Genomic DNA, 72,089 nt, shown 5'->3' with positions numbered 1-72,089 from the left:
AGAAATAGAATTTGTTTTTATTGTTTTGCGTTAACCGCTTCGGGATCGGTTGTATACTCTAGCAATGGCGGGCGAGGCAAACGTCGTCTGCTCCATAAAACATTACGCGTTATTGTTTTATGAACCTTTTCTGTGTGAATTCTCTTAAAGGGAATGACTAAGGCTGACTTTACTGCGTGGTATTTATGTAAAATAGGTTATTTCCGCACATGTTTTTTTTGTTGTGTTTTATGTTTTGTCCCTGTTTAGGACATGCAGATTAGCATAAAGGATGCGTGCACAAGCAACCAACAAGAATAGAGGATATTTAAAAATAAACTCTTACTCTTGCCCGTAAAGTAAATGGATGTTTAAAACTTTTATTCTATGAACAGCACCTTGTAGCTCCTGCTGTACACCACACTCCACTTCGAATAGAGTATTGTCCTCTATTTATATGCCAGTCCCATTTACCAATTAGACTGAGGTGTTCAGCCACAACTGTGCCGGTAACGGTTCACCTTTTCAAAAATATAGCCAATCATAGCACGGCGTTAGTTCACTGCATTTCCTTCACAAATGCCGATGGAATGATCTTCTTTTCATCAGTCTTACCGGATAACAGCTGTGACCCTGGCTCAGGAGACAGTTATGATTCCGTTTAGGAAAAAGTGACAGTTTCTCCGAAGGCAATCTGACAGGCATTAAACATCAAGATTGTGAGCTTTGAAGTAGAGGTTAGGGTCAGGGTTTTCACCCCTATTGGTAGGCCACAAAAAATATAGATGCGAACAAAAAATAAATGAAAAACAAATCTGTACTTTGTGTTAATTTTTAAAATATTAAGATTATTACCCTGCGCCACGTTAGTTTTAGCCCCAACCTCGGGGTTAAATGTAACATTTCACTTTCGGTACTTTCGGTCAGATTGCTAGGTAATGGTATGTCCCAAGAAATTTCATTATGCTGTGCGATGATAGCCAAGGGGGGTCTAGGTTGTTTGTATTAAATGATTCATTTATCTCTAGTAATATTTTCACAATTGAGCCAAATACGAAAACCGTTATTTCCCTGCTTTCCCCTACATTTACTTCAGCCCCCCCCCCCCCCCGCCCTCCCCAGCTGCAGATGCATGCCCCACCTCCTGGGGAAGCAACCCGCTCAATTCGCCATTAGCGGCACTTTTTGACCTGTTTTGGATTGAGCTGGTCGTTCAGAGTGCTCAGAGAGGTGCTGTGCACACGTTCACAATGCACTCATCCAAACGGCCCCAGCTCATGAAGTGCAGTATTACCTTTCTGCACTGACTCACCCAGTGCCCTACACTTACCCCCTCCCTCCCTCCCACCCCCCACCCCCTTATCAGTCTCCCAGACTTTATTTTCTCTGTTCTGTTGTGATGTGTGATCATTTTGAGCCATCAAACTCTGGCATTTTAGCGATCGTTCTCTTGCCCCCCCCCCTCCCCACCATCATATTTCTATACAGTTAGATGTGAAAGTATTGCAATAATGACACAATTTTTTGATGCACTCCAGCAAATTGGATTTGAAATGAAATGGTAAATAATGAGCTTAAAGTGCAGATGGTCAGCTTTAAGTTGAGGGTATTTACATCCATATTTATCGACGTGTGTAGGAATTACAGCCCTTTTTATACATAGTGCCCCCCCCCCCCCATTTTGGAGGAGCACACATGCTCAGACACCTACGCGCACATAAATACTGCCACCATTCCATATATCCTGTGTTGTTTACTATCCTGTCCTACACAGGTTTTATGTGGTCTTTAATACTTGACATTTACTACTTCTTAAGCTGACCCAGTTCACAAAAACCTGGTGCTCACCAGTAAGGAAATACTTAGGAAGCACTATCTTCACATCGACCCAGTCCATATAGCAATTTGCTGTTTTATATCTATTGAAAATGTCATCCCAGTGCCTAGTGTGGTACGGAATGGGAAGTTCGTGAGGATATCGCTGGCTTGTTCCCTTCTTCCCACGTGTTCTGTTGAAAACGGTAAGAACCAGAGAAAGGAAGAGCAGGTTGCAGAGGGACGTGAAGATGGAAGAGAACCCCATGGGTGCTGTGACCTTTAACCCCCTTTTTCCATCTGTGCTGATTGGCTCATTTTGAACCGGAAGTCCCTCCCAGATCCAAACCTATGGGTCGGAATGTCCTTAAAGATGGTGGACGTTGATTGATTTCCGTCAGTCGACGATTGAGGCGTCAGGGAAAGATAAAATAAGAGATTGGAATGAGCCCGAGGTCTTGGGCGTCCGCATTTGTTTTCCCAAACCAAAGAAACGTTTATGGTCCTCTGGTCAACGACGGTAAACGGCGGCAGTGAATGGTTCAAATCTGAGGGGAAGCTTAAGACTGAAAATGCATTGTGGATTTCAGCAGTGATGTGACAAGCGTGTATATTCACAATGCATCCTGGGAATTAAAACCGCAGCAACTGACAGTCTAGAAGACAGGAGAAAGGTAGCAACACGGAACAACAGCTTGAATAGTAAGGTGAGACTGCAATTAACATGTTTTAAATTAATCATTTGTCTCTCGATTCCCTTTATAAATTCCAAATTCCCTGTGTTTCTCGACTCAGTTGTGCAGAAAATGTTTGATAATTGGCGAGAAACCAGCTGGTACAAATTCAAAAATGATGAATTCTCGCGCATACAGGCCATAGATGTATTTTAATGGGTTATATTATTATGGATATGTTTCTTCATGCACATACAGCCTGTGGGTGTGCTGTAGTTGCTAATGGCTACATTAAAATGTATTATTTCTGAAATTTAATAGAGAAATTAAGTAAAGCTTATTGTTTCTTTTCAAATTGCAGCCCTGTTGAAAACTTCTTCTGGGAGCTCAGACCAGAGACAGACTTTCTGGAGATGTCAGGTCAGAGAAAATTATTCAAGGCAATTTGAAAAGAGTAATTTGAAAGTTAATCACTGCAAGCATACACGTTTTTAATTTTTTTTTCATCTAAAACCACGTAGGAAAGGTTAATCATTTTACTGCTTGTTGTGGTTTATATATGAGTTTCATAGTTAAAATAAATGAAAAAAATACATTTTATAATTGTCAATGATTTTTGTCTGTGTAAATACCTATTATCATAAATGAACAGAAATGGACAGGTCCAGTTAATGGAAATTGTCCTGGTTATATTTATGGGGAGAAAATGTAATGTACTAGCAAGAAATACAGAGCTGCCAATCTTCCTCAGTCTTCTCCCAATCATTTCAGAGAGCCCCTGAAGTTGTAGTGGACTGCCGGTATTTGAAAGGTAATCCTTAAATCCGTTCCCCTCTCAGAGAACAAGCGCGTCCACCACTGTTGCTTTTCAGATGTCAGGTATAATCACACGGTGGAACACCGCTTTGGTATAACTAAGTCTGATGTGCCTGATATCCCTTTATCTAAGCTCACACTGACGGGGCCAATTGTGGGGTCTCTGCCAATCAAATCATCTCTCTCGCTTACATCATAAAGGCTGCCCTTCGGTGCATCCTTGTTTAGAAGCAGCGGTGGGAAAGTCATCTTTATTTCCATGGCAACCATTTCATTATTGAGGGAAATCGGCGTCTGGCTGCCTAGGTCCCTTAAAACTAATGAATTTTGATATGAATTAATTTTTCAAAACAACTTAATTGCCCGCCGTTGTAATTATACCCCTCATACCTCCGTTAGCTCTCGGCTTGGTAAGGGGAAGTTGAAATTAGCGAGCCTTCCTTGTTTGTTTTCAACACCACTGAAAGATTAGAGGGGGGAGAAAAAGGTGGTGGCTAGAGTTCCATCGCTCTGTTAAAAACGGGTCGTTTGTCAATGCAAGAGCAATCAGGTTTTACATACACCTTCAAATAAGTCATAAAAAAAACGTTCTACTTGATTCCATGCTTCAGCTAGATAAAGTTTTCTGAGGTAAAGCCTGTCTGGTGTTAAAGACTGGATGAAGAAAAGTCCCTGAGACATAAATTTCCCTTCCGTGCATATTTCACATTATTTAACTGTCTGACTTACAGCTCGACCGCCGGAGTTTCTCAGAACATCCAGAGCTGGCTCGCCGTTGACGTGCCGCTCGCCGACGGAATCGGAAACGCGCGCCAGACTGTCAGCGAAAACGGCGAGAACTCCTGAGTGGCACGAATGGTCAGCGGTAAATGGACTGCATTTATATAGCGCTTTTATCCAAAGCGCTTTACAATTGATGCCTCTCATTCACCCATTCACACACACACACACTCACACTCACACACCAACGGCGAAAGGCTGCCATGCCAGGTACCAATCGGCTCGTTGGGAGCAATTAGGGGTTCGGTGTCTTGCTCAGGGACACTCCCAGGGCTGGGAGATCGAACCGGCAACCCTCCGACTGCCAGACAACCGCTCTTACCTCCGGAGCTACGTCGCACGGAAGTTTGGAAGCGCTGCTTCCGTCGGTCCCTTCTGTTTAAGCCGCGGCTCCTCAGATTGCTGTCATGCTGTCAGCGCAGATCTTCCTCTCACTTTGCCCTGTCGTGTTTTGGGGATTTACAATAATTGTCTGGGAAAAGGAAAAAAATAAAAAATAAAATAAAAGGCCCGGCCCGTAGGCTGAGAAATAGCCGCCGCAGGACGGGCGCGGATCGCTCTCAATTCCCGAAACCGTGCTCGAGGGTTCTCCGGGTCGAGAGGACCGTCCGCTGGCTTCGACGACAAGTCGGAGACGGTGTCAGAACGAGGGGGTTAATGGACTGTTCTATCAGGTTAGCGGTAAGGAATGGCTTTAGTCAAAGAAAGTGGGTGCGAGCGGAGCAGACGCACCGGGAGCCGGGAACGGGGAGAGAGAACAAACGCCTGTTTTCCACTTCATCGCAGAGGCACTGTGGTCTGGACAAGATTACTTCGAAAAGCAGAACCCGAGTAAAGCTTCGATACAACCTCCAGAGGTGTGTGTGTGTGTGATGGAGATCTGGGTCAGGGATTGGGGGGGTGGGGGACGGGGGTTTCCATGTACAAGTGGAAACCAATCAAAGCAACTGGCTTCAAAAAAAAACTCATCAGATTCTGGGAGCAAGAAAAAGGGAAAGTTAAAAAAAAAAAAAAAGATAGTAAAAAAAAAATAATAATAAAAAATGTGAGAATGGCAGAAGCGCCAGCACCAGGGACTGCTGCCCACTCAGTTTTCAGCAGAGCCAAATACCAAGGGGTCAGAGGGTAATGCGGAAGTATAAACTGGATCAGTGTATCCTAAATGAGTTCACTTGAGCCCGTGACCTGCAGTGCATTATCTGCTGCACTGCAGTGGCAGGTGAGAAAATGTCAATTTCTCCACGAAATGCCTTCCGTGTGTGTGTGTGTGAATGCACACGTGTGTGTGTGTGCATGCATGAGAGAGACAGAGAGAGACCTCGATTTTATGACACTGGATATCAAAGTAGTCTGTATAATAAAGGTCATTTGATATGCCTGCATCGTGAATATATTTACCTTGTGCATGATTCATTTTTTTAAATCTTTTTTTTCTGATTGATTAATTTATACATTTATGTAGATAGCCTTATTCAGAGCATTAAAGCCTACAGAAGAAAGAAATGTCAAGTATAAATAACAAATAGGAAAAGGGACCGCAGTCAGTGACCTAAGATTCAGTGCAGCTCTTTCAAAAGCAACACACACACACATACACACACAGTTTGGACTGTGCCAGTGCTGACTGTGTCCGTCAACCCCAGAGGGAAAAGGCAATTCAAGTGGCTGGGATTATTTGTGCCTTTATGCGCACCCTGCTGGTTGATCAAGCATCCACCTTTTAAGCTACACACAAGCTGTCCTCCTCCAACTCATGCTTGTGGGAGCCTGACCTAGGGAACTGTAGTGTGATAAGATGCCATGTTGTGCCTTAGAGGAAACAGAAAGCTGGACTAGTGATGTACGTACATTTATATTTGCATCCAACGGGCTTCATTTGCAGAATGGATCCAGCTACCCCAGAGGGCCTCGACTTTCAGAAGGTGGCCTTTATAATGTTTGATTAATGGTGCTGTTGTCCTGAGTGGTTGGTATTTCTTCTCAGCATTGATGAGGACAAGCATAAACTGACACTTTCAACCTCACCCCACATGGGAATTACCGGAAACTACATTTGGTCCCATAAGCCCCTTAGCGTACATCTCTACTACATACCCTAAGGTAGCCATGGTGATCTCACTGTGCTCATATCACAGTGAAAACAGAAAAAAACTATGTCCATTAGGTCTCTCCCATGGATGGTAAGGAAAAATCCACATTTTTGGTTCAAAACAACTAACACCAGGCTGCTAATGTTTTTTTTAAATCTTTTTTTAATTTTTTATTTGCAGGTTAGCTCATTTTCATAAGTGTTAATTCTCACATTAGGTGGCAAAATATTAGGAGGATATTATGCTAATAGTGACTCATTAACACCTTGAAGGTATTTATAAAGGCTGACAGCAGTTACTGTACTGGGTTACTTTTTTTTTTTTTTTACCACCTTGGGAAAACAGGTTTTAGCTTTCAATCAAACCTGAGAGCTTTGACATGGCTCCTATAATTGCTGCTAGAAGCAGGTATTGTTGGAGCTTACAAATTTGAATGGGCTAAGTGGATTTTCTACTCAAGCATCCATTGTCGAGATGTCAGGGGAGAGAGAGGGGGGAAAAAAATATATGTGAAGAGCGACTGACTCCCATGTCTCCCAGATAGATTTTTGGATGAGATGGTCGAGTTCAGATCAAATCAATGCACGGCAGATAGGGGGGGGGGGGGGAAGTGATAAAATAAAAACGGTCGGTTACTTGAAAGAAAAGCAGAAATTGTAGCTTCTCTGGGGCTTCACTGACCCATTATCCGTCTTTTCCCCACTTACATTGAGAACTTATTTTTGCCCGTTTTCAGTTCCCGTCGAATCGCTTGCTTTGTCCCAAATGCAACCAGCCGACGATGTCCGTGTGAGCCCTCCATTTAAGTTAGGGTAGGTGTAGTACACGTATCAGGGGCAGAGAAAGTCTTGGTGAGAGTTTTTAAGAAACATTACGTATTCTTGTTTAATATGTCATGGTAGGACCATAAAAATATATAAAAATCTATTTAAAAATACAGTGATTATTGTCGTTTAATGTGTGAAAGTTAAAACTGTAAAAATATGTAGGGAGAGAGAAAGTGTTTAGGAATAATTTCATATTGTTTCATGTGCAAGAAGACTAAACTAGGCTACGGAAACAATTAAAAGATTGAATAAAGGGAAGAAGAGCTTGTGATGAAGAATATGGTAAAATAAAACATGCAGTGAAACAGCTGGATATGGGTGTGTGTGTGTGTGTGCTGGAAATAGCATAGTGCATCGTGAGCTTAGGCTAGGCTAGCGTTCACACGTGCTGGTCATGAGAGTTTCTCATGAAAAGTTTTGACTGATAAGACAGATGAGATTTTAGATACAATGCATTTTTCATATTTTATAAATGCGTGGGAAATGACGGAAATTTGTCCTTAGGCTACTCTGTAGTCTTGTGTTTTCCCTTTCGTTGGTGATCTATTTCTGTATGTCCTGGTGATGGCACATTACGGGCTCCTGCTGGGTCTCTCTGTCAACAATGTTTAGCAGAGGACAACGCCTGAACTAACCTGAAAACGAAAAAAATAAGAAATAATAAATTGGCCGAAGCAAATGAGAGCATATTTCTACGCAAAAAACAAATTAAAAAAGAAAAAAACTAACAGGGGAAGTTTGAAACACAGATTCAGATTCGAAGTGATGTGTTCAGAAACAAGCAGAGGCTTACGAATTGCATTGATTGTTCTCATTTGGGTTAAGAAGGTACTAAAAGGTCAATGAGTCATAACACTTTTGTCAAGCTTTCTGCCCTCAGGAAAAAAAAGGCATGAAGAAGAACTAACTATTTTAAGTTTGAAGCCTTCACTAATTCAGTTCACCCGTTTGTTCAGTTTGGGTGAAATTGACCCGTCTTAGCAAAAGAGGAATGACACTTTTGAATGACTAAACCGGTGTCTATTTGGTTCTTGTTTTATGTTTCCGTTTGTTGTTCATCCATATTTGTTTTGTTTTTATTTTTTGACAATCTAGTTTCCTTGAATATAATTGGAAGCATTAAAGATAATTGAAAATGTTGGCTCAAAACAATAATTATCAATAAACTACTGAAGATGAAAACGTTGTTTGAATTTAAAACAGAAATAAATTTCACAGATAAGTATGATTTATGTCCCCCACCCCTCCATCATAGTGGACAATGAATTTAAATCACATTTTTATCACAAATGAATGTGTCCTTGTAAAATGTGATCTAGAACAGGAAAATGGAAACCACTAACCATATGAATATTTTTTGGAATTGAGAAATATTACACACACACACACCATTTTTGCAAACATTTTATTTCTGTATTACTTTAAAATCCCAGTAATGTCCTGGGTATATTTGACTGCAGGCTAACAGTTCCACTCATACTAATGTGTAAATAGAACTCTGGGATTACATAACATAATTTCATGGTTCACGAAAAGGTTCATGGTTCAGACCTGTTTTACATTTTCATTTTATGAATTCAATATACTGCAATAAAACGGATTGAAATATATTATCAAGATAACACATTAAAACATTTCAGTAAATATGAGAACATGCACAAATCAGTCAAGTTTTTCCGATGTTGACAGATACTGTACGTTGCCGTGTTTCTCAATATATTATGTTTCGCAATATAGTTTCCATGCCCTGCAATAGATCGGCAGCCTGCCCAGGGTGTATTCCTGCCTCTCGCCCAATGCACGCTGGGATAGGCTCCAGCACCCCCACGACCCTGCTCAGGATAAGCGGGTACAGGTAATGGATGGATGGAATATAGTTTCCAGGATGTCCACACAGTAGATGTACTATATATTAAAATATATACCATTTCATTTGAAACAGAACTGCATCCCAACACGCCATCGCAATAGCGGGAGTGAATCTGCCAGCGCTGTCGCAGACGAGCGTAAAACACTCAGCTCGCACACGCCGGAATGCGGCGTGGCGTATTATAAATAACCGAGGCATTTTTGTCGCCAGGGCACTTGCTCTTGTTCCCCCTCGAGGAACGTACTTCATCCGAATTGCTTCGGCAGACGTCTGGAGGTATATTTGTATAATATATACAAATTTAAGACGCGCAAGTCATCTCGGATAAGGTCATCAGTCATAAGCAGATAAGTAATGTAATCTAATGACGCCTTTCACAGGCTAATTTGCTCTTGTGCGAAGCTCACAGCTCTTGGCACCACATTATCTTGCTTTGAAATGGCGTGATGCCGTTCGAGAAGCAGATAATTGTCCACAGGCGACGGAGAGACACAAGAACTGCGAGTCCTTTGGTTCCAAAAGATTTTCTTTCTTTTTTTCCCCTTCTCCTACGACTGGTGTGAATTTTAAACAGTTAACACAGACACATTTTTTTTTTCCCCCACACCTTTCATGAGACACTGGTATATTGCCAGAGTTCAAACACCGAACAGCAGAAAAAATAAAAGCACCGAAGAACACTCTCAAATGAAAATAATAAAACTACAGTGCAGTTTTGCTCTCGGTTCAAATACTTTATGAATTATAAATTGGGTGTGTTCTTAAAAGTAGCTCCTACCATCAAGTCTGTCTGAAGTTAATATTGGACAGTTAATAAAGGTAGTGTCCAAAGGCCTACTGAAATAATGCCAACTTTTCATTATTTTACTGCTCATGGTAGATTAAATGGTGGTGCATTGGGTTGCACCTCACAGCAGGAAGGTGCTTTGGCTACTCCGGATTCCTCCCACAGTTCAAAGACATGCAGGTAGGTTAATTGGAGATGCTAAATTGCCCATAGGTATGAGTGTGTGAGTGAATGGTGTGTGTGTGTGCCCTGCGATAGACTGGCGGCCAGTCCAGGGTATATTCCTGCCACTCAACCATTGTACGCTGGGATAGGCTCCAGCATCCCCCGTGACCCTGACCAAGATAAGCAGGTGTAGATGATGGATGGATGGATGGTAGGTTAATGGACCTTGATGTAATCTACCAACAACACACAAACCCTTGTATGCATATTAGATTGTTACGTCACATCAGTGAGAGAGCACCATGTCAAAAGTTACCAGCAGTTTTTAAGGTGGTCTAGGTGTGTCAATTACTGCAGTAATCCCCAAAACCAAGCCAGAATAAATGTCTACATAGGTATTACATGGCTCTTGTTTTTAAAATTTAAATTTTTTGGATGGAATGCAAATAGCCCATATGATCTTGTACTAGAAATTGTGTTGCAAAACCATGGTGAAAAACATATTGGGGATATAGACGATGGAGTTTGTCTGGAGAAATTAAAATTAAAATGAACAAGGATTAAATCATAAAAAAATTACAGCAATCCATCGTTTGGAAATCAGGATTCCACCACAGATGGGAGCGATGAGTAAACATGGCACTTGGATCAGCCCTCGCCTCCAGGGCTGTGAAGTTTTAATTCAGGCAATTGGGTGTCATGACGGCCAATAGGGAGCCCGGAAGGGCTCTTCTCTCTCAGGCAATGCAGCAGGTGGTAACGAACAAAGTCCAGTCGGACTTCACCGAAGACCGAGGGAGAGAAGGAGGGGTATAACGTGTCGGAGTGCCACATCACAGAGGTTTTTCAAAAAAACCTCTGCCAAGTTCGTAATCGTCCATCTATGTAAGCATTTGCTCATATCCCAGCTTCACCAAACACAGCTGATACGGCTTCACGAACACCCCTCCTGCCTCTGTAATCGACATGGACGAACGAGATCAAATTTGCCCGCGTTATGGAATTCATAAAGATTTTCCAAGACATAGAATGTTGCTATGCAACAAAGGTTTATCAGTCCTGGAAGCGCGGCTGCATATCTTATTATAGGTTCGTCGCTGTATCTGGGTCTGTAAATAATTTTTAATATTCGTGCAGATCTCCCCAAATCTAGTCTGACTCGAGACGTCTTGCCGAATGCATGTTATATCACATCGGTGAGGCTAATAATAATATAGATGATAAATGGAACACCGTGTTATTGACAATGTGCTTTGAACTAATGATGTAAGCAACTTATGTATCTTTTTTTTTTTCTTGCTGTGGGAAGGGGGGCATGTACAGTATCACAGATGATCTATGAACAAAAGAGGGGAGCAAAACAATAATGCAGGGATATATATACAGTCTTTCATAAAGTCCAAATAACACGTCCAGGTAATCAGTCATATTTGTAGATACAAATAATACTCTGTTCCAGACAGGGGTCAATATTTCACAATGAAAACCGTTCCAAGCTGTCTCACGGCGAAGACATCACGGCTAGCGTTGATATCGTTTGTGCTCCTTGTGAAAGCTGATGCCAAATGACTTCTGAGCAACAACTTAATTACATTCAAACCGTGAGTACAAGAGCCCCGAAGCTGCCAACAGGTCACGACAAATAAACACACGCTAATACCAAAACGCAGGCTATCTGAATCCGATTATGCGCCCTCAGACACTGAATCCGTAATTGCCATGAGGAACTACAGTATACACATCTACCAATACACCCACCAAGATTTCCATTTTTTTTTTTTTGTATACAACTTTAAGGTTTCTCAATATGGAATATCATCTGGGTAATTCAAAATAGTTGCCAATGGTATCTACGTGTCTCACAAAGAGATTTTAATAATTTGTAGAAGTAGCGCCGAAATGACTACTCCTAGTTCTGATCATAATTCCTTTCAAATATGTGCAAGTAAATGGAATTACAACTTGAATGTATATTTAGATGCTTTCATAACAGCACTGGGATTACAAATTAAAGGTGATTTCATGAGATACAATGCAGAAAAACATACCAGCTGCCAAAAAAAAGATGCATCAAGATGAACAGTTGAAAATACTCAAAGGAGAACTTACGAAACGTGGCTAAAAAAAAAAACCTATGATGAATTATGCACAGCAAAGCCTATATTTTTAAAGTATGCTCCAAAGAAAATAACATTGTGAAATATCATAATTGGTCACAATAAACCCCTCCGTTCATTTCAGCAAAAGAGTACAACAGAATACATTTTCCCATTTATTAATTTCAGTTATGAATAAGAGGTTATATCCACACTTGTCTTCAACCACAGATGAGTACTTGTGTGTGTGTGTGTGTGTGTGTGTCGGGAGTCAGGAGCAGCCCCGCGCTGCCTCCGGCCACCTAACAATGCTTTTTTTTTTCAGGAACCCACCCACCACCAGGAGATCAGGACAAGGCAGGTAAAAGGGAAACTTTTATTTAACATTTAATTCATAAAACAGAGCACGCCACACTCGCACCAACCCCGCCCTTCCTTCTTCCCCCCGGCTTCCTCTAACACTTCCACTCTGGCCCTCCCCTTCCCTTCCACGGAGCCCCCGACGCAGGTAAGAGCAACACCCCTCACACACCACACACTTTTATGCCGCTGGGGTTCCCCTCACACGTGCCCACACTCAGCAAAAAAACAGTGTACCCACTCTGGCCCCCTGCGCCTCAGCCCGCTGCCGGAGGGGGAGACCTCACCCTGCTGTCTCACGGGGGAGCCACTAACACAGACGGGGTCTCACACTCACACTCACCTCCACCACACGCACACCACAAACAATCATCCAAATCAAAAAAGGATGTAGTTGGCCCACACCTCACTGCTGGGCCACTCTACATCCAAAAAAAAAGAAAAAAGAAAATAAATCAAACCCCCAAAGGTCTGCCGTCTCCCACTGTCCACGTCAGTCTCTAGGCTGCTGGGTGGCGCCCCGGCCCACTCTGCCGTCCGCTGTAGGTTCTTGAAGTTCCCCTGGTTACCACGCAGTCCCTGCTGCGCCCTGTAGCTGGAGAGTGAGTCGGCGCCGGCTCCGGTCCTGGTCCGCGCTTTACAGTCTCGGAGTGGGAGACTCACTGTTCCTCCGCCCTCGTCAGGGCTTGTCCAGAGTCTCCCCTCGCGGCGTTGGTCCTGGCTGACGTAGCGCAGTGTCCTTGCCACAGGACCAGTCCGGCTCTGCACAGCGCCGCTCCTCCCCGGATCCCACCACGTTTTCCGCTTGGTCTGGGCGCAGCTCGCTCCTCGTGGCACCAGTGCAGCGTCCGGGACCGCCAGCCCACCACCGTCAGGACGGGAGACAGCTCAAACAAAGAGAAACAGAAATAATAATAACCAAAGAAACGGAAACCCAACCCAACAAAACTAAACTAACTTAAAGAAAAGAAAAAAGGAAAAATCCTCTTCCGAGGAACCAAACACCCTCCCCGGCGTCTCTCGTGTTCTCCCTCTCACCTGCCTTCTTATCCCTGCAAGGCTGTTAGGACCAAACACAAAACAGCTGCGCCACGCCCCCAACTCCCGCGACCGGCGAATCAGCTTAGGCCCCGATCTGAATGTGCACCCAGACTCCAATAATCAATCCCCCAGTGAATCAGGCACAGCCGTCAGGCTACCTCCTGACATGTGTGTGTGTGTTCATTTTATTTATGGTCACTTAAGAAGGCGGCAAATTCCAAAAATGGGGTGGGAGGGGCTTCTGATGGTAGTAGAGATGATTTAATTGATGATGACTTTAATAAATCACAAAGAACTATGAGTCATGAATCACTGTAGAGCTTGGCCATGTCACTTTTATCCACAGGATTAGAAATCACAATTCTTTGCAGGTGCTTTTTTCATGCAGGGTCCTATCCTCATTACTACACAGGCTAGCTCCTGAACAACATAATTGGCTCACTCCAAATGCTGGGCGCTTGGCTATTGAATGTTAGACATCCATGATGTTTCACGTGTAAATTGATCAAAGTAAATCAAATGTTTCACAGCCGGAGAATGTGAATGGTTCTGAAAACAAGTAAAATGCAGCGATATCAAATAGAAACGGAGGTGTATCCAACACTCTCCGTTATGTAGGTTGGACGTGCCATCACCCAGAACACAAGAGCGCTGTATTACAAAATTTGAAGATGTATAGTGTGTACCGGTACACTTGTATAATGCCCTTAAATGTAAGTGGGTGGTTCTGTATAGTAGGTCAGTAGTGTAAGCACAGAGGTTACGATGCAGTGCTTATATGGTAGAGTTTGCAGGTTCAATTCCCAAGTGGAACACTGTCATTGGAAACTTGAGTATAAGCTACTTATCCTGAATTGCTACAGTAGAACTGCCACCTGCATAAATGGAAATGTAATCTGTGCATGACGCTAAGGATATTGCCGTAATGATGATCTTAGGCTGTCCAACATAGAAAACAGCACGGCTCCTGACACTTTAACAGTATATTAAGTCGTTTCTGGTCATAGTTCATTTTATGTTGACTTTTTTTCCATTTATATATTTTTTTTCTATTAATATTTGAACACAAATTCCTCCAACGCAGCTTTGTCTGAATTATGTAGAATCGAATATCAGCCTCCTGGGAGCCACAAGAGTGGATAAGTTATGCTTCAGTACGCAGCTTTGGGAACAAATGCGGACAATTTCAATTCGTATTTGCTTTCACGTACTTGTGTTCTTAGAAATGTACTTCTTACTGGGTTTCATGTACTTGAGTTCTTGGAAAAGTACTTGACATGTGTACCACACATTTCTTACCCTTTCGTATTGTTTGTAGGTGGAATGGAAGTGTTTTTTTTACTTATTACAGTATCTACTGACCATGCATTTACTGAAAAGCAGTGCATTATGAGTAGGAACATTTCAGAAAATCCTAAGCAGAGCACTCCGTTTTGGAGTTTATGAAATATATTCGGATGTTTTTTTTCTCTCTGCAGTCAGATCAGTTGTTACCGATTGGACCGCGAGGCAGAAGCCAACCGATGCGTTTTCTCGCATTCGTTCATCGCATTGAGCCCATTACATCACAGACTGCAGAAAATCAGATGCGCTGAAATATGAATGCGACTGTTCTAAGACCACCGGCTCACCCTCCGAAACCCGGCTGCATTTAATCATTAAGTTATGTGAAAGATCGTGATGAATCCTTGACACTTAGATTTTTACCTCTTGGTAATTACCGCCAGCATGATCATTCCTTGTAAATGCAATTTTCTTTTTTCAGTAAGGCTTTAAAATGGCATGGGGACTCTTGGAGAGCGCGTGTGCCCATTTCCCAGAATCCTCTACTCCTTCCAGCACCCATATTTAAAAAAAAATAAAATAATAAAATATATATATATATATATATATATATATATATATATAAATAGACTTGTAAATGATTGAGTATCTGTGGCAGGAGGTGATGAAAATCAAGAGAATATGTCAAATACATCTTGAGTCGCAGAGATCCATAGATGTTTGCTTATTGACCTTTTTGTGTTTTCTTGGCCTCTGTGTTTCGCCTCAAAGAAGAGGTTTTAATGATTTTTAAATTTTTTTATTTTTGTCTGTTCCACAGGTTTCTGATTGGTGGAGCCGGTCCCGTCAGCAGTGGCACAGATGAACTGAAGTGACAGTTGAAAATAAGACGTAGCGGGGAGGCTAGCACACGCTCGCGGCGAGCGCTACCTGACCTCATTGACAAGCCCCACAAACAAGGCCACGGGGGTGTCTCCGGACTTCACAGGCATGCATGTTTTATTTATGTATCGATTTGTTCGGCGGGAGAGCGGCGTCGGTTGGTTTGGCTAAAACCAGGGATCAGCATCCTTGTTTCCATAGGCTTTTAAAAAAATTTTTTTCATTTATTTTCTCTTTCACCCTAAAACGCACAACCAATTCAGAAACCAGACGGGGTCAAACCCCTTGGCTCTCCGGCACCACAGTTACAGACTACCATACTCCTGGACTACCCTAAAAAAAAAAAAAATTAAAAAAAAACTCTTGAAGTGTGCGATAAATCACGGCAGCAGGTTTCCAAATGCCCCCTGTGCAAGGATTGCAATATTCTCTTTGCGCGTTGGACATACCTTTAATGGTTTTTTTTTTTTTTCATTTCCGATCCGCCGATCCGGGGCCGGGATCGGATTCCGGAATGATTGCGGAACGTTCCGGCACCGCGAGCGCCGTTTCGTACCCCCTCCTCACGTGTTCGGGAAAGTGCCGCAACGAGCAGTGAGTAAAGGGCCGAGGTACGGCGAGCTGCGGCCGTGGCGACGGCGAGACGGATTCGAGCCCCCAACCCCCGCCCCGTCCGTCTTCTCGGATCTTTTCCCGATGATTCCCTCTCTCGCGGTGCTCTCTCGAGCTGGCTGTCTGTCAATGCTAAACAGCGCGGAGCTCTCCATCTGGGCTCCTGTCTTCCACGTCTCCGCCGCTTCGACGCTGGCTTAAAACGGGGCCTTGCATGGCCTCATTTGAATAAATCAATGAGTCAGTTGAAACGATACCACATAACACCCCTCCCCTCACCCTCCCCCCCCAACCCCAAACCAACTGTTGTCTCCCATTTGTATTCAACTGAGTCCCTCTTAAACTGTGCTGAGTGAGAAGTCGTGCTGAACCGCTAGCAAAAAAAAAGCATCAAAGTTTTGAAACTGAATGTTCGTGTACCAGCGGCAGATCCGGATTGGCTCTGGTTAGCCCCCATTCACAATCAATTGAGTGGTGAACGCCCCCCACCCCCCTGAGTTTGTTGGGAGTTCTTGCCTATCACAGAAATTCACGGTGGCGCTCATGGTCAAGGTTTGTCCCCTAAATGTGATTGATGGATGGAGAGTTTTTTTACGGCTGAACTTCAATTGTGGCACCAGTCACACACACAAAAGAAAGCACACAAGGTCAGTACTGAACATATATTAGTCGGTCTAGAAGGCTTGCACAATCAATGCAGAGTGTACTACATAAATAAGAACCTATATTATTATTTAAGAGGAGGCTGCATGTCTCAGTCCATACGATAACTGACTCATAATCAAATACATATATCCTCGTATAGCAGGGGGGTTCATTTTAGGACCGCAGAACTTTCCTTCTTTCTGTACTCTCCCTGCCTCCCCAACCTGAATAAATTGGAAAAGTTCATAAAGATAGTCTGACCTACTCCAAAAAAAAAAAGATTATAGAAGAATAAAATTGGTTATAGCTGTCTTTGTGTTAAAACGTGGGCATCATCGTCTACAACCTGATGAAGTTTGCAGACGTCTGAACATTAGGGTGTGTGGTGTCAAATATGATAACCCTCTGCCCTCTTGCCTGTTCATTCCTTATATGTATCCCTGACTATCTTTCCACTGACTCAATCCACTTTTCTTTATTTTTTGTTTTAAGAAAAAAAAGACATGCACTGCTAGAAACAGACATAGGCGATTCAACCCTTCGAAGAGAAGGTTTTTGGAATGTTTTTTTTTTTTTTTTCCAAAACTCTAAGTCAGTGTTCTAGATCTCTGTTGCCCTCAATTACCAGCAGTGACATCAGCATTAGAATGTTCTGTTAAGGACATTCTAATTACATATTTGTGATCTTACGCCTTAAAGGGGGTACTTCAGCTCAAAGAGGAGCCAGTTTCGTGTCGTTCACGTTGGACAGAAATAAACAGCTGTAATATCCGCTCCGGGGAATCGCTGCGGCCAACTGTTTGTCTCTCCAACTATTAATACTCCAGCATGAATCACATTCCCCGCTGTCACTCAATAATATCAGCGCTTCCATAATCATGACACCGAAGAAAGAAAAAACTCTTCAGCTACAGGCCCCTACATAAAAGGTCGGAGCTGGGTGAATCAGATTAACCACGCCAGATACCGGGTAGTAGGCTTCATAAATTATTCATCCTTTTTTATATAAGGGTGCATGTTCGTAAATCAAAAGGCTGCTTACTTCCGTGACAAAGTGAACAAAAATGTGTGCCAATGGCGTGAAACAACTTGTATGCCTTTCCTGTTTTCACGTACACGCACGCACGCACACACACACACACACGCATAAAGTTTGAAATTCAATTTCACGAGGCCGCGTGATGGTTGAGCGGATTATGGCAACGCAAGCTCAGAAAAGTCTGAATCGCTACATCTCTCAGTATTTATCTATAAAACTCCTTTTTATCTTTTGTTTAACAAATTTCTTGCTGGCCTTCCGCCGCGTGATGAACACAGGCCTTTGGGTGGCGACGGAGAAGCGAAGCTGGCGTGTCGGTCCGGTCCGGTCCGGTCCGGTCTGGTCCGGTTCTGGGCCCGCGGCCGGGCCAATCTCTTTCGCGGAGCGTCGCCGGCCGCGTCAGGACGTGATCATCCCCCGTCGCCGGGGCTAGATGGCGACGGCCAGGTGCGCGCGGCGTGTAATCGCGTCTGTCACCGACGGCCTTTTTTCATTTTCACGCCGCTTTCGTCCCTGACAAGCAATTTGGGGGCGGGGAGCAGATTTAGAAATCCCTCTGCCGTGGGCGGGCAGAGGGCGGAGTCCAGGGGAGAGAAAGAGAGAGAAAGAGGGAGTGTGTGTGTGTGTGTGTGTGAGAGAGAGAGGGGCAGAGAGAGCGAGAGATGAGATGAGAGGCAGAATGAGACTGAGAGGGGATGAGAGACATAGGGAGTGAGAGACCGAGGGGATGACTTGGAAAGAGATACAGATGCTGTTTATCATTAGCAGCTGATCTCTGGAGTTCACTTCTCCCTCTCTCTCTGTATCAGAGGAAAAAAGAGAAAGGGAGTGAGAGACAGAGAGAGATCCTCCCAGGTCCTGAGGCTCAGGTCACTAAGACCATGCAGCCTCACAGCTACATAACAACTAAACTTTTATTAGAATTAACCAAATAATAAAGCAACAAAAGCAAAAATGTATTACCTGTTTGGAAACTCAAACGAAAATTTAAACAAATTGCAATGCTATCTGGTCCTAAAATGTGAATACTCTGTGACAGATTACCTGACCACAGTGAAAAATGTTGACAAAATGAAGACTCGGCAAGCACAGCCTAGCAATAGAGACCGGCCGCCATCAGACTCCAAATAAATTTGCAGTATTATGATTATTTATAAATATATATATTAATATACATGCTATGCCTGTTATATTTTAATCTTCATATTTACTGTTGTTAATCCTTTTATCATTGTTGTTATGATTCTGAATATTAGCCTTTGGCAATACGTATTTCAAAATATGTCATGCCAATGAAGCATTTTGAATTTGAGTTAGAATTTTGAGAGAGATTGAGAAAGGGAGAGAGAGAGAGAGGAACAGAGGAAGAAAGAGAGAGATGAAGAGAGAGAGAGGGGAAGAGAGAGAGAGAGAGAGAGAGAGGGAAAGAGAGAGGGAGAGAGGGGAAGAGAGAGAGAGAGGAAGAGAGAGACAGTCAGAGACAGAGACAGCCTGCTGAGAGCTTTGCTGGCTGGCGTGCTGGGCCCGGAGCAGCCTGAGGCCTGTGCTGAGCACAGAGGGAGTGTGTCTGGAGCGCCTGGGCATCATTAATCAGTCAGCCGTGCCCCCGACAGCTGCCTGCCAGCCCCGCGTCACCCGTCGGGCTTCAGAGGATCCGCCAGTGCCGCCGCCGCCGCCACGCGGCTCGCCTGGCCGGCAGAGACAGTGGCTCCCCAACCCCCCCCACCACCCCCCCCGGGATCCCGCACGGCATCCCGCTGTCCTCCCGGCCTTCACCCCCGGCTCTGCTGCGGCCGTCTCCTTTTTAGCGATCTCTGCTGCTTGTCCTTAGCAGCTGATCTCTGCTGTTCGTCCTTAGCAGCTGTACTGTGCTGTTCATCATTAGCAGCTGATCTCTGCTGCATTTCTTTAGCAGCTGGTCTCTGCTGTTCATCTAAAGTGGCTGATCTCATCACTCCTGTGTAGCTGCTAATCTTTACTTTCTTTTCTTCTGCAAGTGACTGATCACTGTCATTTGCCTGCAGCCACTGATCTTGGTTATCCTCGCTGATCTCCGGGGGTTTTCTGTAACAGCTGATCTCTCCTGTGCATATCGGCAACAGCTTGCGCTGCTGTCTGTGACATCAGAGGATATCAAAGGATATTTTTCCATTGTACCCTGCACACCAGGGTAGAGGAAACCCAGACAGACAGCTCAGGAAACACAATGGCCCACCGCCATGGGACGCTCCCCCACCCCGGCCCTCACCTGGAGTCGGCTCTCCTTCCGCCCCGCCCGCATTGTCCTATTGTGGTGTTTAATTGAGCGTGCGCTCCCTCTCTCTATCCCTCTCCCCCGGTGCCCTGACCGAACATCGCTACCCACCCTCCCCCTCCCTCCCCCCCCCTCTGTACACTTGACCCTTCTCATTGTGCCATTGTTTGGGCAAAGAAAAGTCCCCCCCCCCGCCCCCCCTCCGGAAAGCATCCTAGGTGCTGTGGAGGGGTCCCGGAGCAGATTAACGAGCGAGCCTTTTTGTACCTGAAATGTTACGCCATTGTTCCGCCTCCCCCCCCGACGCCGAATGAGGAACACGTCCTCTGGCAAAAAAACCGGCGCCTCAAAAAAGCACCTTCTCCTAAACAATGAGCCTCCTAATAAAGGGTTTGTGTTGCTCCCGCGCGCTTCCTTGAAAGGAAAAAGGGGTTCCTCTGCGGAGGGGAAGACACGTTTTAAAAAAAGAAGAATGCACATCTTTGAAAAACAGATAATAAGCACGAGGGGGATTCGTATCTAATTGCGACCGCAAGCTCGGGAATCTCCAATTCATTTCGCTCCCTGACATTAAACGTGACAACGCAGGGGGTTGTTGTCGTCGCCGTTTGCCCGCTTGCCGCTAGTCATCCATCACTAAACATAATGACCTTTTTAATGAAGTCCCCAGCATTATCGCAAGGCTGCTGTGAATACTCCTTTAATGAATTGTTTGGGAAACTTTTCTCGTTTTTTTTTTTTTTTCCTTGGCCCTTTATTTATTTATTTATTTATTTTTTTTTGCTTCGCGGAAGGTTCCGGTGAAAGAGCGGGCAGGTGCTCTCGACCGCCGAATCGACTCCCGCAACCCCCCCGTCAACCCTTTCCCGTCCTCAATTATTAACGCCCTGGCATTTATCACTGTGTTCCTTCCGGGAGTGTTTGCCGACTTCTACCCCAGCTCCCTGGAAACGGGCGGTCTCCGCACCGCCATAATCCGAGGTGGGCGGAGTTCGGTTCCCTCGGCTCCTATTGGCGCAAGGGTGTGCCGAGCGTTGCACAGCCACCTTGGGATGGGTGCAGCTTAGCGCCGGAATTAGCCCAGCGCCTTCCGAAGCTGAGGGGCGGAATGCTGAGGGGACAGGACGCCAGCCCTCCCCGAGGCCATTTTACAAACATTCCGGAATGTTCTCATGCCTGCCAGACAGGGCTCGGAGTGGGGTGCTCAGGCTGTGGCAGTTACGTGCGGCGCTCTCGCTGCCTCACACAGTTAAAAGCATTCTGCACCGTGGCCCAAACTTAAATCATAGAGAATACAACTAATAGCACACTCTAATTGAACCATCGTAGGATTTAAAAAGATGCAGTGTGAAAGATAGTTACACTTTGCCCTGCGTAGATCTGGTCTGATATTTGAGAGGGTGTTGGTCAATATCAGAAGCCCCACACCTATTACAATAGTGAATTATGGACTGTAATTCATGCGATAGCAGTTGAACTTGTAAATTCGTCCAGAATATTGATTTAGAGTTCTCTTATTTTATTCCTAAAATAAGATGTTTAAAATGTATAAGTCATATCCACTAGAGTTACATGGAGATTGAAAAAAATCCTCTTAAGATCCTCCCTTATCTCATAGAACTGAGGTAAGATTTGTAAAATGTTATATTGCACAAGCACATCTTACTTCAGGGAATCCTTCCGTATCTCTCCCATCTTTCCCTGACTAAAGCTCCCAAAGATATCGAACCAATCCATCTTAAGAGTATATGAAAGTTACACTCTGTTACACTCTGAGAGATTAGCAAAAGTTACACTCAATTTATGCTCTGGGAGATTAATTTCCCGCAATTTGATTGGTTCTGTCATCCCGTAGCCAGTGTGGCGATAGCCTTGGTATTTGAAGCGCCTCCAAAACCCTTTTGCCCGTAAGATTCTGTAACTAAAACCTGAAATTGTGCTCGGAAAAAATGCAGAGCGTTTCCTTTTCTGCTGTTGCGTTACCTTGTCCGTTCTGATTTTCGTCAACGGTGCTGCTGTCAGCTGGGTCCATCGTGGGGATTCTCCAGAATGGCTATGCTCAGCGTGAGTTCTAGAAGGTTAATTTGAAGTCAGGCAAACGGCAACTTTTGCACTCCACCCTAAATGCCAGGACAATAATACAGAATGTTGCAGCAGAGTTATGAATGGATTATCATAAAATCAGGTCTGTCCTGTAACCAAAAAAAAGTAAAAACTATGGTGTTGAACTATTGTATCTATGCACATGTGACAGAATAGGATTTGTCAGGCAGGATGTTTCTGTAATATGTCTCCTGGTCCGCAGCAGCTTGAGCTAGCTTAAACGTTGCTAGCGTGCCAACAGTAGCCTCTTGCACCAGGTGTGAACAATATAAATTTGGCTGGGTGCCAGTGGTGGCCCGGCAGCAAGATCTGGCTTCACGCTGAAATATTCATAATATGATCTTTGTGACATACTGACAACATAACCAGCTGGACCATAACCAGCCCCTCTGCCCAACTGTGGAGAGCCTCCGTTAAATTTACATTGCCTTCTTTGTTAAACATTGGAGGGAAGATTGCATTCCAAACGGTTACGTCCAGCTGTGCCAAGAACAAGACATCGGTTTAGCATAAAGATGCTTTTGTGGGTTTTGTTGATGCAAGTTATTATTTTTATTTTCTTTTGCAGGTACCTAGAAACACAGCAGCAGTATCACGCCCCAGCAGTGTAGAAATCCCCCCACCCAAGTGTGAAAAATGTTGACTTTTTTTTTACTCTCCACTTTGCTACAGTCATTCCCGAAGTGAGAATAAAACTCATTCTCTTCTGTGTGTTATAGCCTGCGATTTACATTTTAATTTGGTCTTTCGCGTTCCATCCTAGCGAAGAAAAACAATAACAATGTTTTCTGCGGAGGGAAATGAGGGGGATGAAATTTTAAAAGTTATTATTTATTAAGTGCAATGAGTGAAGAGAGTTTTTTGCTGTTGTTTTTGTTTCCTGCAATCTGTCGCAGTGAAAGTATGTTTCTGCTTCTAGCACACACGTTTTAATGCAATCTAAGTCGTTTTACAGCATTCATTAATCAACTGTCGCAACGTTCCACTGTACTTGCAATCGCAAAATACATACGTATACGCATATGAGATGGTACTTGGATAAGTGAACAATACAATTAATTTGTAATGAGTGAAAGCCATACCTACCTTGTAGGATTTGTCACGAATGGTGTGGAAGAACTTGACTGGCCTGCACAGAGCCCTGACCTCAACCCCATCCAACACCTTGGGATCAATTGGAAAGCTAACAGTGAGCCAGGCCTAATCGCCCAATCAGGTGCCCAACCTCACTAATGCTCTTCTGGCTGAATGGAAGCAAATCCCTGCAGCAATGCTCCCAACGTCTAATATGAAGCCTTCCCAGGAGTGGAGGTGGTTACATCAGCAAAGGGTGAACCAACTCCATACCAATGCCAATAATTTTGGACGAGATGTTGAATGTCAGGTGTCCACATGCTTTTGGCCATGTGATGCAAGTCAACCCACGAAAGCTCTTAGCCAGTCGATTACTTCTCCGCAGTTCATGTGTAATTAGCCATCCAGTTGGAAGCAGTGACTCAGATCAACAAATTATATAGTGGCGTATCATAAAACTTTCTCACCAAGTCTCTTATCAACCAGCAGAAGATACAAAAGTGTGCTCGAACCAAGAGGATTGTGGGATTTTCTTTTAGCAGGATGCAACACAAGCTGTAAATTCCTTTTCAAGACTCGCTAGAGGCAGACAGTCGGGGGTCAAGAATAGTGAAGTAAAAGACTGAACAAAGTATTCGTCTAGGTCTATTGCAACTATCTAGCATGTCATATTGACTCTTCTCATTGCTTTTGTGTCGAGTGTAGCGCAAGCTAAATTCAACTGTACCTTAATTGTACTGCCGATCTCTCTTGCTTGTGCAAATTATATGTTTTTGAGTAAATGTTTAACTGCATTTAGAAGTGATAACTATGCATCCAGCAGTGTGTACAGGCATTACATACATGCAGTCATCAGCACTCAGAAATATTCTATGCTGTTTTTTTTTTCTCTCTTATTTTCTTCAGAAGACAATAAAAACAGGCCATGTTGGATTCTTGTTAATTAATTAATTTAGAAAATTTCATTTGAAACTGGCAGGTAAAGGCTGAGCAGCCTCGGGCACGGTTATAAAGTAAGGGAGACCGTTCTCTTCCACGTCAGCTGACCAAGGTTTTTATTTTTGTTTCGGGTATCTTTGGGAGCCATTGAGATGCGCAGCGGGGGTCCCTTCTTCCCTTAGAATGCTCAGAGACGGCCCCCCGAGATGTCCTCAATCCGTCCGCGACTGCCAGCAGCACCGCGGACTCTGCCTCAGCAGCTCCCTGTGATCTCCTCCAACTGTCCTCATCGGACCTCTCCCTCGGTTTCCCCTTTCCGGGAAAACGATCTCCTGTGCGGATCATATTTTAGACGGGGCTTAATCAGAGACCGGCTATTCCCCCAGCCCGATCAAGCCCGTCGGCAGCTTTCTCCGGCTCGAAGCCCCGGTACCACCGCGGAGAAGGTTAATGAACTTCAATAGCATCCCCGGCAACGCGGTTTCAAAGTCTCTGCTGTGTCTTAATGTCTTTCTCAGAGTGCCGACGCCAAATGAACAAAGCACTTCACATTTGGAAAAAGGCCAGCCCTTTTCTCCCTCCTCTCTTTTGAAGCCTCTTATTATTATTTTTTTTTCTGCTACACCGGCTTATAGTTCTCTCCGTAGACGGGCACTACAGAGCCCACGCCATCGGCCCAAGTCACGCATCTCAGCTTGACTAAAACAATCGCTTTGAATTTAACGTGGTCTGAATTTCGCTACTTTTCCGGCGCGTGGAGCAACATTCATGAGTGAGTGGCTGGCAACAGAATGACCTCAGCACTGACCCTATGGTGTTCTACCTGCTCTGTGACCAAATCAAGTATCTTAGTGCCAGATTTATGAAGAGGCCACATATCATCACTGATCAATTTATTGCAAATGTGAGTGTGTGCTATATATATACACTGTACAGGCAACAAAAAAAAAAACTTAATGTAAAGAATAATTCCCTTAATTTATGCACATTTATAGTACAAACTTTTTTTTCATTTTCTACCTATAATAACACAAAAAAATGAGTTAATTTAAAAATAGCCTCCTTTGTAATTATATTTAATTATAATTAAACAAATTATTGCAAGTTTATCCAATCTAAATTGGAGGTGGACACACACAGTATATATACATATGTATATATACTGTATATGTGTGTCATATCACATTATGGAGCTCGCTGCATATGCCCAAAAGTCATTACAGTTCCTTATATGGATGACAAGTTGATTCCAGATTGAAAATATTAAATCTCACGGCTAACTTGTAATATACCAGCCTTCAGGTGTTTCAGGAGAGAGTCAGCTCACTCCTGACTCCTCCTGAACCCTTCCAAAATGTCTATTGCCCGGGATACAACAGCCAATGAAGGGTTAACAATTTTGAGGTGTTTATATTTCCCCGTGCATAATGCGAGGGTAATTCTTCGCGCATTAGGTTATCACGGCAGCAGTGGGCCAGCGATACTGAAGCTCAGTGCCTCTGTGACTGCAGGACTCTGTATAATGAGAACAGCAGGGAACAAATGGGGGACCAGTGGCTTCACTGGGGAGGGGAGTGGGGGGCGGGAGGGGAAGGGAGGGGAGGGTGGGGGGGCTATGGGGGGGCGGGAGGCGAAGGTGGGGGGGGAGGAGGGGATGGTGGGGGGGGGGCGGAGGGGAGGAAAGGGTGGGTTGCGGGGGGCCGGGTGTAGAGGTGGAGGGGAGGGTGGGGTGGGGAGGCAGGAGTGGAGAGGAGGGGAGGGGAGGGGGAGGGTGGGGGGGAGTGGAGGTTCTGGAGAAAAATATATAAGAGTAATGAGGATGAGGAAGGTGAAAATGAGGAGCAGCAGGTCTGGTGAACGGAGACCTGCGGAGAGGTGGACAGACGGAAGGACAGACGAACGACCTGCCATTTAAAAAGACCCTACTGTGAGTAAGATGAGGAAAGAAATCACATCACTCAGCCTGCACCTACTATGGTGTTCTGAACACCGTTGTGGGTCTCCTGGGTCTGTGGAAAATGTACATATTCCTAATGAGCCCTTTTTATTTATTTATTTAGTTTTTTGTAGGTGTGCGATGCAGCAGGGGGTAGCAGTTAAATGGTGGTGCTGGTATGAGGACCACAATTCTGAGGATATCGCCAAGTCCTGGTTGTTTTCATTATTTATCAAGGAATAATGAAATTACGATACTCCAATCACACTTATTATTCCAGGATGCATTATTGAGAACAAGGGGAGCTCAATGGGATGGCATTCCCACAGCAGTCAAGAGACCTTAACCCTACTGAACATCTGTGGGAGCTGTGGAAGAGGGAAAAGGCCAAACACCGAGTGACATCAACAGAGCATTTAAGGGAAGTGTTGAGAGAGCACTGGGAAGAAATGGAGGATGAGGAGCCGCAAAAGCTGCGGGGAATCGATGCCAAGCGGAGCGAAGGCGGTTTTCAAGGTGGACAAACCAAGTACTGAACATTTGTGACCTTCAAAAAAAAGACCTCCACACTTTGTTTTTGCTCATCATTCATTTTTTCTTATTTTTTAAATTGTGTGTTCTTGAATAAGAAGCGCCGACAGAGTGTTGTAATTGCACTGGCCCTTGATAAATAATGAAAACAGTCAGCTCTCGGCGGCGTCCTCAGACGCTTCGGTCCCCACCGCACGTGTAAACAGAAGCGCATCTGCCGCTCGTTTCGAACCGCAGCTGGCTGCTTCAGACCACGGGAGACGCAATTAGCCCGCTTAGCTAAAGACCAAGGTCCCCCCCTACCCCCCAACCCCCCCCCCCCCAGCAGCCACAAGAGTTTATGAAGCTCGTATTACCTCTCTGGGGGCGTCACCCAAGGGACGTTCACGTGCTCGAGTCGACGTACTTCATCTTCACTTAAGTGTTTTGAATCGTCAGGAGGGTCTACATTACATCGTCTCTTCGGTCGCTCGATGAGGAGCGTTCAGAATTCATGGCCACATCGCCGTCGTGGGGGAAAACGCGAAGCTCGCCTTGGTTTTTTTTTGCGTTAGTTTGCGTTTTACGCGCTGCGATGATTCGCCGTCCGAAACGCGCGTATGTTCGGCCAGGTCTTCGTCTAAAGCAGTGGTCTCCAACCCTGGTCCTGGAGAGCTACAGGGTCTGCTGGTTTCCATAGTGACTTCACTGCACTTCATGAATCAATTACAGCAGTTTATTACGCAGTTGTGTAACCTGGTGTCTTGGGTCTCAATTGGGTGCTGATTTTAAGGTGAAAACAAAAACCAGCAGACCCTGTAGCTCTCCAGGACCAGGGTTGGAGACCACTGGTCTAAAGTTTCGGTCCCTCGTCCCTCTTCTTCAGTCTGCTCACAGCCTACCCGAGGCTTGGGGGGGGGGGTGAGGGGGGGGGTCATGCTCTCGTTAATCCGCGACAGGAAATCAATTAAACTCATCAGATCCGCGATCAATATGCACCGTAGTGGCTCTTCGTTTTTGTGCGTTTACATCGGTTTCGAAAAGGCCGTCCGGCGAGCCGGGGCGAGCGTGCTTTTTTGAAAAGGCCAGCGAAGAAAAATGGCTGATTAGTTTCGCTAACGGCCAGCGATGTACACGAGTCTGAGAAAATGCTGAATGCATTAGCTTTCCTCCAATCGGGTAAACATTGGAAAATAAATTCAATTAAGTGTTTTCAAACAGTTTATAGACTTCTGTCCATGTGCACATTTTATTAAGTGACACCCATGCACCAGGCAGGGAAAAGCAAAACAAGGAACCTGTTTTTTTTTTGGGGGGGGGGGGGGGGTTTGAGCACCTGCCCCTCAGTATGTCTGCACACTCCCCCATTGTAGCATACACTACATTAGGTTTTTTGCAGATTTTTTTTATTCTCATACCAGTTCTCATACCAGTGTCAGACTGCTTGCTCTTCAGACTGCTTGTTCTGAATGCACCCTTTTTTCCACCCATTATGCCACAGCAGACAGTTAAAAATGATACCCATCACTAGCAAAAATAGAAGTGGTGGTCATACGCACACAGTATATTTATACGCGACCTGAACAGCTAGTTGCACCTGAAATTAGAACACTTTACATTTTTAAAAAAATGGCCGTACACTTTTCTCGGTAACAGTTCAGTGACGACTTGACTGCCGACAGTTGAAGCTAACCACCCGAGAGTTCCGAGAGACTTTTTCTCCATTTATGACAATTTCATAACTTGACAATCAATAGCCCCTGTCCTTATCCTGGCCGAGAACATTTTTTTTTTGTCTGCTTGTATAACAGGCTCTCGCAGACGGGCGCGGACTCCGTCGACAGGCCGCTGGAATAATTCCCGTCCGCCTCGCCGCGACTTGAAATGCCCCTCGTACCGACGAGCGCAATCAGAAGAAGTGGCGGATGAAAGGAGGACAAGTTGTGAAATTGGATTTAAACCTTTTCGGCCCCTGTGCGGCGGCGAAATGACCGAAGGGCATAATTGACTTTTTCTTCCTTTTGATATTTCCATCCCCCTCGCTCGTCTTGTGTCTTATTCAAACAATAATTTTTTTACGAGCGGCAGGAAAGTCGGCGTACCGCACGACGTCGCATTCGCGCCGAAGCGTCATCGAAGGGTTTCGTGCGGGTTGATGATGGCGGGGTGCCAGTCGCGCTCCCTCCTCCTGTGTGGAAGCGTCGCGCCGGCTCGCGATCCATCCATCACCGCTGTTTACTTTCACGCCCGTCCGGTTATTAAGACGCGGCCAATTAATGTGATGCACCGCCGCAATTAATAGCTGTTTCTTTATGCGGTTTATTTATGTGCAGGTGCGTTGTAAATATTACAATGGCAATTATGAGCTTATGCCAAAGCATGTGTTCTCCTGAATACATGTCTGGAGCCTTAAAAAGTGGAACATGCAGTACACCGCTGTTTTATTTTATTATTATTATTATTATTATTTTTTATATTATTATTAACTTTTTTTAAGTGGGTTTTATCAATATGCAGAGTGCTTTGACTAGTTTGGAAGCTGCCTTCCCATGATTTAATTATGAGTCACACATCGAAATGAATTAAATTACTATGAGCTGACTGGCGGCTCACCAGCTGGGAGTCGCTCGCTAGATCCACTGCGATTTTAAATGGAATTAAGTCCTGCTGGAAGGCTTGACAGCCTGAATTGGGCAGATATTTGTCAGAGACTCAGACGCTTCAGTAGGGGGAGTTCGCTCCGCCGCGGTTCAACTCACGGTTAGAGCGCGAAAACGTCCCCGCTATTTTTATTTTATTATTTTTAAGTGAGCCTTCGCGCTGCGGCGAGAACGGAGAGAATGTCATTACGCTCGCGGATTAGCGGAAAACGGAACGCGAATCCGGCGTCGGCCGCCGCGCCGCCTGCCGTCGCCGTGCTCGTCGGGTCTGCTGCGCGCGCCGTTCGCTAACGGGACGCTAACGCCGAGGGTGCCTCGGGTAATTCCGCGCGAATTTCTCGGTAAATGTCAGCGTACAGGAGGAGCAGACGAGCACAGAGCTCTCCGTCGGGGCCCCGTCTGAACTTAGCGCTGAACGACTTAACGCTGATTCTTTCTAACAGTGTCTCCTTAACCTCCGCGATGACGCGTCGCTGACCCCACCCCTATTGTGCTGTCTTCTCCGAAGTCGTTTTCCATCGCTTGACGTGCGTCGGCACAGACGCTTTCATTTTAATCACAGATTCTGCAGCGAGCCGCTCGCGATCTGTGAAGTGCCCTACCATTAATAAACGAGGAAACCCCCTCAGGAGAATCAGTGTTCTTAAGCAGGACAACTTCAAGCAAGTACAGGGCCGCGACAGTCGTATGGCATAGATTAGACATCACGCTTTTGCATATGGGCCGTTTAATTAGCCAATATTAATGGGAGCTCTCAGCATAATGAACTGATTAGCTTTGGGGGTAATGTGGAGCTAAGACGGCTAGCGCAACATTGTTTACCACTGAATAAGCCAGCCACTCCCACCCACCAATCAAGTGCAAGCAGCAACAGACTCCAAATGCAAATCGCGCACCTGCAATCAACTATAGACCTTTTGTTCGCTTTCTTGTGCATGGACTAATGATGCGACAATGAATAGCCAAGAAACAGCTCGGCGGCCAACTTCCCAATTACTTTTGGTCCCCGAAAATAGGGAGATTATGTATAAAAATGGCTGTAATTCCTGCATGGATTAACTGAATATGGATGTAAATGCATCGCAATGAAGCTGGCAGTCTGAGTTTTAACCTCATATTCATTATTTCATCTCAAATCCAATGTGCTAGAGGAGAGAGCCAAAAGAGCAGAAACTGTGTCGCTGTCCAAATATTACAGACTGCACTGAATATACTCTTAACCTTTATTTATACGGAGTAGGTGGACTGAGCATGTGTGCTTATCAATGGCAAAACCCTGTTAAAGGTGTTCCATTGGATCTGGGGACAGTGCCATTGACAGGGCAGGATGAATCATGGATTTTTGCTGTTTACGCCAAATTCTGAACCGACCACCTGCATATCACAGTAGAAATTGAGATTTGCCAGATCAGGCAATGTTTTTCAAACTTCAGTCTTCTAGTTATGGAGATCACATGCCCAGTGTAGATTCATTTTTCTGTTCTTAGTCGACAGGAGTGAAACCCAGCGTGGTCTTCTGCTGCTGTAGCCCATCTGCTCGGAGGTTTGAAGTGTTGTGCATTCAGAGATTCCCTTCTGCACACTACTGTCGGAAACGGCTGTTATTCCAGAATCCATGGCCTTTCTGTTACCCGGAAAGAGTCTGCCTATTGTCCTCTGACCTCACTCATTAACAAGGTGTTTTCACCCACGGAGCTACCTCTCACTGGATGTTTTTTAGTTTTTTATTTTATCACACTGTTCGCTGTGAACGCTACAGACTGTAGCACGTGAAAATCCCAGGAGGGCAGCCGGAGATGCTGGAACCACCACGGCTGGCAGCAAGAGTCGTACCATGGGCAAACTCACTAGAGCACGCTAAGAGAGCTCATACTAATGTTTGGTCAACAACAACTAAACCTCTTCACCTTCTCTGCGCGCTTTATATACTGCGCTCCAGGCTACATTGAGCAGCAGGTCATTTGCATTAATAAGCAGGTGTGTGTATATATAAGCAGGTGTATATGCATAGACAGATATGAAACATTTCAATAGCTGCAGAATCTCCCCTTTTTGGAGGTGCATCTTGAATCTGAGCAAAGGCTGCACCGAGGTGGCAAATGGGATGATTGAGCCAAGCAGCCCTTCTGAGCAAATGGATCCTAAGTAGATTTAACCTGTTGCATTATGGGTGTTTTTTTTCCCCCTCCTTCCTCCTCGGCTGGCCGACATCACCTCCACCCCCCCCCCCCCCTTTCCCTCACCCGAACCCCCTTCTCCGCACGCATTAGAGAGAGTGCCTGGATGATTGGTGTGAACACCCACGGGGGACGAGGATTAGGGAGGGCATATTTGCAGCATCACATGAAGTTCCATTTCACGCTTGGCTAGCCTGGCCGAAAGTAATAGCGCAGGCCGAGGATGTGATGAAGTGGCGCACCCGCTAACTTTCATTACGTTTTCCTAACCTTGTCCCGTCGGCCAATTAATGTTACTCCACTGCGGCCACGCATACCTTAAATCAGGTTTTCGTCTCCCCCGGGTAAATTTCACGCGATTAAACGAGGACCAGGTGGACTCGAGTGTCGCGGAAAAGTGCACGATGAATAACTCATTCATCACCAAACGATAAATTAGACATTAAACCTGGGGAAGGAAGACAATGATAGATAGGGTTTCACAAGCACGTGTTTGCGTTTTAGCTGATTACTTAAGACGGGTGATTTAGCTGACAGATTTTCTCAAGTGATTTATTTTAACATATTCGTGCATACATTACCGGCATTTAACGTTGCTTGTTTTTGTGTTCTGTGGTATTAATATCCTCTGTGGTTGTATTTTACCCAGAAACGGGTTAAGGAAAAGAGAGTCTGGCCTGTTTCATGCTGAGCATGCTCATTAGGATTTGAGTGCCACCCAGTGTACGGAATCAGAATACCCCATTTAAAGAGCGGTCGGCTCTTATCATCTGAACAAAGGCTCTTCACAGTGGAGTGAAGCAAATGGCATCCGTTTTAAAACCCCCTCACCTCTCCCTTTAGGTCAGGTTTGTGTGATTGTAATGGCACTCATTTCCAAAGATCTCAACATATTTATTAATTTCTTGTTTGTTTGTTTGTCTGGTTGTTTATTTATGTTTTTGTTTGTTTATTTTTTCATGTATTTATTTGTTTGTTTTTTATTTATGTGTTTGTTTGTTGTCTGGTTGTTTGTTCGTTTGTTTGTTTGTTTTATTTTGCTTCGTTATTCTTTATGGAGGCGGGTAAATCCTGACAGAATTATAATTATTTGACTGCACAAATGTTTTCTTGTAGTCGTCGAAAGCAATCTGTATTATCCAAGATAATAGCTTGTATTCATTGTAATGAGGTATGAGGTGTATTGCTGCTTGTTATTGAAATTGTCAATGATCTAGAACAGGCTGGATATAATCAGGCAATCAGGTAATCTTTTTAATCTTTTTTTTTTCAATCAATCAATATGGATGTTTTTTGTTCCGTACGTATATTGAAGTTAGGGCAACTGCAATTACATTTTAAAGGCAGCAAAGGTAGAAACATAACCGTGATTCTTCCCCCCCACCCCCTCTTTTTTTGATATTCACAATATTTCTTTATTGCCTGAAGAGAATCTCTCTTGTTTTTCTCAGGGAAGCGTTATTATCTCGTCCGCCCTTAATGAGCGAGCTTGCCTGCGTTTGGCGGAGCCTTCAGCTCCCGCTCCCTCTAGTACTTCTTACTTTTCTTTATTTTCCGCATGTCCTCCTTTTTGTTTTTTGTTGTTTTTTTTTTGCCGTTCCCTCTCTCGGAGAGCTGAGAGGACCCGCGAGGACCTGCTTCTCCACGCCGTCGCCGCGACGAGGAGATGAAACAAAAGGCCTCCGCGGAGGCATTGTGCTCGCTTTTGGGCTGTTCAGCGACTCCGGAGATAAGGCGGAGGCAAAAAAAAAAAAAAAAAATGTCCTTGATTAACACGGCCAATAAACTGAACGTTTCCCCGCTCGACAGGGCCGTTCAGGGCTGGAGTCTGGCGTGTTCTACGTGGTCCTTGTTTTCCACCCTGGCGCGTGTGGATGTAACAGAGATGTGGCCGTGCGGCGTGGTCGTAGAGATCAAATTGCACGCGCCGTTGTAATCCGCTTTGCACGAGACGAGCGCATTTGCGCGAGACCGGAACGTTGGCGGCTAGGGCGGACGTTCCGGTCGGCGCGCTCGATTCCGAAAGCGAGTCGGTCCGCCTCCTCCCAACGGCCGCCCTGCTACTACCTGGTTCTCACGGGCAGGTCCGGGGCGCACGTCCATTCCAAGCGTGGGCCGAGACAGAGGGCTGGGAGAGGTAGCTCGGGGGACTATCGGTGGAGATGCGCTCTGTAATCTCAAGGCCCCCATGCATCACTCTGTCACGGGCCGGGTGATGAATGTGTGCGGTGGGGAAGCCGCTGTTCCTCTTTCACGAAGCGCGAGCGCAAACAGGAGGCAGGGCTGCCTGCTGCCTGAGACCGAGGCAGTGCGCACGTCTCCGGTAGGATCGGGTTCAGGACCTTGGACAGCATCCCTAAATATCGCAAGATTGTAGGTGCTGTCTGAATACCAGAGCCGATGGCTCCCGCACCCCTCCTATATGTCTGCCTGCGTTTGTGTGTGTGTGTGTGTGTGTGTGTATACATGTATACATGTGCGTCCATAAGAGAACAAGAAAGAAGATGAGATGTAAATCTTTGTGCAGGGGACTTTGCCTTTATGTATTTTACATGGCGCTGAGAAGCTCTGTCTTCATTTGCTTGTCAATGCAGTGGCCTTGCGCGATAAACATCATGCATATATGTAATGCGCGGTGATATATTTGAACGGAGCGTAGCTCCGGCTGTCAGGCGCCGCTGCGGCTCCTCTCCCTCTAAGAGGGGGGAGTTTAAAATGAGCGCGCGGCAAATGCGGGCGACGAGAAAAAGCAGATCGCAAATGTCAACGCGCCGTTCCGCGTCGGCTGCGAGGGAACCCGGAAAGGCTGTGGGCGCGAGCGTCGCCTCAGACCTTTTCCGCAACGCAGCGCCGCTAAATTCCGGCTGTCGACATTTTATTACTTAAACCGAGTGCAAATGGCCGTACCGCCCAGTGTTTACCCCACCCCCGCCCCCCCGCCCCCCCTCCGCCCGCTAGCTTGGGCTGGGCGCAGCTGAGCTCGTTTAGCACTTGGACGGGAGTCCTCCTCCTTGAGACGGGAGAGATGCGAAGAAGAAAACCGACCTGCCGTTTACGTACTGTCGGGGACGCTGTGCCGTAGGAGGCGCAATAATTCTACGAGATGATAAACCCACGTTTTCCGCCTCGCGGTGGCCATTTCAGCCCCCAACTGCACTCGAGGAATGCAAAGAGAGCCATGAAACGTGCTATATTACTGTAATCCAGGTTTATTACAAAGCATAAAATAATAAATGTGGGAATAACACTGAACCCAAGTACCTACACTGACTGTCAGAAATGGAGCAGCTCTCACTCATGTACTGGTTTACAGGGTCCTGTAGAATGGCCATAATTTCGGTTTGGCTACGCTATTGGCGTTTCGCCCGTGGTTAACCTCGAGGACTCTGCTTGCCGCGTTTTGGGGTGGGTCCCAGAGGCTGCTGGGAGGGAAAGCACCCTGTGCGTCCGCCATGATAATTAAATCTCCTCTCGGCACGGTCGCTACGGCTAATAAAGCGTTTCTGTGGCAGGATCGCCAGGTGGTAGGAGCCCCTTTTACCGGCTCTCAGTACACCCCTCAGACTTACGGTACCGGTACGAGCATGAACATGTCGCCTTCATTCACCTTTGGTCCTGCTGCGGGTTCTGGATGCCGCAGAAACATGCCATAGAAAGCCGGGCAAATAGCCTGCAAACTAGTTTTGTACTTTGATGTACATTTTTCATCATTCTGGATACAATGTGAGGCGTGAAAAGGAGCAGTACAGATGATAATAGGCTATCATAATTGAGCTTTATATGATAGAAAAATGAATGAGGAAGATTCTCAATTGCAAGGTAAACTGTGCTTGTGTGTGTGTGCGTGTGCAGTTATGTGTGTGTGCGCGTGCGCGCATGCGTGTGTGCTTGTTTGTGTGTGCGTGTATTTGTGCATGTGTGTGTGTGTTTTGTTATCATGTGATATGTATGTGTTGCAGCATACAGATGGGCCAGTTAATTTAAACCCCAGCAAATGTGTGGCCAGACTAAAAACAAAACAAAAAAAAAATCTCATTATTTTGCACAAACAACATATTTCTTCTCTTCTCATTGTTAGTCTAAAATCATTTGCTTTTGTTGTTCTTGTTGCCTACACATATTTAATTTGTTCTCTTATGAAAATAAGAATGAGCAAACTGTACCCAGTTATTATTTATGCATGTGAATGTTTTATTCATTGCGTGCCAGTGGGTTGGTTCTTTTAAATTATGTTTCTTGTGGGACTTGTTGATGGTAAAGTACTCACAATGACTATCTCTCTCACACTATATAGATTATATATACTGTATGTATCTGTGTGTGTGTGGGTGTATGAGTGTTTGTGTGTGTACAGAATGTGTGTGTGCGTGTGTGTGGGGAGGTGGGGGCTTTATGGCTGATAACTTCAGACAACTCTTTAAATGTTACCTGACTAAATCCCTGCCAAACACAGAGCCAAGCCAACGGGGTAAGAAACAGGATGAAGACGGCTTGTGTTGGTGTAGCAGAGGTTGGAATGTCAGGGCTGGCCGTGTACAGTGAATGCACTAATTAATGGAAACACTGGGGCTTCCTGACGCTAAGTGGCATCCTGCTGCAGACCTGACAACACGACCTTTAAAAATCTCTTTAAAAAAAAAAAAAAAAAAAAAATTGAATTAAAAAAAAAGAAAACATACAGAAAGAAGCAAACAAATCAATTCCTCCGGCCAGGCTCTTATTGAGAATGTGCCCCCGCTTTAATCATCCGATCACCGAGTTATCTGCAGAGAGATTTACCGCGCTCACCTGTTGAGTGGCCTTTAAGAATCTCAATTATTTCCAATTACGGCAACGGTAATATGCCCCCTGAGGGAAAAATCTGCTTTCCCTCCTCGTTCCCCTGTGGCTCGGGGCTTTTAAATGTGCTCATTTAGCCATGCCCCCCCCCCCCAACCCTCCCAACCACCCCCCCACCCCCCCCCTCGCTGGGATGCATAAGCGTGGATCTGAATGAGGGGGCTCAGCCAAATCCAGGCAGGCAAATCACATCCATGTAATCATATCCATATTCATGAGCTGGCTGTTCTTTCTCTGCTTCTCTTCGGCAGGGAGCCGCTCGGATTCTGCCCGTCCATCACCTCTCCGAGGTCCGCCATGTTGTACGCTCGCCCTGGCCTCTTATGCTTCCTGTGTCTGTATCTCTTGGATGGACAACGATAGGACGCTGGTGCCTTGCAGTTCACTTTGAATGCAGCCTTCAGTGGACAGACACTCTCTCACTACAGACTACTTGGTCTATATAACATACTGTAATCTATTCAGAATTAGCTTACACATTAAATAATCTGTAATGAAAAATAAACACAATTTCATCTCTCTGTAAATACGTGAGTGCGTTTTTACTATGAGTTTGTGTGGAATGTGTGTGGTTTGTTATTAAAAGTATGACAGAATTTATCATTGTGTTATATGTTCACAGTTGGATGCATGCCATGATGAGCAGCCTTTGGCTTATACATAAGGTTCACTACTGAGCCATCCAGACCTTTGCACTCTGAATGTCTTCCAGATATATATATAATTTATTTATTTTTTTTGGCCACACTTTGATTGAGGTGTCACGTGAGTTTTGATCATGTGACACCCTAATTAATTTCACATCCCCTGTTTACCTTTGCCAAAGAGCAGGTTTAATATGAGATAAGTGGCCTTGCCATCATAGTATGAAGGCTGAAGATGGACAAGCTGGACCCTGAGATTCGAAGTCCTTAGCAAAGGAGTTGGAGGAGCAAGAACAACGAATTTCAACTTTGATGTCGCATATTTGTGTGATGAATGCGAGTTGTTTGTTTGACTGGGATGCAAATAAGAAAGTATAAGGACTCAATTTACAAACATGAAATGATGGAAATGAGCCAGAGGAGATAAATACATGGCAGCCTGGGCGTTCAGCTGAACTCAAACAAATTGGGAACATGCGTCGGAAATTAAAATGACTAGCCAGCTGATGAGCTAGCTTCCTGGTTCACTTATCTCATTAGCAACCAGACCATGGATTACATGACTCTATAGAAACTTGGCAATAGCTAGCAAGATAGCCATATATAAATGACAAGGCTACATTGTCATTGCTAACATAATCACAAGGCAATGTGATAATATCCATAAAGGCAAAGCTTGAGTTTGGAAGTCTGCTACTGCATACACATTCAGAAATTCTACATAATATACCTAACTATTGTACTGTACCTAACTAACCTTTACCTAATTTTTTTTTTACTGAAAATGTGTCCTAATATGTGCGGTTCTTCCACTAAAAATGCAACGGCACTGACAGAGGAACATCATTAAAATTTTATCCAGATCTGATCGTGTGCCGTTGAACTCTGACGGGGCTTTGGAATGTAAGCCCGTCGCTGATAGGGACGGTCCGTGCCTCCTGAGGTAACGCCAGCATCCTGGGGTGTAAATCAGCGAGGACCTTGACGCGCGGCGTGCTCGTGGGAAGCCGCCGCCGGCGCGGCGCCTCGGCACCGCCAAAAGGTCAGCGGAGGCCGTCCGGCCGGCCGGAAACCCGAGACTCCGCGGACGTGAGGAGCTTAATGCCGCCGGAGAGAGCCGGGGGCCTGGTTATTCATAAAGTTACCTCAGAACCGCCATCTGCTTCCACTCTGGAGAAGCCCCCCCCCGCTTTGACACCTGACTCCCAGGGCCCATTCGCTGACTCATCCTGGGGGGGGGGGGGGCAGATGTGACATCAGCAGGGGTCTTTGCCGTGCAATGGAGAGAGGGGAGGAACACAGTACAGGGAAAGGGATTGGGTGAAAAAATGGAATAAGAGGATCAGACTTGAAGAGTTGTATTTAGGATGAGAGGCTGTTCGCACGTACTGTAAGTGGAGTCAAGCACATGCAACATTTCCATCATCTTAACCCTCCTCAGGTGAGGTACCTGATGAAGGTCAAGATGAGCATTTTTACATGTACAATTAAATTAATTTGAGACATTCAAATCAAATCAACTTTATTTATGTAGCTAATTTCACACAATACAAGGGCAATGTGCTTTACAAAAAGAATGAAATGCAAGGAGAAACACAAGTACACCCAGGTCAATAAAAACTAAAGGCGGAAAAGCATGATATATTAAATATATTTAAATAAAAGAAATAACATTTTGTGGTACTCTACTTAACTTGGACTTTTTTTTTCTTCTGACACACCTGTAGGGGACAGATGTGTTTTTTAATTGGATAATAGACAGTTAAAATATATATTTAAAAAAAAAACTGTCTCAGATTGAAGCACTAAAGTATCAAAAAAAGTACAAAGGTTTTTCAAGGTGCAGAGGACAAACCCAGATGGAAAAAGACACTGTTCTATAGTAAATGACAAAGGCATTCTTCATGAGTACCTTGTAAACTTTTTCTTTTTGTAGGCTTTTGCGCTTGCATGCCAAGTGTTCTTCAAACTTTTTGAAATCCGTGTGCAGTCATTTGAAAAAAAAAACCAAAAAATAAAAAACCCTATGTTACATTTTTACGGCCAAAACAAGGCATTGAGCTGCCAGCGATCATTGTCATGCTCAGTGAAACGTCTGCTTTTGGAACAACCCCTATCTAAAGATAAAAACAAGCTAGGTCACACAAAAAAAAAACCAGGCGTCAAACACAGGCACAGATTGGGCAGCACTTAACAAACACGGAGTGGAAGGCAGCAGCCCATGGTGCAAAGAGCATGAAGGTCCAGGGTCGACAAAAAAAAAATACAAAAATAGAAAAGCAAAGAAACTGTCGAAGGCGCACCACACTGTCCTGTCTTTTACAGAAAACCCTGCGAGAGGTGGACAGCAAAGCTGTCCATAAACCTCTGCGTATGAATAAATAAAGTTACGTCGATTTTGAAGCCTTCCTGGGAGAAGAATGCGCAGCAGTGCTTCACGAGACATACGCATGCATCATCCTCTTCACCCCAGCGGCCGTTAATTACACCTTCTCTTACAGCTGTCCGTCTGTCTGTGTGTCCCCACCCGCCGCAGAGGCAACGAGACAGAAGGTTCCACCACGGCTTCGGTAAGAGGTGACAGGGGTGTGGCTGAGGCTGTTGAGGCGGAGAGTCCTGCTGGTGAGAGCGCTCGACGGAGAAGTCCGGGTGTTCGGGAGTGAGCGCGTACCCGCACACGGATTCCGCTCCCCCCCCCGGGTCCCAGGTGAAGATGGGACTGGCGTATCAAGAGACTGGAGAGACCGAACCTTTGATCGTGACTCTGAATCAAGGGCTCGGTGCTTTCTGGGATTTGGTTGAGCCTATGGAGAAAAAGGGCTTTGGGGGAGTGTTGGGTAACACTCAAAGGAGAAGGTAGTTTTTGTTTTCAGTTACTTTTAAGTCCATGGGGTTGGTTTGCCTGGAGCAAGAGAAGCTTGGAGCTACTGTATGTCTGGCTTCTTCCTTGTTTTAACTGAGTCACTTTTCTTTTCGCTTTGTGGCCAAATGAAGCAATGTAATGGTGCACATACACCACAATTTCTTAGTTGCAAATACCCTAAATCGTGGCTCTTCTTATATTTCAGACGCATGTGCAAAGATGCTAGCCTTCCAGAGACATCCCAAAGTTTGATGACAGAAGAGACATTGGCTTTTGAATGAGCCTATGCTATCCTGAACTAGCTTCATATGTTATGCAGGTTTATGTGACCTCCAGTCCATTTAAATAAGGCCAAACAGTGAGAGTTGATGTAATGGCCTCTTCACTGACAGTTGTGAATTAATTAAGTGGAATTTTCAGGGCGAAACAAATCCATTTTTTAAAACGAAAAAGCACAATGATTTTTTCCAACTCAGTGGTCATTTGTTCCTCATTAGCATTGTTACAGGGCTACTTTAATGGCCACACTGGAAAAGACTACATTTTATGAGAAACACAACACTAGTTGACTGTGTTGAGGCAGCCATGATGAAGTCAGTCAATGCAACGCGGCTTTTGCAGTGTGGTTGCTGGGGAGGACAAACGGTTGTGTTCATTGGTTGTGTGTGGATATACACACACTCCTCCTCCTCACAGCAGTTGGCAGTTCAAGTTTCAAAACTACAACTCCCATCCTGCCACTCTCCTCCTTTACCTCACGTTCCCCTCAGTGCTGTTTATGGGCAAATGAATGCAGAAAATTCCATATCTCAGCTACAGTATCTCTAAGCTAATGTCTGCATGTCTGTTTCACTCATTTCATGCATTTCTTTATTGAGTCATTTTCCTCTCCCCAAGTGCCGTACTTAGCTATGCAAAGTAGGACATAAAATATTCTAATTTTGCTCTCCAGTCAAAAGATGAAGGACTCATGAAAATGTAAGCTTTATGCTAAAAAAAAATACAGTTTAATTTCCGTAGACATAAATAGATGCATAATTACGCAACTTTTTTCCCCACTAAGCTGCTGCCTGAGGCCTGTAGATATAACAATTAAAAACATAATTTGTTTTTATGCTTATTAAAAAATCTCATTAAAAAACATACTTCACATATTCACTGTTTTATCTGCCACATAAATCAACAAGATAGCAACAGAAAACTCCTCAAGCCATAACGTCGGCTAATGTACCACAAATATCACTCATGATTTTTTTTTTCCTTTCAATATTAAAATAATCATGATGATGATTTATTTGCAAGCAGGCCTCTGCAATTTCGAATATCAGTTTGAAATGTGTTCCCATAAATGAATGTGCCAGACCATGTTTCTTTCACTGGCTATCACTCCACTTTAATATTTCTTTGAAGTTGGTACTCCTCTCAACACGTTACTTATGTAATATTCTGGGATACATTGAACTCCGTCGATGTCTTGAATAAGATTAAAAATAATGAAAAGGTACGTGATTTGTTCTGAGTGGACTTATGTTTTGTACTCCCTAACATTCCTGCGTGAGAATAAGCCTTTGAATAGAATGTCTTTGCAAGAAGATTACCTCAGCAAGGTTCATTTCCAATTTGAAGCTGGGACTCCTTGTCCCAGATTCAAGAGGCCAGATATTTTCTCACAATATCTAATTTCCTTTGTTTGGAATTTGATTATTGACCTTAATTTCCATGGGAAATTATAACAAACTCAATGGCTGTTAGCTGGTTAGGCTAGCTAATCCCTATCAGTTAAGAAAATAAAGAAATACATAATTGGGACACATCCATTCTTAAATCAATGTTAAACACAAATGTGTAATTGTATTTCAGAAAATTGTGGATTATTGGATGAAAATTTGATTATTTTCATATGTACTTAAATTAGCATTTAAGTACATATGAACTATACATAGTACTATAATATACATAGTACTATAATGTATATATTTTCCCTCATTATTTCATTTTAAACAATACGGGTGACTTAATTGTACAATTAAAATACACAAATTTGCTGTGATTTCAAATCAACATGCAGATGCACGGATGCACACATTAGCACACACACACACACACACACACACACACACACCATAGTGCATTCTCTGGAAATAGAGGATGTTCGAGCCTTCGCTTTGAGCAGAAACAATTCGCAATTTTCCTCTTCTACTTAAAAACGTTGTCTTTTGCAGTGATTGCATAATGAGCTGAAAATGCATAAGAGGTCTTGATCCAAAAGAATTCCACTGCCTGAGGGGGACAAAAAAAGAAAATATTTTAAAAAATCAAATGACCAGCCAATGGGCAGAGGCTAGCCTGGAAGCAATCACGTTTGGTAATCAAGCTTAAAGATCTAAGCGGTCTGGGGACAATTCTTAGCTCTAAAGCTATCATTTTAACTTCATCTACAGATGCGGCTGGGTGGCTCATGCTGTTAAGGCACTTATAGCACCCAGTAGCCCGGTATCAGATTTGAACCCTGAACCCTGCCAGCTGTGGCCAGCGGCCCTTGCAAGGTGACGTGCAATTGGCCAGCAGCCCTTGCAAGGTGACGGGCAATTGGCTGCAGCCTTGCCCAGGAATTGGGAGGGTTTCAGTAAGTGGGGATAAGAACACTGGCTGTCTGGTAAGCTACACGTGAACTGTCTGCCTCTGAGCTAGTAGCCTTCGGGTGTGATGAGAAGTGGAGACATCACTGACTTTGGAGAAAAGCACATGATTGCGCTGTCCTGAATTGATATGAGTGGTTCCACAGCAATCAACAACAACAACAACAACTTGATAGCTGATTGCAGCATATGAATATGATTGGGCGAAAAAAAGCATAAGAAATCTCAGAACTTATGGGATACAAATGTATAAAAAATAGAATTGTTGTTGTTGCTATTTTTTCTTCTTCTTGTAGTTATTATTATTAATATTATTATTATAATTATTACTGATATAATCAAACATTTCAAAATGGCTCCCCATTGCAGTGAAATATTGTCAGTTGACTCCTAATAAAATAATATACATGGACATGTAAGTTATTTTCCTACCAGCAAGATGAGCATCCAAGCGATTGTTTTAGCAGCACATAAACAGACTCATGCCGCATGCTCTTTTGGAGACCCAAAGAACAAGGCGTGCCCTACAGTAACCTCTCCCTGCAACGGGAGCAAGCTGGAGACAGGGTGCGTGAAGGAGAGTTGGTAATGGCCTCTCGTAACAGCTTCTCCAGGACGAGACGAGCTTAAGGGATGGTATATAAAATGCTTTTGTCACAACAAAGCTGTCATATTTTCATTTTTCTGACCTGCCGGCTGAGGGCCTTGAAAAGCCAAATCACTCAACAATTTGCCCTTCCAGTATTCGGGAATGTTGACAACTGCGGTCTACAGTCGGTGCTGGCAACTAGGCTGGTGAGATAGGTGCCTCCCAGGTGACCACGTCAAGGTGATTGGCCAATTTTCTTTTAGCTGCCATGAAAACACACGTACACCACAGGTTTAATCACTCTACAAACCTGATTACATTTCTTCTATTTTATCACCATAGACAGAAAATTTCCAGCGATTGCACCAATATTCAGAAACGGATACAGAAACTAGCATAAACAGGTTCTGATCTGACATGTTTCTTTTTTATTTTTTTCATGTTTACACTGACACAAAAATGGATGTGTTTATTTTGAACTGTTTTTGTCTAAAAGGCCTCCCTCTACTTTATGTCTCCACTGAGGAAACCCTATCTAGTTCTTTGTCAGGCAAAAAACGGTTCAATCTGGGAGTTCTCACACTCTTCTGACCTACCATAGAGGTTTTGAAAAGAACTGAAAAGGATTCCCCTATGGAGAAAAACCATAGAGCCCTTCTCTCTGAAAGCAGATAGAGGGGCTGATCTCTCGTCTCCACGGCACCACTGACCCCATTGCATTTGTGATCTTGGCACACAGTTGTTTTTTAAAGGTCAGGATTACCTTCACATGAGCCAGCTCCAGGGAGTCGGCTGTTTGGTTTGATGTTTTATGTGCTTAGTTGCATTTTTCTCACACACTTTTTGCTCCTCCGTGCCGGAATGACCTTTTCGACTGTGTTCACCTCCCTGCCGCCATTATCTTGAATCCAACACACTTACAGTAACAGGATGGCTTTTGTGTCAATGTGGTGCACATGTGTGTGTGTGTGTGTTGTTGCATGTGTGCCTACACGCACATGTGTCTGGGGATGAGCCTTTAAATCTACTGACAACTTTTCAACATTTAAAATCCCGGATACTTCCAGAAGCAGCGTTCCTATATTAGGTCTCTGCTGTCAATGTCGAATATAAACAGGTGTTGGGATCATCTCGAAGCAAATGGGTGATTGGCATCTTTTCTGTTTGCATGCGTGTGTGTGGTGTATGTGTGTGTGTCTACATGTCCGTGGTGTGTGTGTGTGGGGGTCTGCATGTGCATGCGTGTGTGTGGGTGTGTGTGTGTGTGTGTGTGTGTATGTGCACATGTGTGGAGTGTGTGTGTGGTCTGCGTGTGTGTGTGTGTGTGTGTGTGTGGAGTGTGTGTGTGGTCTGCGTGTGTGTGTGCTCTCCCTGTCCCTTGCATTTCAGCTCGCGGGCAATTACACCGTGTCACTCCTCCACAATCCTGCTTCAGCCAACGAAAGTTGGAAGGAAAGCAAATGTCAGACAGGAGAGAGTGACAGCCCGGCCGTGGGCCTGAAGCAGCGGCCGCAGACAGACGGGAGCCTTCAGCTTAATGGCACCGCCGCTCATCCTCCCCGGCAGGTGAGGTCTGCCCGGATGGCGTAGCGGGAGCGCGAATCGGCGGGCGCCCGGGCTTGTCAGTCAATACGGATCCCCGTGCCGGAGTTTCATCACCGCGGCGTGTCGTCCCGGCGACCGACTGCGTCCCCCACCCCCGCGAACCGCGGTTGCGCTGGCAGAGGCCCCTCGTTATCGCGGCTTTAATCGCGGCGGCTGGAGAGCGCCGCGAGATTCCTCCCTCCGTCCCGCGCGCTGACATTTTTATTTTTTTTGCCCGCTGGGTTTTGCCGACGGGGCCGACGGCGTGCCGAGGCTCGCGGCTCCGGCGGCCACGGAGAGGGTCGATTTAATCTCGCCGATTCAAGCTGCGCGGTCTGATTCCCGCGCTCCGGCAGTGCGATTTTTCGGCGGGTTTTGGAGGTCGCGGAAACGGACACGCACCGGCAAAACCGTGTCAGGACGGGAACGACATTTCACAGCTTTTGATTTCGCCGGTCAAAGTTAAGAACGTAGCGCCACAGCAAATATAACGCATTCCACACGTTAGATTCTCCAATACTGGGGCTCAACCCTTCATTTCACCAACCAATGATAGAACGCCAGCAGTTCCACAGTAGGAACATGTTAACAAAGGAGAAAATAGCTATAATGTACTCCCTTTTCATCGCACACAGTAGGCCTATTTTAAAAATACGAAGGGCTATGTGCTAATGCTGAAATTGAAATTATACACTGGAACAGGAAAGAATCAATAAAGCAAAATACAAACATAGTATTCAGGTTGTGGCCAGATTTGACAGTCCATTCACCTGTCTTTCTCAAAGTATAGTTCACCTTACGTCAAAAGGAAACTGTCACATTTTCTAGAACATTACCGCCAGCTGGTATTCAGAAGCCCTCCGTCACTGACCCCCGCCCTCCCAACCAAGATAAAGATGATGTATAAAATCAAAAGGAAGACTTGTGGATATCAGCTTTCTTTTTCTTCCGTTATGTCTTCAAAATTCAGAATGAATCTTTCATAAGTTCTGGGGTGTTTTGTATATAAGGGTTGATCAAATGGTAGACTGAGGTAGAAAGTCTATACAAGTTTACACAAGACAGTAATGTTTTCCATCAGAATGAACAAGGGTAAATATGTTTTTTTTACTAGCCAGAAAGTTGTATATTGCAAAGATAAGAAGTTTAAATTGGTATTCAGTCTCAATTCACATGTTTTTCATGTGTTTCCAGGGAGTAAAATTTTCATTTTATTACACGTTGATTCAATTTTTGGCTGTTTTTGAATCAATAACCGACTTCCTGATTTAAACTGTAAAAATGTCTATGTTTTGGGCCTCGTGGTGGCTGACTGGAGGGTACGTGTATGTGCTTTTGTGTGATCAGTGCTGCAGGGTTTTGTGTGCCTGATGCTGACTCACAGGATTGTGGGATATCCTATGGACTGCAAGGAGGACCAGGACGGCACGCGCTGCCCCTCCATCTCCCTGGACAAGCTGCTGGACCGAATCATCCAACACGCCGAGCTCATCTACCGTGTCTCTGAGGAGTCATGCACGCTGTTTGTGAGCACAGCTGTAGAACCGGGGGGGGAGGGAGGGGGAGAGAGAGAGAGAGAGAGGGAGGGAGAAAAAGAGAGAGAGAGAGAGACTGTAATTAAAACCCTAGAACTTCAAGTCTTGTAATATCTGATGCAAATTAACAAATCGGTACTTTTCATTACTACTTTTTCAGTCTCTCATCAACTCTGTTTAATTTTGCTTCACCGAAACGAGGGTTCTCTCGCACAGAAATGTCCAAATTAATGAGATAATAACCCGATGATAAATCACGCAGAATTTATGCGAAGCTAACTCGTACCATGCCCTGAATACACAAATAATGTGTCACACGAATCCTTCAGACTCTTTAATTGCTTGTTTTAAGCTCCATTTCAACAGCTGGCCGCATTACATTGTTAAAGTCCCGCACTTAAACCTGTCTGAAAGTCCACCCACCGCAGAGTGAACATATCAGCATGTGCGGCGGGGAGAAAAGTGGCGTCGCTGGTTCAGAGACGCCGCGGCTAGCCTCTGCGATTAGCGACGCGCGGCTCAGCGTCTGTCTGTCTGTCTGTCTGTCGCCGACAGGAGGAAATGTACATCCCCTCTTCGATACGAGCCCAGCTGAGCCGAGGGGGGAACGCGTGCAGCACCAGATCCGTTCCCGGATCCAAGGGCGAAATCCAGCAGATCTCGGTAAGACAGAGGATCTCGACCCCGCTTCGTCTCGCCTTGGCTTTGGATCTGTTTACTTTAGCGCCTTGGTTTTCCCTCCAAAACCTCTGCTGATTAACCTGGCCTTGGATGAGGTCTGGGGAGCTTATTGTGGTTGTCCTTTGTACACACACTCACACATACACACATGCACACACACACATGCACACACACACACACACACACACATGCACACACACACTGTAATGTCATTACTTCTGTACCGACTGTACTGAACCAAGCTCTGAGCTCAACATATCTTTGATACTTGTAAGGCATTGTGGGCTTTTGAAATATTAATAAGTGGCAACATTTATGCGTGTAGTGTGTCGGCCCTGCATTATCGAGATTAGAGCAGAGGTGTCTTGCATTGTTGCGCAGGACAAGTGGCTCCTCCATTCGACTCTGGTCGTGATACAGTCCTGGACAGGCCCTCTGCAAAGCCTGCAGATCACGATGGATCTCTACGACAACGCCCCGGACGGGCTGCTCAACAAGACCAAGTGGATGTCCACCAAGCTGATGAATCTGGAGCAGGGGGTGACCGTCCTCATCAGAAAGGTACTGCCTGTCTGATAGCACAGAGGCTAACACTGCTCCCGTTACACTTAAGATACCATAAAGCCATCAGGTATGGCTAATAACGCTTCTCATAACCAGTCGTGACAGCTTTCCACAGCATGTCGTGGATGTCAACGTACTGACATAATTTATGCCACAATCACTGTAATTATTTCACAGTAATTTGAAATCTGCTTCATAAACCGTGCTGCATACATTTTGTGACATTTTGACATTGATATGATGCGCATCATGTTATACTCTGTCGTGACTGGTAGCAACAGGTTTCTGTCCCGGTTGCAGCCGTACAGTGTTTTATCCAGGCCAGATAAAGGCTCTAATTTCTCATTTATTTATTTTTTCATAGTGTGTTGCAGTAATTACTCTTTAGCACTTTTTAGGCTTTTTTTTAGCAAACTTAATTGGTGTTTTTCTTTATGTTCTTCATGTTGTCCCTGTTCTGTGTGTTCTTGATCTGTTTTTAACTGTTAATTGTTTTTAATGGTACTTTGTTTTGATTGCACGTAGTTGCTGATGAATCAATTTCCCAGCGAGGATTAATAAAGTAAAAAAAACTTCTTATCTTAATTTAGCTTGGCTTAGTTCAGCTTAGTTTAGCTTATCTTAGCTTATAGCAACATTATGTAGACTTTACAGTGTAGTTTAAGTAAGGTGTTACCACTAAGTTTTTGATTCACAGCCATGAAAACTGTGATCTTGTCTCTGATTTCAGATAATCAGATTCAGATAATCCGTTTAAGTTATAAAGATTGGAACTCACAAATGTACATGGGGCCCCAACCATCAAAATGAACATTATGTTATATAAAGCATATTAGGTATAAGCTATGCTGAGGAAGCTTACTCAGTCTGCTTATCCACAATGTAGATCAGGGACAGACCATTTGCATGAGCTGAAAATATCATGTTAAATTAGCCTTTTTAACATTTGCACCTGTGAATTAAAATATTCACACGTGAAAAGAAAATGTCATTCACATTTGATTGGCTTTTTTTTTGTTGACATTTAGAAAATTCCCATGCGTGGAAAGAAAATAGGTCACATTGAGTCATTTTGAGCCTCAAATTATCACACAAATTCCCAGGGAATTGTACTTTTTTTATTTTTTAAATATCAACTACAATTTCCACGTGTGAAAACAGAACGTGCGAGCATTGGTAGCCTTTTTCCTTTCTCCTCTTATGAGTGCGATTATTCTTTTTATAGTTCATGTGTGTCCTCTTCACATGGTGGGCGTTCACATGTGTTTTTTGAACACAGGATCGTTCGGTGAGGGACACTTAAACAGAGCTGACCGCTGGCGTTAATAAAAAAAAGCGAGAAATAAATAAATAAAATCCCACTGATAATTACGTTTCCGCTCTCGTCGACCGTCGGGTCGCCGTGCCCGCTGAGCTCGGGGTCGTGATTTGTTTGCTCGGTTCTCTTCAGCCCCGTCGGTTCCGTGTTGCCGTGCGACGCTCGCTTTGCGCCCTCCGCCATTTTTTTTTTTTTCGGTCTTCTTTTAAGGCTCGAGCGCTCCTCGGGATGCGCTTCTGTGATCCGGAGCCCGTGGGACCAAATGTCAGACACAACTTTTAATTGCTTTAAAAAAATCAGCCGGCGAGGACTCCCCGGGAGTTTATGAGCTACTCCGCTCCACAGCAAAGGATGCCAAGTGACTTTGGTGATAAATTAGAGGACCTTGAAGGCAGAGAGCCCCGCGGCGCTAACTCCTCACATGTAGCTTCCTTTAATTAATCTACCAGTGCCCTTCAGATCAATTATTAAAATTAAACATCCTTTATTACTTTACGCTATCTGCCGGATGCGGCCGTTTTGAAAACGCAACGTCGCCCGAGTTGTTCAGTCGCGGATTTGCAAAGGTTGTTTTTTCCAGCACGGATGCCGTATCGTACGCAGAGACCAAATTTGAAGCATTGTAAATGAATTTGTCCGCTCGTATTTCATCGATTAGCCGAGCGAAGTACGCTCAGAAGTAGGAGCAATGCAATTACTGACAACTGCTGTTTTTTTTTGGTTTTTTTGGGCGGGGGGGTTTAACAATAGGTTAGGGAGAACCTTCAAAAACAAAACAAAAAATCCCCCGGCTGTTTGTGCACAAGTGCGACGCGCTCGATCAGTTCTGGCGCGGCGTTCCATTTCAGTCCCAGGAGAAGCACTCGGCAGGAGTGCCTTTCGGGGGCCACACACGTCTCCCCGCGCACCTCCCCAAGGTGCCGTTTAAAGCCTCCCGCTCGCCCGGCGATTCAACGTACTCAGAAACGTCGCCGCCGGCTCGTTGGTCCCGACGAAAACATCGCTCGCGAAGGCGCTTTTTTGCGTGCGTGCTAATTACTCGCGAAATTGCATTCGGGAAACCCGTACGGCGTCTTGTAAGCGCCGCAGACGTGTACGGTAACACGGCGGATCAGTAAAGCGAAGACGCTTTATTAAAATCAGCGGCGGATGTTTGCAGCCGTGTTACAAATTTGCATGGCATGCAGAGGTGCCTTCCATGGTCCTTTACTCGCTTTCACTTCAAGACAACAGCATTCGCTTGCGTTCTGAGCCTGCGTTCATGAAGCTGCTCAAAGGAAGGAGCACTGATCTGGAACCAGTTTAGCCTTTTAGTTCAGAATGGATGTGTTAGGCCACGGACTGCCGAAGAACTGATCTCAGATCAGCACCCTGACGCTGAGACCGGGACGCTTATTAACACAAGGCCCGTAATTGGCAGACGAGCACCGCTTTCAGAACGAAGGCTCGTGTTTTGACACGGCAACAGGACGCGCGGTTGCCGGGAAGGTCGAGCAAACATAATGACCCTGCCTCCGATGAACAAGGGCTGAGTCCGTTTTAAACGCGGTGTGCAAATTATCACGGCAACGAGCCGTGCAACACATGATACGCACGATCAGATATTCACTAAAGGTTGCTTCACAATTATGCCTGAACGTTAGGTCTGGTCTCATGTTCCACCTTGCAATCTATAATGAAGATCTCCATCTGGAGAATGAGGTTTGATCGACATTTTATACACTGTAATTACACAGAGGATATTTTTCCAATAGCCTTTGACATTATATATTCAGATTTTATCCTGCCTCAAATTTGCCCTTAATATATACAACGGCTATTTCTTCCTTCTCTCTAATCTCTACTGGAAATGGAATATACTGAAATGTATATATTGACATAAAATATATTTTCAAGATCAGAAATGACTTAATCCAAATAATAAAGTCCAAATGTTTACAAGACATGCCAGTGTAATTCATCTCTACAAGGGCTCCCCTGTCTCTTCTCTCTCTCTTCTCTCTCTCTAATGCGGTCTTTCTCTCCCTCCCCCTCTCTGTCTCCTCAGATGCTGAATGAAGACATTTTGGTGTCCGACCCCAGCCAGAACCTGACCCACTTCGCGACGCAGCCCAACATGGTGGAGTCGGTGCTGACGGATTACACCCTCCTCACCTGCTTCAGGAAAGACGCCCACAGGGTGGAGACCTTCCTGAAGCTGCTCAAGTGCCGTCAGTCCGACAGGCTCAGCTGCTTCCTGTACTAACAGGAAGTCCACAACCAGCCATTTCCTCTACCATAGAACCCAAGACCAGACTCAGAGCAGTGCACCTTCTATTGATAGGACTCCTTTAGATTTCCTTTTAGAGATTTATTTTTTTCCTTCTTTCCTTTCTGCTACCACAAATGAGCAGATCACATTTATGTATGTTTATCCGTTTCCCGTATTTGTTATTAATTTGACAACCCATGGAAAAACTGTAATTAATAATTTTATATGACATACTGACACAAAGCTTGTGACTAACATTGTGGGATTAGATAAGTCAATGAGTACGAATTGCTTGCATATGTAAAGGCTTCTATGGGAATGTATTTTAGTCTGTAGTGGTGTCTGTTTTTAGCATAAATTAGCTATTTCCCATCACATAGCTGAATGTATGTCATAAATATGTGCAAAAGACATGTATGGATAAAAGCTGTTGTTCTTGTGTATTGAGGCGCCCATTTGACCATTAAAGTGTACAGTACTATAAGATTGTGCATACGTTTTTATCGTTTGTTTATATTCCCATGTAGAACATTGATTTATTTTCTTGCTGAAGAGTTTAAAAATGAAAGAAAAATCATGTGCTCGATATTACTGGAAGGGTATAATTCTAGACACGCTTATGATTATTATTCATTAACAACCGAGTGGCAATAAAGTACCTTACCATGCTATTAACGTTAATGGTAATTGCAGATTGCAGAAATTATTTCCCTTCCCCGTCAATCTGAAGTGCAACGTAAACACCGTGTTCTGGACGAGCCGTGGATGTCGCCATGACAGCCGCGGTTGACTCAACGCCCTCGGGTCGCTGGCCTCGAGATACGGATACCAACGGAGGCCATGTTACACGATAAATCAGGCTGTCATCACGGGAGATACAACCGACCATTTTTTTTTATTTTTTTTTTTAAGAAAAGTAAATTCCCAAGGTGAATTTGTCCTTTCGAAGGCACTATCATCTGTTTTCATCAGTGCGATGCGGCTTGGATTCGGTACATATTTGTCCCCAATTTTGAATTACAAATTTACTCACCGACTATTTGACAGACTTAGTTTGGTGAGACGGAATTTTGTTTATCGCTGAAAGCTGGAAGACAAGTTACATGTATTTAACTGTGAGTCAAAATGCAGGGCAGATGTGAATTGAACCGAAGGATGCATGGCTGCCCCAGTAATAATGCACTTAGAGGCTAGTGTGCAATTAGCTTTGAACGCTAGTTTGCAATTAGCTTTCCCCTGCCATGGCCTCAGGCTCCACTGAAGATAATCACAAGGACCAAAAAAAAAAACAAAACAAAAATAAATAAATAAATAAATAGATGAATAAATCCATTGATTTCTTATTTGTAGAAATCTGGACTCTGGGTTCCTCTTTGGCTGTTTATTGATCCTGTTCGTGCGTACACATCCGTGTACATTTGTGAGATGTATTAATCAGTCCGACGCGCACTTAGCCTTTTGACCGTCGTGGCATGTCTTTACTCGAGAGAACTCCAATGAACCTACAGCACCTGCGCATTGCAACAAATGCACCGCAATGCAAGGCGCCCGTCACGCATCGCAGTCAGTGAAACGCAATCTCAGTGCATGCAGTTATGCAGTTATTTAATCAATACACTACAATTTAGATGTTTCATTTTAGTATGCCATCATTGCTTGCTGTACATTGACCTTAATGGTGGTTGTTCTTAACTGGAAGCGAAGTGAGTAGGCATTGTCCCAATGTAAAAGAACGGACATGTATTGAATGCACCAGCCGCTGAAGATCTTCAATCACGTATCCGCCCATACATTTTTTATGCCGTCCATCTAAAAACAGGTGATACTGCGCATGCAAGGGAAACCTCCTTTATTGTGTACAACACTCAGATGTAGAGCAACTGATCTTTCATCCAGAATGGCTGGGTGGCAGGTAAAAAGAAAAAAGACACTGAATTATAAATTGTATTTTTATAGCTTCTTTCATCCTAGTCGAGGATCTCAAAGCACTTTATTCCGAGGGCCGGTAGCTGTTCTCTGCAGGTAAAGCACAGTAAAGGTGAAAAGCACAACCACGCGTGTTCTTCTCCTGCCTGTAAGCTGTCACGTGTAATGCACATATGGGCCATTTTTCTTTCGAACTATGTGCTAGACATTTAACAAATTCAATTGACTTTTTTGATTATCCTATGGTAGATTTTACTTTTTAAATATCTTACATACAACAGTTTATATGAATCTAATGGGGACAACATAATCTTAACTTTAGTGCTAAAACTCACGTATCATGTCAAGTATATTTTGACACAGACCATATTGCCGTGTACATTTGCTGTCTGTTTGAGCCAGTTGGGCTTGCTGTAGCCTGTTTGTCCTATCATAATTATTATTTTTATATTTTAACCAGCATGGTTAAAAAAAACTGTTTACTCCATGCTCTGAAAAAGTGAACCACCTAAAGTATGTGAATGACAGGAACTTACAGAATATTTATTGCTAATATAACTTCCTTAATATTGATCACTAATAAACATTTCATACTGAAACATTATTAGCATAAAAACAGTAGTAATGGACCATTCCTACTGTCTTCTTATGACACTAAATTATCATTTTCATGTTAATAACTAAACACTGCCTGCCATCCAATAAAATATATTTGCATATCTTCCCACAAATATAGCAATGCATACTATTGGAATTTAAAATATACTACACTGCATTTTCACAGTGCTCCAGTAGCAATAAAGATAAATATATAGATATGAAGGAGTATCAATTGGGTATCAATATCTCTTCTAGGCCATAACTCATTGTTAAAAAATATGCTGCTTAAAATAAGTTTAAAATCATCTTGTGTCATTTTGTCAACTATAAGTGCAATACACAAGAGAAGAAAGCTTGTGAAGGTTGGATTTTTTTTTTCCATGAAAGTGAAATGCATTCCTGAAAGCAATGTCCTGGCCTTTTCATTATAGAGAAATACAGTTCGTGAAAGCAACCTACCTGTTTGAGCCTTTCATGGCTTTACAAGGCATGTGTTAAAAACCTCATATTGATACCATTACATATACTCATTATACAATCACCTGAATCAAATCACTTTGATTCAGATCTTAACCTTGACTTCCCTGAGCGACATTACAGAAGCCTTTTTTGCCATAACAAACATGGGCATTCAATTTGGCCTTGGTTTTTGTGTAGTCTTTACATAAACAGTGTCAGTCATATTTTGGGTCTTAGCCTTAGTTTGGATAGAAGAACTGAAGCGACCCAAAACGTATCTGATGCATATCTGAGTTGTTCCTAAACATCAGATGATCAAACTAAATTGGACATTTTTCAATTCCAATTTGGACCACATTTGTTTGCCGTCCTAAGTTCAGTACATATCCAATACCTGGCTATGCAACTTGTGTCTGACTGGTAAAAATCTGATTTGTACCAGCACTTTTTTTTTTGTCACTTCCCAAATGACACAGTGCTGGCTTACTGTACACTATCAGTTCATGACAAAAAATAAGAAACATGTAGCTCGTCTAAATACTTGGATCCGACCACTTGTGAGATTATTGTGCGGACGGTCGCCAGAAAAGAAAAACGGATTTGAAAAAAAAAACTAATCCGATTTGAGCAATAAGGCCTACTGTCTAGACAAAGTTTCAGAACAGTAGCTCTCAAAGGAAAATGTGTTATGGAGCATTTTGGCCGCCATTCACTGGCCTTGCCTCTGTTTCCTAATGAATAAATTAAACTCTACCTTACTCTACCTCTACCAGAAGATGCGTGCTTGTTTTGAAGTTGTGTGTAAATGTGCTACTGTGCATTTTCAGCCCAGTTTTATCAGCATTAATGAACAAAGAATGCATTATATCTCTGGAGATATTGGAACACTTATGTATTTGTTTTGCCCATTACGTTGTCAAAGGAAAGTTAATTTTGTATATAAAGAAAATGGCTCGGGATCAAAACAGTGAATCTCCGTGGGTAAGTGTTGTTGCTAATGGCATTCTTTATGAAGTAGATATAATGGTGGAATAATACGCTGAATCATTTAAAGGAAGTTTGGAGGAAGGAAACTGGGTCAGTGTTGCGGTTTAGATGTTGTTTGTGTGTTCATTTGTTTGTTTGTTTTTTGTGTTTTTTCATTTTGACAGCATCGTTTTAATGGTTACACCTATTGCTTGTGAATCACATTTGCATTGCATTATGTACTGTAAATTGGACATGCTGGCATTGCTGAGTCAGCTAAATAAAGTTTTATAATGTGGGTCCAACATAGAAAACACAAACACCCAAGTGAATGCAGATGGATTACATAAACAAACCAACAAGTAATTTGTTGGTCATTTCGTCAATCAATCAATCAAGTCTCAAAAAGACCCCTAAATCACACATGTAGTTAATAACAAATCTAACATTGTCTAATATCAGCTCGAGTCTATCCGAGTGTGCATTGGGGAAATTATTAATACAAGCACATATTAAATTAATGAATGTTTTAATATATCCAATACTATTTATCATTTAATGATATATATAGTAATCATATGACTAATATAAATGCATACATATAATGCTGAATCAGGTCTTTTCATAACGACAGAATGTACTTTCACTTCATTAGGTACTTCACAATGCAGTTTCTCTGTGAAACAGTATCTCACACTGACATATACTCTGTGCCATTGTGTGTAATGACCAAACACCCAATCAGTTGCCTTTGTGTTGAATTTTTTTATTATTCATATTTCTCACTATGTCATGGTTCTGTGTTTTCCTGTCTGTGTTTCCCTTGTTGGGCCGCCAGATGGCGGCACTTCTGTTTTGTGTCCTGCTCCCCCCTGTTAATTGTATGATTGTTTTCAATTGTCTCGTTATTCTATCATTGTTCCCACCTGTGTCTTGTTATCCCCTCCTTTTCTGGTTTGATTGTTTTTTGATTTTACCTGTGTCTTTTTACCCCCTGTCTATTTAAGTTCTTCGTCCCCTTGACTCGGGTGCTGGTTCCTTGTGTTTGTTTCCTACCTGTGTTTGCTTCCGACTTGTGCTTGTTCCAGACCTGTATGTATCTTCTGGTGTTTCTTTTATGTGTTTGCCTGTGTGTTCCAACTGCCTGTACCCTGCCTGCCTGTGTTCTGTTCTGTGTTTTTTTGTTCTTAAGAATGTTTTGAGTTTGTTGTTTTGCCCTTTGTGGCCTTACCTGTTCCCTGTTTGTGTTTGCCTTTTTGTTGTAGTAAAGTCCTTCATATCTATCCTTTTGAGTTTCGTCTTTTTTTTTTCTTTTTCCCTCTGATTTTGGGTCTGTACCCCCCACGAGTCCTGACACACTACCTGTAAGTGACTTCTGGAATGGAGACCTACAATGCAGTTTGAAGAAATTCATAATTTTGTTCAAGCCTTCAGCATATTTCCAGCAAAGGTTTTTGGGAGCTAATGCATCCTGTGTTTACTTTCAGCTCACGCACTTCTGTATGCCAGTGGCACGTAATAGGTAAGGGACCAGGCTGGCCACTGCAAGATTGCCTGCTCAGTTCTAAACTAGGGCACTGCTGTTGTACCCATGAGCAATATGTCTAACCTGAATTACTTTGGTAACTGCCCGGTTCTCTGTATTTTTTGTTTAAAAAACAGCTGTGTAAAGTTGCTCTGAAAAGCCTAAAATGTAAAGGCAAAAGTGAATTTTCCACAAAGCCAATACTGTAAAAAAAAAAAAAAAAAAAGTTCAGAATGGTCAGTATTTCAAGGAAACTTGCTTCACTTAGATCTAGTTTCACAGACAGAGATTAGGTCTAGTCCTAGTCTGAATTCCATACAAAACTCAATTTATTCCAGGACTAAGATTAATCTGTTTGTGAATCTGGCCTTAATGTATTAGATTTGAACTTAACTTCGATTTTTAAGTCGTTATGCCAACAGAAATTCATTACTTGTTTTGTTCAGAAAACTTTGTTTGCATTATTAAAACTGAAAAGTTTACATTTACATTTACAAAACTTGTAAAACACAAGAAATGGAGTTGGCATAACTTGAACTTGAATTAAAAATAGAAGTTAAGCTTAAAACTAAAAGAAAATAGGGAAGCAAGTTACCTTGAAATGAGTATTCATTTTCTTACGGTGAAATTGTACACAGTAAATCATATATCCATCGACATATAGTACATATGAGAATAAATACCAAAATTTTGAAATCAAAGCGATCAAGATGACTACAATTTGACGAATATTGGTCAGAAAGCCAGAAAGTGCTCTTCCAAAACAAACCGGTCACCAACTGGGTTTCCTACATCCACTCGTGATGCATCCCCATGTTTCATCGTTAGCAAAAGAGCATTTTACTGCGTGTTTGCGCATCTGTATTCTGTGCATTTACATGCGGGCCAAGGGTGTAGAAGGAATGCATTATTCAGAATGCGTCACATACAATATCTTCAAAGACAGTGAGATGTTGGCAGTAATGGGTCCGGTAGAAATATGGGTTATAGTCGACAGTCCTCATCACTTAAAAGCCGTTATCTTCACGTGCGGCTCGATGTGACACTGTACAGATGTGAGAAGACTCCATAAAGATAATTGCAGACCTTCTTTTTCTTGGTGCTGGCAAAAGGCAATCTAATTTATTTACTTGTATCAATGTATCCTACGAGCCTGGGGTGGGGGATGGGATTGGAGCAACCCGTCGGATAGGATGTTCAGCGATCGGTTGGGGTGGGGGGTTGGTGGCAGGGCATTAGGTTAGGTGTGCACACTCACTATACAGTATTTTTCTGTTTTTGGGCATAATCCCTTCACTACTGCCTGCAGCCCTGCCGAGGATAAACAATTATAGATAATGGATGGATAGATGTATAATCCCTAAATAAACAGATAAGAAACTAAAAAGTCACTTGCACGATTAACAATCTTTTGAAGAAAAAAATTACTTCCGTTTAATTATTTTGTCAATATTGCATCCAAGCGGATATGTGTTTAAGTTTGAATGCATCCAGCATGCAAGTTTGACTGCATAGACCTGAATGAATGAATAAATAAATAAACAAATAAATAAAAGGTCTCTCTGCATCACTGTTCTCTCTCAAACCTCTCTCCACGCTAAATGATTTACTCACGCTAGCAGATTGCTAAAGCCATGCAGTTCTTCTTTTTAATGGTACGCGTCTACATAATTGTGCTTGTTTTTACTTTGAAACGTAACAATGATTAATCATTTTTACTTCGCGGGGCTATTTCGGGTCACTTGCTCAGACTGCGAAGTCCGGAACGCTCGAAGCCAATTTGTGCAGGTTGGGAACAGACGATGCCGCCTCATGCTAAGCTGGCTCCGACGGAACGTAGGGCTTAATCGTACGCAGCGTTTTTAAAACGTATAACAATCGGGGGTAATTAAGAAGGGATTCATTATTCATGTCACAGTGGCATTTGTATGTCTCTTATATTTAAACAGAAGGCTGAGCCGACTGCCGTTACATCTTCCAGAAAGGAGTGAACTTCTGTGTTTCTGTACGCTTTTTTCTTTCTCTTTTATCCATTTGACCTAGTTGAAAGGGTCTGCAATATTATCTTGGTACACAAATCGATAGACAGGAAGCACACACACTGCCGGGCTAACCTGGAAAGGTTAAGAAATCAAACCTGGACATTTTTCTCCTTTCTTTCATGCAGAAGTCCCTCAAGACGGGGCATGAATTTTTATTTTCGGCGGGGTTCGGCGCGTGTCAAGGCCGGACGACTCGCCGAGAAATCCAAAACGCGCTGCCGGCCAAAGGTTCGAATTCTCGCGCCATTCGCCGGCCGTTCTGACCGAGCCGGGGTACGGACTCCTCTTTTAAGCACAGGGGTACAAGAATGTCAGCGGATTTTTATTTCTCTCGCTCAACAAAAGCATGACATTTTACAATCGATTGAATTCCGTGTCTGTAAGTGGCTGTTGGTTCGAAAAAGCTTGCAAACAACCGGAGAGGGCAGCGGACTCTGGTAAAATAAAAAAAATTTAAAAAATGAAGTCCTGTGAGACTCGCTTCGCTGTCAGCTGGAAGGGAGCTTGGAATAGCTACTGGAGCCACGCTCCTCTGACATCTGACGCGTTTCACGCTGGACACATTCCTCATTCTTTACTACGCAGCCAGTACAGCTGTTTCTCTCAGAGTGCGACCTGGGCCCAGCGGGAAACGCAATACGTGTAACGAGCCAGACGGAATATTCCGCGCGTATCTCACTCGTTATTAATAAAAGGATAGTTGATGCCTTGATGAGAGGGTGCAATAACCCATTGAGGAAAATATATGGCATCAATTTTGCGTAGAGAGTTTTTTCTTCTTTTTTTGTTTTCTTTTCTGGCATATTAACTCACTGTCAAACATACACAACACATACACACACAGACATGCACACATATGCACACACATTATATATATATATGTATATATATATATATATATATATAAAGCAGACAGTAAAAGGATAAAACATTCGTATTGTGTTGCTTTGCTTTCAGTCAATAAGAAGCAACGGTAGATGTGAAAGAGAAGGGAAAAAAAATCAATACCTTTGCACTGATAATATCAGAAACCTGAGTAATGGCTCATCCCGTGCAGAGAGGTCCAAGTGCTTTTCCAAAAAGCCTATGGAGACCGGAGCTCGGAGACGGGGGGGCTCGGAGGAGGCCTTTGGGAAAGCGTGAGGACGCGGGTTTCGCGCGCGCGGAAGAGCGGCTTTTGAAACGGGAGCTCAGCTGGCGCTGAGATTTCTCATTTCGGGACGGAGGCGGTGTGGCGACAGCGCGCGAGATCAAAGGACAGGGGGATAATGCAGGAACATGAGAGGAACATGTCTGTTAGTGCTGCGTGTGTGCGTGCGTGTGTGCGTGCGTGCATGTGTGTGTGCGTGTGTGTGTGTGTGCATGTGTGCGTGCGTGTGTGCGTGCGTGCATGTGTGTGTGTGTGTGCACACGTGTGTGGGTTTGTCTCTGTGCCTGTCTATCTGTACCTTGTAAACCCATGTATGTCTATGGCAAGTATACTCTTGTGGCTTCATTGATAGATGCACACGGACAAAAACACGTGTTTTAAAATAGTAACCTGTAAGTAAATCACAGGGTTGTTTGGCTATTTGTGTGGACATGCATGTGTTGTTTGTGTGTGTGAGTGTGTGCGTGTGTGAGTGCGTGCATGTGTGTGTTTATCCAATATTTCTGAATTTTCAATGAAGAAAAATAACACTGTCCCCGTTCATGAAGTTTCACCTTCACGGTGTGCGTGGCAGCCCATGCACCAGAGGCTGCAATCAATACCAATACAGCCAGGACAGTGTTTCATTTACCGCAAGCCGACCTGACTGTGTACGACTCAGCGTCTGTGATCTGTTGTTAGATTGAGCCGTTGTTTTACATAATTGACTAATAAGACAAGCCGGCTAGAACACAGACGCGCCTCGTGTGGGGGCTGGAGTTGGCTGCGGTCGAACTTGGGCCGACTTTATCGTACCTCTGCAATGGGAGAGGCGGTTGTGGGAGGCAAGAAAAGAAAATAGATTCAGTTTCTGCAAGCCTTCCTATCCAGCACCAGAAGAGAGCTCGGGGAGTCGGTTTGGGTTGTGCAGTAAATAAGGTGGAGTGGAGAGACAATTGCGTGAGTGCAGATATTATTCCAAGTTTCGTAGCCTTACTGGCCTGTTGTCAATGGGAATTACTGCAGTGGGAGAGGTTAATTAGCATAAGCAATGCAATGGGAGGAAAACTAAAGGCTATGGCAGTGTGTTATAACAGCCTGTAAGCAAACAGCAAAAACCAATAGACCCTCTCAAGGGCCAGAGTTATAGACCTGTGGTCTGCAGCGACCCATGCACACGGCGTTCACACCCGGTCGTGTGTAAATTTCACAACGGGGACGATGCCGGGATTGCGCGAGTCCCATTGCTTATCTTCGCAGGGGGAAATCATTTCAAGCTACCAATAGATCAGATCACAATCCCCTTCCCCTCCTCTTCCCCTGCATTTTTTTTTAAATATCCCAGGGAGCGTGATTACTCCCCAAACGTGTCACCGAAGAGCACGCATCGAACGCATCGGAGGACGTCGCGCATTCAACGCGGGACCTTTTCGATCCGGTATCCCCCTCCCTTCCCCCCCGGCGCACGCCTGTCATTTGCGTGGGAGCTGTCCCGCGCACCGTTGATTAGCGCACCTCTGTCATTACGCGGTTGGGGAGCTCGCGCCGGGCCAGAATGGCGGTTGAGGCCGGGGTCTTCCGTACGCGACGAGAGGGGAACGCCGGCTCGCTGACGGAATCGCGATAAATTTCGATAAAGCTAACGCGCGCGCTCATCGACGAGCCGTTAGCCGACCCGCGGTGGGTAAACAATAGAGCTCGGCGAAGGGAAGACAGGCTTCCTATAAACGATCCCTCTCGAAAGGTTAAACCGATTGCTGAGTAACCTGTGTTCATATGCGCAGGTAGTTCTGGATAGATCATCAGAGGTTTTTTCCACAGCCTGAGTCACTCAGCATCAAACTCAGAAAGCTATAAGATTTAAATGGGAATTGGGTTATTAGTAATAAAATAATACACGTGAATTGCATTTACCTTAGGTCTGGAGTGACTACATACTATTTACAGAATGTGTTCATGTACGTGTAAAATTGATTAGAGAAATAACTAGTCTAGGAGTCAAATGTGTGCGTATTTCCATGATTAGGTTCAGCAAGAATACTCATACATGTAATGAAAAACCACACCTGAATGCTAATTGGTACATGTGTGTTTAAGAACACAGCAAATGCTCAGTGGCAAGTTAACTATGACAGAGAAAATTGGCATTATGTGTTCTCATAAGACAGTGCTCACGTTGCTTGCTCACGTTAACTCTAATGTGAGTAATTGGCATGTTGTAGAGCCCCAGAAGATGCCCTATGAGCTGGTTTGCCCAGTTTCTCCTATGCCACATACTGAGATTTTCTGTGCCACTGTCACCCTAGACTTGGGTTTGTGGGGGTTTAGGCTGGGGCATACTGTGGAATGTATGTTTTTTTTCTTTGTTTCTTTTTGGGGTTTTTTAATGCACCATTTAAATACTGGAAATGGTTCATCTCATATGTCATAAGACTAATTCAGAGGACAATAAGTTCATAGGAAAAATTTGTGGGTGACGTATCTCCCCTCAAACCAGTGCATATATTTGTGTTATCTAACAGAGATGGAGTGTTGGTCTTAGCATGGCCTTGGCCTGCATCTTGGTTTTGTCTCGACCGGATTATGTTTCAATTTGCGCTTGAAATTCTCGGAGCCAGCCGTTGTGAAATTTGAGTCCTCAAACTTTTAAGAGACGACAAGAAATGGAGGGCAAAAATTGTACTGCAATTTTACTGCCAGATACAGATCAATGCCAAGACTAAGAACCGTAAATTTAGTGGTGTTTGTGCCAGCATATTAAAAATTCACACAGCATTAGATCACATTTGGAAATACTTCACAGCATAAAAGTCATATGATGATCACTTCAAAGGTATACCATGAAGTTATAGTTGAGGGTATTGAATGAGGAATTTGCAGTCAATTAGGCCATAAAGACACAAGCATTAATTTAGTAGCTTAGAATGCCATTTGGGTTCAATGAATGACATTTAAATGGCATTTCATAGTTTTGAAATGAATCACATCCTGAGTTGCATATTTTCACATATTTAGCCAGAGTTCTGTGCATTTTAAAGTTCTGTGCCTGTAGGCTTGTTTGATGAACAGCCACTACTTAGCTCTGGCATTTCGAACCTTGACAATACATTTTCAAAATAAATATGGAGGCGTAGCTGTCTGGACTGTCACTGTTATGTAATGTAATTGCTGAATGGATTATATATCAACTCCAGCTGTTCCACCTACTGTAGCTCTAGCTGGTCACCAACTGCTGGCAGTTCACACAAACACAACTTTAGCTAGTTCCCAGTCTCTAAATCTAAATCTAGCTGGTCACCAGCTACCAACTTCCAGCTACCAGCTTATCCAGCTACCATGTTTGACAAACCTAGCTCTAGCGGGTCACAAGGTACGATGTTGCAGATACCTAGCTCTAGCTGATAATGATGGTGGCTATCCACAAGCATAAGCCGTTTTTTCCAACAGGGTAACTTTCCCCTGTTTCATTCATTCAACTTTCTGTTGCCTATTTTCAGTTAGACAACATCACAAAGCATAACCAGCCCATGACTCTAGTTTTCCCAAACACATAAATTCGCCTTCTAGAGATCTTTGAGATTAGCAGAATTTAAACTAGCTTGCTAAAATTGGCAAATAACCCTGCCTGGTGTCAAACTACAGTCGCCAAATTATAGCTTAAACCTGGTTTCAAAATAAATAATGTTACGGTCTTGAAAACTCCATTTTAAGATTTTGCTGCCTCAGGTTGATGGATGTGGCCGGTCTTGATCCAAGATCTCAGTCTCAGTTTTGGTCTAGTCAGTGGTCTCCAACCCTGGCCCTGGAGAGCCACAGGGTCTGCTGATTTTTGTTTTCACCTTAAAATCAGCACACAATTCAAACCCAAGAAACCAGGTGAAGTGACTTAACTGTGTAATCAACTGCTTTAATTGATTAATTTAACCAGCAGGCCCTGTGGCTCTCCAGGACCAGGGTTGCAGACTCCTGGTCTAGATCTACGTTTTCAGGGGTCTTTTCTCATTTGGGCCTTCAGGGGTCTTGTCTTGACTTCCGCTCTGTTATCTAAATAGCTCTAAATAAACCCGTGCCACAGTTTAAACTGTATCAAGTTCTTCCCTGGTGTTAACACAGCGAAATGTTAAAACAGGCCGCGATGGAGCACTTTTAACTGTAACGGGGCACGTGTGGCACCTATTAGCTCACGGCTACTCGCCGTTGATTTAACGCTGAGATTTTGCTGTGAAGGGTGTTAGCACGTCATGCGTGCGCCGCTATCAAACAATTCACATCGATAATCTATCTCAGAGCTTTAAGATGCGCGTTTATCAGCTTATGGACAGAAAGGGAAATCGTTCTTATTCCTTATGACCTGACACGAAGAAACTACCACTTATCCTCTTTGTAGTGCCTTTATAGTCCTTTGTGGTTATTTGTTCTTTTTTTTTTTTGTAGTTACAAATACCAACTGTGATTTTTCAGTTTTCCTTAACAAATCCAGGGAGGGCTGGGACCATCCCTGTTCCCCCAGAAAAGAATTAAAAGATACGGATCACTCGAAGCACACCGATAGCATTCACCGCCGTCGCAAGATAAGGGCGCATGAAAAGCTGAGAAAACCATAGCTTTTGATATTGCTCAGCAATAAAGCTACGGAAATCATGCAACAACAACAACAAAAAAATGAAATCTTGCCATGTTATCTCCTCGCATCATCAGGGATAGCGCAGATAAATCTTTCAGCAGTATTTTAAGGTTAGAAATAAAACACTTGAGTGTTTCTGAATAAACAGACACGGCTCTTTGTATTTCACAGATTGAAAACTAAGGCGGAATAATGGAATCCGCAGCCAGCCTCCATTGGAGAGGGAGGATTTTGACTGAGGAGTAAGGGTATGGCCTCATGCCAGGAGAGGTGTTATTCAAAATTGTGTGTGTGTTTGTGTGTGTGCGCGTGTATCTGTGTGTGCTTGTGTGTCCATGTGTGTGTGTGTGTGTGTGTGTGTATATCCACGTGTATATGAGTGTGTGTGCATTTGTGTGTGTATATATATATGCGTGTGTGTGCATGCATGCGTGTGTGTGTGTGTGTGTATAAGTGTGTAAGTGTGTGTTTGCTTGCGTGTCCTTTGCTAGCCTGCCATGTCTCGGTGAGAACAGCGCCCGAGGACAGGCACAGCTCACAGCTCTCCCTCCTTTCATCAGCCTGGAGACGTGCCTATTAGCGCAGTCATCGAGCGCCAGTCGTATTCAAACGAGGATAATTGATATGCAGACGAGGGCCGTCTTTCCTTTCGCGTCACTCTTCCCGTCGAGCCGCCTCGTCCGACCTGGCGTCCTCCCTCCCCATTACCGCGCGTGAGCCGCGGGGGTCACGCAGAGGTCAGCGTCGCTCGGGAGGAAGCGGTCGCTCCGCCCGTCATTAAAGAGGATTTATTAGACCGACGGCGTTTCCCCGTTACAACTTAGTCCTGACGCTTTTACGCTCTCCCGGAACACCTATACCCGCTAATGTGCGCGCTTTCCGAGGATATATGGAAGCGTGATGGCTTGTTTTACGGTCGGGCGACGGGGGAGGCTGCGTAATTTGACGGATTATGTCACGATGGGAAGGACTAAGGACGTCACGTGCCCTGCGCGAGACCGTGAGACGGAGTGTTTATTATTATCGCTCGAGGAAATACCCCTCGTTTTTTTTTTTTGTGGTTTTTTTTTTTGCGGCCGCATTACTCTTTAGCTCCGGGTTCCGGAACGATCCGTGAAACGGGGCTGAGTGAAGGTGATGGCTGCATCGACTCCCCCTTAAACGATTTGTCCGCGTCTGCCTTTTAGTCGGTGTCGAGCGGCGATTTGTGTCACGTCCGCCGTCCCCTTAGCGTGTCTTCTCTGGGAGATCAGCTCCAGCAGAACCCCTCCAAAAAAAAGAAGAAAAAAAAAAAAAACAACTGAATTTTATCATCCGCCTGAACGCCTAGCAACGGAGCATGCGGCAGGGATCCTGGGGCGATAATTGACACAGGACATATTCATGAAGTTATTAGTAAAACTTATGTTTTATTTAAAGGTGGTAAACCAGAGTATGTCTTATTTAAAAGCCAGTGCCACTGGAGGTGCATCCTTCTGCCGTAATTAGAACTCCAGGGTTGGGGCGAAGTGCTGTCCCCCTCATTATTGGCAAACAAAGCGAGGTGTCGGAACCGGGGAGCTGCCAGAACTAGTTAGCGCACTGCCCAAAAACATGTATCCTTTATCCGGAGCTGTTTAAAGCTATGAACATTAGGTCAATGGCTTGAGAGAAGTTAAACTTCACAGTTTCAGTTAGAAAGCGCATCAGGCGTGAACCATTCAAGGTGAATGCTGAGATGCATCTTGGGTAGTCGAGCTTGGCGCCAAGCAACCCTTTCCAAGCTGAGTCTCTGCGTTAGCTGCCTTGTATCTATGCTCAGCTCTACAGATGTTGTAGTCCATAGTCCAGTGCTGCAAGTTTACAGCGAGTCCTGTTGTGTAAGAGATCTGGTAATGTGTCAATCTCCATCTCTGGCAGACCCAGACTCGACTGTCTCTGTGTAAGATCTGCCACTGGTAAAGTTGGGTCTTTCATACTGTTCCAGAATTTTCAGATTGACATGTCCTCTATGAATTTATAACGTACATTTTGATAGTTTGTTCTGCTGTTTTGTTACTGTTTTCTGTTAGAATACATTTCAATTATCTTGTTATGTTTTGATAAAGAAAAATGTCAAATTAATAGTTGTAAATAATTGATATAAATAATGAATAGTTTTTGGAGAGCATTGGACATTGTTACAAGACAACACCTTCATCCTTTAAAAAGCCGAATGTAATGAACCTTTGTGCAGATACAGCTTGTTCTGTGGATTATTTCCATGTGTATTCAATACAGTTTACCTCCCTTTGAGAAAAGACGGAATCAAGCAAGTGTCCAGCACCTTCTCTGATAGTCATGCATGGAAACATGTACCGTGGAGAAGAAACACAAAACCACCCAGAGACTCAGAGCGGGTTCAAGAGAATATATATTAAAGAGGAATCGAGCGCCTGTCGTTTGAACTGAGGTGCAGCTGGAAGAGGATACTCCTACAGCACTTCCTGTCTGACGTTTGCCCAAGAAGATTCATCACAGGATGCAATAAACATTGCACCGCAGTTCTTCCCTTACAACCCACAAAACATAAGGGAACAAGCATATGGAACAGGAGGATTTTATAATATTTTATGAATTATTTATTTATTGATTTTTTTATTTAATTATATTTGTCGTTACCTGTAGCTGTTGTTGGACGTCCCCATTTAAAGTTATGTAGTAATCCCATGGAAGAGTATAATTTATTCAGTTGTGCAGGACAATAAAAAGCTAATTGTTACCCAAAGCTAAATGTAAGCGAGACACATCAAGTAGTCTTTTAAGCCCTGTATCCATTACAAAAACTCTCCTTTTTCTGATATACAATGGCATCATCATGATAAATAGACTGCACTTGTAATTGTTGTCTTGTTTTGTTTTTATGAAAAGGTATTGGAAAATATGCCTATATATTTCATATGAAATATATATCATTCATATATTAGAGAATTCATAAATTTAATTGTTATTATTGTGCATTCAAACTCTTGCATATGTTGTACAATTTTTTTTTTAATTGTGGGAATTTTGTTTTCCTTCCTCAAAACAGCAGGAACTAAACTATATTAAAATGAAAGCAAGGAAAACTTTTTTAAAATAAATTTTAAAGGCGCTTTTGAGAAATCCGCTCCCTGTTTGGCCGTGTTCCGGCGTCGCTCGGAAACGGGGCTGGCGGGCGTGACTCCCGGAGGCCGCGGCGGCTTTGAGCGGAAAGCCGCGTGGGGGGGTTGGGGGGGGAGACCATGTGCTGAGCATCTCCCCCCCCCCCGGCGGTGCTCGACAGCCAGGGGCGTCCCTGAAGAGCCTCGCTGCAAATCTATCCTCCTGGCTTCCAGAACGCTTCTCCCTTTCCTGGTGAGGGAGGGGGACGGGATTGAGCAAAGCCGGCCATGGGGGACCAGCAGGGGGGGGGGCGTGCCTGGAACTGTGGGGAGGGCAGGGGATGGGAATTGTGATCTTGTGGAACATTAGAGCTCGTGGAACAATGAATGTAGCATTTTACGATTTTTTCTGTACATGATGAGCAGCTGATTTGTTACTTGAGTACTCTTCTTTTTTTTAAGGGTTGAAATAAGTTTTGGATAAATTTTTGACCCTCGAGCGGGTTAGGGTCACAATAATGGCAAGCGATAGGGTTGCGGGGAGATTCCGGTTGCGTTTATGAGGTTGGGAAAATGTGACGGGTGGGTCAGCTCCGTGCATGTGGTGCAAGATGGGCCAATCCGTCCACACCGCACACTGCATCCACTGTAGAGGCCGTCCCCTTTGACTCCACCTGTCTCTCTGCATTCATGCAACACCAGTGGCATTCATTTCCATTGACCTCCGTCTCTCCCAACGTGTGTAGAACAAACAAGAACTGAACCCTGCACGCTCTTTACAGTCCTCTGACCGTGTGATGGTATAGTATTACTGTGGAAGCCACAAACTCACTCACTCACTCAGCCAATCAGGATCTCCGTACGTGATGGATGCCCTCATGCCCGATTCTCTTCCTTCCTCTCATAGCCGGGAAGCACGGTAAACAAAAAATGACACATTGGCAACAGGCTGCCTCCCCCCTTCCCCCCGCCCTCCCTCCCCCGGCCTTTGACTTAGCGTATCGTCGACTCGTTAGGAATTCAAACTAAGGGGAAGAGAGGCGGGAGATGGCTCGAGAGCGAGCGCGTCTGAGCCCTTTCTCCCGCGCACGCGGCCCCCCTCGGATTAAGAAAGGAGACGAGCGCGCGGAGAGAAAAGCGCGCGGACGCCGCAGAACCACAGAAGCCGGGAGAAAAGGTTTCGCTCGCGTTTCCAGAGACGTTTTTGATCGGGCGCCCAACCGGGTTTTCCCTTTCGGCTCGGCTTTCCGAGAGCGAAAAACTTTGAAAAGCCGGAAAAGAAACGCGCGGCGTCTGACTCGGACTCTGGGAGCTCTGCTCTCTCGAATCCTTTGGGGAAAAAAGCGAGTCTGCTCCTCGCTCCTTTCCGGAATCAGTCGGGAGCCGCCTGGTTTGCGCTTGGCACTGTCCTCCGTCCTCTCTTTTCTCTCATCTGACTAATTTGCGACAGAATTAAGAGGAAAGATATTCTGAGCACTACCCGGTAAAATATTCCATGTTGAATTAGCTCTAATGGAGTTCATCTGAGTCCCTGGTAGACTCGTATATAACTGCTAGAGTTGAATTACTGCTCAACATCTTTCAGCACAAACCACCTGACATAATTTTATCATCCACTTTTGTGTAATATGATTGAATAAATGCTATATACACAGTGCAGTGACTGAGTGGATGTATTATTGAGTACAGTTTTTACATCACATTACAGGCATTTAACAGTCGCTCTTATCCAGAGCGACTTACACAGCTATTCACACAGCATTTACATTGCATCCATTTATACAGCTGAAGATATACTGAAGCAAGTACCTTTGCTCAAGGGTACAACGGCATTGTCCCACCCCGGAATCGAACCCGTGACCTTCAGGTTACGAAACCAGCTCCTCACCCATTATGCTACACTTCCGCCAGCTTTCTTCATATCTTGTCCAGCCAATCAGAAGCTGCCACCGAGAGACCCGATTGTTCCGTCGGTTGTAAGGATGGCGAAGGCTTCTTCACTCTTCACTTCCTGCTCCGCTTTCATCGTCGGAATGTCTTCCCGCCACTCAGTGTACCGTTAGCCCTCGGCTCTGTGCTCAAAGCGCTCGGTTGACAGAAGACCTCGGCGAAGGACCCCGAGCTGAGCGGACGCTACAGAGGACGCCGCTCTGCGTCATCCTGTCCTCGTCATCACGGCTCAAAGAGCGGGTCCTCCGTCTCGCCTGGCGCGCTCTCGAGCGTGACGCACGGCATCGCTCGCCGCCGCCGCGGTCAGTTTGTTGCAACGCTAAGGTATCGGAGACGCTGCACGCTGATTGCGGCATACGCGACGTCTGTTTTTGGGGAAAGCGAGCCGCGTCTATGGTTCACTTCCCCGCTGCGCATTACGCGGGGTCAGGGTTCGGTTTTATAAACGCCCTCCGTGAATCTCTGCAGTTCAGGCCCGGGCTTGGAAAGAGTCAGACCGAGGAGCTCTGCTGGGACTGGGCTAGAAGGAGCCGAAGAGACAAAAAAAAGAAGGAAGAAAAAGGCCAAACGGATGGATCTGAGGATGAGAGGCAGGGGGCACTGCGAGGGTTAAAGACGTGTGGCGGTGTTATTTCCTCCAGCACTTACAGGCAACCTTGAGTGAAGATACACCAGAGAGTAATACAGAGCAACACACACACACATGCGCGCGCGCGCGCGCACACACTTGCACACAGACATGCACATACATGCAGGCGCACCGAAGACAAATATCGGAGCGAGAGAGAGAGAGAGAGAGAGAGAGAGAGAGAGAGAGAGAGAGAGAGAGAGAGGAGAGGAGAGAGAGAGAGGGAGAGAGAGAGAGAGAGGGAGAGAGAGAGAGAGAGGGAGGGAGAGAGAGAGAGAGAGGTCAACCTGAAATTTCCCAGGAGTCCGAAGGCCTCGTCGACATCCGTAGAAACGACAGACGTGACCTGAAGGCGGAGCGGGGAGCGAGGCTTCAGGGCCGCTCACGCCAGCTGAGCTCAGAGTCACGCTTCGTGAGCCCGCTCTGCCGCCGAGCGTCATCCCCGGGTTCGAGGAGCTCCGTTAATGTTTCCACTTTGGTCCTTCAGTCCGGGGTTTCGCGGTCACGGTATAGTAGGCTGGGGAGCTTAGGCCAGTACAGTTCTTACCTTGTAGCTCTGGGTCTGCGTGTATGCCTGTTCAAGATAACTATGCGTTGTCGAATACCGTGGCACATAGAAGAAATTGAATACAATCTTATTTATGGCCCTCTTTGCGCAGTTCGTTTAGGGCTGTAGCGTTTCACACGTGAATACCTGGCATGCGTATTTCATTATTTTATTAATTGATTTTTTAAAGTGTTATTGTATTTTTATTTGCATAGTCCCTTTCCACATCTCAAGTGTGGTTTACACTACAGAAGATCATAACCGTGTCGGACAGCCACCGGTACACCATAAAGAAGTAGAGAGAGTCATGCAAACTAGAAACAAAACTCAAGACACGCATGAAACATTGTTAGATTATAAATTGCTGTTGTGTTGAATAAAACATAATTCTGGAAATAACATTTGCACGTAAAATGTAAATTCTCACAATTAAACGTGGGAGCCATTGATATACTTCACATATCACATAAAATGTCAAAGGGAAAATGATTTCTTTTTGCCGTCCATTTGCTACAAGTCTGTGTTATCTATAACACGCAGCATAGGTATATTATTCAATGATGATGTACCTGTCATCCAAAATAGCATTTTCAGTAACAGTATTCATCTTCAGTCAATCATTTACAAACAAGACATTTGTCTTGCTTTGTATCGTTAAAGCGTACAGTGCAGGCTCTGACAAACATAAATCGTATCAATACCAATAACCACAGGGTTGGGATGTGATTTTTTTTTCCGACCTGTTAATGCTCAGATTACTTGTAGTTTCATCATTTGTTTTCATCGCGCTTTTGTATATTTACAGGAAGGCTGAAGCAGGACGAGCCCGTCTCCTAAGTGTCCGCCAAAAACCAAGCCCGAGCCCTCAGCCCGCCCGCTTGCTGAGAGGCAACCACGCCTCCTTGGCGTGAGATGGAACAGCAGTCAGGAAGGGAAGAGGAGAGAGAGAGGAGAGAGGAGGGAGGGGGGGAGAGGAGGAGAGAGAGAGAGAGGGAGGAGAGGGAGAGAGGGAGGGAGAGAGAGGGAGGAGAGAGAGGAGGAGAGAGAGAGAGAGGAGGAGAGAGAGAGGGAGAGAGAGAGGGGAGGGAGAGAGAGGGAGAGGAGGGAGGAGGGAGGGAGAGGAGAGGGAGGGAGGGAGAGAGAGAGAGGGAGGGAGAGAGTGAGAGAGAGGGAGGGAGTCATAGAGGGAGAGAGAGAGGGAGGGAGAGAGAATGAGAGAGAAGGAGGGAGAGAGACAGAGAGGGGGGAGGGGGAGAGAAAGAGAGAGAGAGGGAGAGGGAGGGAAGGAGAGAGAGAGGGTGAGGGAGAGAGGGAGAGGGAGGGAGGGAAAGAGAGCAGGAGGGTGTGTGAGAGAGAGAGGAGAAGAATCACCCGCTGTAGCTGCTGTTGCCGCTACTGCTAATTACTTTGCACGGCTCATTAGGCAGCAGCAATAACAAAAAAAAAAAAAAAAAAAAGCAGATAGAAAAGACCCTTTGCTCAGACGCGTTTTCTCTCTCCTTGTTATTGAGCCGTAATTTCAATTCCTGAAAGCTGCGCAGGCCATTCCCCAGTGCTGGCGGGAGTGGGGCATCTCTGGCCGTTGTTTAAGAGGTGCCTATACTCCATTAAACTCGCCCCTTCCGTCCGCGAGGGCCGTCAGCGTAGCCCGCGGTCGGCTCCTGTCCTTT

The 72,089-nt window shown here is 44.5% G+C and overlaps 1 protein-coding gene and 1 pseudogene across 1 annotated transcript; both read left to right on the top strand.

Moving 5' to 3' along the window:
- The first annotated feature begins 19,981 nt into the window (after positions 1–19,981).
- LOC135264314 (uncharacterized) lies at positions 19,982–34,114 on the top strand (annotated as a pseudogene).
- A 580-nt stretch (positions 34,115–34,694) lies between these two features.
- Positions 34,695–51,406, top strand: smtlb (somatolactin beta). Its single transcript, XM_064353178.1, is given in 14 exon segments — positions 34,695–34,714; positions 34,798–34,985; positions 36,506–36,544; positions 37,872–37,908; positions 37,910–37,987; positions 39,435–39,468; positions 39,606–39,735; positions 44,556–44,700; positions 44,900–44,977; positions 45,655–45,665; positions 45,921–46,099; positions 46,664–46,771; positions 47,171–47,350; positions 50,719–51,406. Coding segments are annotated over 14 exon segments (1,425 nt in total). The 3' UTR covers positions 50,917–51,406.
- Positions 51,407–72,089: the final 20,683 nt, after the last annotated feature.

This window comes from Anguilla rostrata, chromosome 9 (genome assembly GCF_018555375.3).
Source record: "Anguilla rostrata isolate EN2019 chromosome 9, ASM1855537v3, whole genome shotgun sequence".
NCBI classification, from domain to species: domain Eukaryota; kingdom Metazoa; phylum Chordata; class Actinopteri; order Anguilliformes; family Anguillidae; genus Anguilla; species Anguilla rostrata.
This window is presented reverse-complemented; position numbering and strand designations above follow the sequence as displayed.